General features: G+C 37.3%; 1 pseudogene; it reads right to left on the minus strand.

Moving 5' to 3' along the window:
* Positions 1 to 4,070: 4,070 nt before the first annotated feature.
* On the minus strand, positions 4,071 to 41,564 carry LOC132368080 (ferritin light chain-like; annotated as a pseudogene).
* Positions 41,565 to 72,089: the final 30,525 nt, after the last annotated feature.

The raw sequence follows: 72,089 nt of genomic DNA on the forward strand, positions 1-72,089 counted from the left end.
ATATAAATATCTATATATAAATAAAATATACAAATAAATATAATATTAATTCTGATGATTTTAAAGTCTTTTCTTGATAAAGACTTTTCCTGATAAAGATACACAATATCTTATATATTTTTGTATTATCTGTTCTTTTCTTAGAATTTTAGTCATATGATTCTATCTCTTGGTATGTCTAGAACTTTTTGATTGAATGCTGGCTATTTTATTTGGCTGTTTTTGTTTTTCTCAGTGGAAATGTTGTTTTGCTTCAAAATATTTTATTCTACTTGGAAGTAGCAAATCTTCAAATTACAATTTTTTAAATGCTGTCAAATATCAATACTATAGGTATCACAAAATCTAGAAAAATGACATTTAAAAATTAACTACTGCCATGTATCTCTATAAAACTTTTCCCCCACTCTTTTAGCTATATATTCTTCAATTGCCTCCTCATATGACAGTTGATGTATTTTAGAAATAAAAATTTAAGAAATAAACTTTGTAGTTTATAGACATAGATTTCTTTTAACATGGTTGATTAGAATTTGCTTTTAGTTAGTAATAGTTTAGAAAAGTTTATTTCAGTTTCACAATTTATTATTGATAATGTCACATTAATTTTCATTGTTAAATTTGAGAAAATCTCTATGGATTACTTCTTCCTAAATATTTACTATTATAAATGCATTACTGATTTCAGTACTGCTATAGGTTTGTGCATTACAGGAATTCTGATAAAATACTCTTTCACACCATTCCATTACACACACACACACACACACACACACACACACACTCTGTTATTGATGGAGTATATTCTTGACAGAAGAAAATTTCTGTTTTGACTAATCATTGATGAGAACGGAATCTTTGACTTACCTTTCACATGCCTGATGATTGAAATAATTTTCCACAGAATAGCTTCTGGCTTTATACTTTTCAGTTCTTTTTTTCTTCTTCAAATGCACATGCTTTGAGAGCTGTGAAGTGCAGGACGTGGCTATATTGTAAGGTGGTTTTTGTCCTTATGCTTCTGTGTCTTGTGCTAGTTAAGTCAGTAGAGTAGTCAGTAAGAGTACTGGAAGTTATTCCTGTAATGGGATAGTATTATAGTCAGTTACATATGGTGGTGTCTGAAAATCACATAATAGCCTCGCCTAAAACATCTCCTTAGCCAGATTTCAAAAAAGCCTGTGGCCATTCCAATATGATCCAACATAGCGGAATATGATAGAGGGAAAATTGGCAAAGAAAGAGACGCTGGTCTTACCTGATTGAAGTTAAAATATCTCACTTTTGACAATTTTGAAAAAGCATATAATTACATGAACTAATTTCTAGGGTTCTTCCTAGGACCTAAAAAGGAACCCATAGAGTTGTGGAACAACAATAGAAGCTACTGTAATGAGAAGCCTGTGCACCGCAACAAAGAGTAGCCCCTGCTCGACGCAACTAGAGAAAGCCCGCGCGCAGCAATGAAGACCCAACGCAGCCAAAATAAAAATAAATAAATTTGTTTTAAAAAAGTAATACCCAGCTTTGAGGCATGAGAAATATGATAAGGAGAAATTAGCTAATGTTTTCAGAACTTTTCAAATTTCAGACTCAGTCTCTAAGATTTTAGCATTATATACAATATCGGTTACCTTATTAGTGGTTTGGGAAGACCAATTTAAAAATTTCTCTTACTATATTGAAAGTCACGGCCCTAATGTTTTCCACGTTGACTATATGAATGATGAAGAAAATTCAATCATGTATTTCATTTCCAACTGGACAGAAAACAAAATTTAAAAAAATGTTTGGACTACTGACTTTTGATTTCTTCTAACGCAAATGTATAGGTAATTTTTATTCCCTGATTAGGAGAGAAGTGGTGGAAGAGGGCAGGGTTAAGAATTAAGCAGTTAAGCTGTTGGTCCCACATCAGACAAATTATCCTTATACCTCCTGTCAATATTGTTAACAGAGACTGTTATTTTATTAATCCTTATGATCCAGTGATTCTTTTTTTCATGTTTCAGGGCACAGCAGGTGAGAGAGTGGATTTGTTAAGCTGGGTGGGTTTATCCTTCTTTTATGTGTTCATTCAATTTTATGTTCATTTACTTATTGTACACATATGGCAATAGAAGCTGCTAAAGCAATCATTGCTATTCTGCAAAACAACAAGGCACAGAAGCAGATGTCTTATTTCCGAGATTTCTCCCCCCAGGATTATTATGATTAAAGATCCTTTCCCCCACTCCCTGGAGAGGACAAGGGGCTGCTTGCTGGAGATTTTTTAATGACTTGGGGAAAGGCTCAAATATCCCCCCATTATGGTAATCCACCCCAGGGACAAACCACACAAGAATATTATGAATTTATTTTATTTTTCTATCCTTGCAAAGGTAATACTCAGCTCATTAGAATATGAAAAATATACTGTCAAATTTCAGAATTACATGGATGAAGAAAATCACCAAAGTGGCATCATATCATGTGTGTTATAGTTGTATTTACTATATTGACTATATTAACTATATTGTGTTAACAATAGGTTGTATAACTATATATTGAAAAGGCAAAACGCTGTAACTTATTTCAGAGAAAATAATTATGTTGGCAAACCCCAAATTGTGCATTGTAGACGGGTCCTAGGAAAAGAAGATTTAATTCCCAGTGGACAAGAGGTTAGCTTCTGTTTTCAGCCATGTGCTATTTCAAGAATCAAACATCATGAATAATACAGGATATAGGAGGAACAGTCTAAAGATGGAAAAGCACATTTTGATTAGGAAAGAGAATTTAAGGTTTAAGTCTTTTTTTTTTTTTTTTTAAGGAAAACTGCCTTATTACAATGAGATAAGAAAATTGTTTCCTTCCTTTCTTCCTTTCTTCTTCTTTTTCTTAACCATTTTTATTTTGGATATTTGACCTCTAAGCTGAGATGACTGAAAATGCCTCCTCTGGGCATCAACCTTTTTGAAAGACTTTTTCCCCCTACCTGAGGGCTATTTGTCTCTTGGAGGCATTGTCCACATTACTCACCAAGAGGCAAGCATTTGTCCTTGCACTAAATGCTGACATCTCCTGATAAGAGGGAAGCTGCAAAGCAGAATTGAAGGTCAATATGTTGATATTGCTCTCAAGCGCATTGATGTACATTTGTGTATTGGGGAAGGGGAGTGAAGCTTGAGAGTGGGCCAGTGGGGAGGGGTAGATATTTTGTGATGCTGTGTACCTAGGGGCTTATAAAGTTTACAGCTGCATTAGGAGGACAAGCATTACCATTAGCATGAAGAGTAGAGCAGATCTCACTTGCAAAAGCTTCTAGCCATACACATAGGGCAATACATAAATGATACACCTTATTGCATTCACCCGTTCACCCTCCCCTGTTCAAGCTAATTGGAAATTTCAATCCATTTCAGAGAAGTAACACAACTATCAATCATTTTCCCTGGCACGAATCTTCCAGGAGGAAGAAAATGGAATACACCTAGCAACAGAGCTCACACACTAGCCCATGTGTCTTAGATTTAATATCTGATCACTAGCTGGATTGAAGCCAAGAGGTGATTCACAAATTTGCTGCACATTAGAATCACCTGGGGATCTCTGAGCCCTCCCCGTGCCCAGGCTCCTCCCTAGACCTACTAAATGAAAATCTCTGGGGCTGGGACCCAGACACCAATGTTTTTTTAAAAAAGCTCTTTAGGTAATTCAAATGAGCAGCAAAGCTTGAGAACCAGCCCAATAACGGGAACAAACTTATTTCACACAGATAAAGTGGGAGCAATTCGTATGTTAAAAGAACGTGTATATATATATATAATATATATATATATATTATATATATATATATACATATATATGTATGTGTATATATATATATGTATATATATATATACACATTTCTTTTTTTCTCTTTATTCTGTTTGTGTTTCAAATAGGCGCTTTTTTTTTTTTTTTCCTGCAAAAATCTTTATTGTTTCCATTTGGTCCAAGGCTTGGGAGAGAGCTCCAGGGTGGTTAAAAAGCTGCTCAGTGGCTGCAGAGAGGGCCTTCAGGAAAAGCTCTGACGCCAGAGGGGCTCCTCAAAGGCCGCTGAACTCTGGAAACTCCTGTTCGTGCTTGAGGGTGAGCCTTTTAAAGAGATACTCGCCCAACCCAGCCTGCGGACCAGCCAGCCTGCGGAGGTTGGTCAGGTGGTCGCCCATCTTCTTGATGAGTTTCACCTGCTCGTCCCGGAAGCGGCTCTCCCGGAAGTCGTAGGGGTGGGAGTCTGCGCGGGCAGAACCCGGGGCACGCAGATCCCAAAACGCCTGGTTCGGGTTCTTCTCCCTAATAATGGCGGCTTCCACAGCGTCCTGGGTTTTACCCCACTCATCCTGGAAGAGGGCGCGGCTGCAGCACTGGTTTTGCATTTTCAAGAGACGCTGGGCGCCCTCACACTTCTCCTCGGCCAACTGGCGAAAAAAGTGGCCCACACCGTCCAGAGTCCCATTGTTGCTGTCGAAATAGAAGCTCAGAGAGAGGTAAGTGTCCACAGATGCATGTTGAACAGGCGGTGGACGGCGGCCTCCACCTCGGAATAATTCTGACGAATCTGGGAACTCGTGGTTGATCAGTGATAAGGAGCTAAGCTCAAAAAACGGTGTTGGCCTGTCTTGGAGGCTGAGGATAGCTGAGTGGCTGATTCTAAAGGTTGCGACTGGAAGAATGGTTGGAGGGTGGTCGGGGGCTGGAGCAAGGAACGTAGGAACGTTCCCCTCTGCTTAGTCCGCTGGTCCTTAGTTCTGGCTAGACGTTGGCATCGTCTGAGGATATTTAAAATGATTTTATTGGTCTAGGATGACCAACCGTCGGTGTGAGGGGTTTTGAAAAGTGCTTCAGATGATTCTAATGTGCAACCAATTTAGGTACCACTGCTTAAGCTTTTGAACCGCTGCTACTTATTTTAACCTCGTCTTCCTATGAGAATATCCAACTGTAGTTGAGGTTTGTTTTTTTTCTTTTTTTTAAACTGTTTTATTATAAGATTTGCTGTCTTAAATAAGATTGAATGTACAGAAAATCCTGGTAGTCCATCTGGTGTAGCTGGATACCCAGAATAATATCGTTAAGATGTGTACCATTTAAGTATTGTGACTGGCCTTTTTAAAACTAACATATGCATTGAATTAGTATGATCTCTTTCGAAGTTGTCATGTTGGGGAGCTATACCCCTAATCTGCTGCCATTGCTAAATATCTGGACATCTCTTATTAGGAATTGCTTTTAAAAATCTTTAGGGATTAAAACCAAGATTGCTGTATTATTTGTACTGGGACCACAAAAACCTCACAAATTTCCCCCGCTGTACCTTCTACCCCCATCTCTAATCCTTGGCAACTTCTAATCTGTTCTCCATCTCCACAGTTTTGTTATTTTAAGAATACTGTATAAACATAATCATGAATTACTTAATTGGCTTTTTAAAATTTTTCCCTCAGCGTCATTCCCTTGAAGTTCATTTCAATTTTTGCATATATTAATAATTTGTTCCTTTTTGTTGCTAAGTAGTATTCTATCATAAGATTTTATCACAATTTGTTTAAACATTCACCCATTGAAAGACATTTGGGTAGTTGCCAGTTTTGGGCTATTATAAATAAAACTGCTATGAACATTTACGTGTAAGTTTCTGTGGGAACTTAATTTTTTGTTTCTTTGGGTTAAATGCTCAAGAGTACAATTACTGGGTTGTAGGGTGAATCTACTTTTACGATTAAAAGAGACTGTCAAGCTGTTTCTCAGAGTGGCTAAACCATTTTATATTCCCACCAGTGATATGATATAATTTTTCCACATACTTGCCAGCATTTGATGTTGTCACTATACTTTAATTTTAGTTATTCTCTGATATCTCATTATGGTCTTAATTTGCATTTCCCTAATGGCTAATGATGTTGAACATCTTTTCATGTGCTTATTTGCCATGTGTATATACTCTTCCCTGAAATGTCTGTTCCTGTCTTCTGCCTATTTTCTAATTGGATTTTTTAAAGTTGTTTGGAGGGTTCTTTGTATATTATAAATACAGGTCATTTGTCTCATATGGGATTTTCAATTATGTTTTCCCAGTGTGTAATTTGAGTTTTCATCCACTTAAAAGGATCTTCTATGGAGCATTTTTAACTCATTTTGATGAGATCCAATTTATCAGTTTTTGCTTTAACTGATCATACTTTCGGTGTGAAGTCTAAGACTTATTCACTTAGTTCTAGATGCCAAAGATTTTCTCCTATTTTTTTTTCTAAAACTGTCCTGCTTTTACATTTAAGATTATGATCCACTTTGATTTAATTTTTGTATAAGGTGTGGAGGTTTAGGTTAAGGTTCATTTTTTTTTTTTTTTGGTTGAGGGATGTCCAGCTGTTTCAGTACCATGTTTTGAAAAGTCTATTCTTCCTTGATAGCTTTTGCACTGTTGTCAAAAACAAGTTAAATGTATTTATGTCAGTCTCTTTCTGGGTTCTCTATTCCGTTGCATTGATCTATGTATCTAGCCTCCATCATTACTGCAAAATCTTGAAATTGGGTAGATTAATTCCTCCCATTTTAATCTTCCTTTACAGATTGTTTTAGCTATTCTTCAGCCTCTTCTTTCCATATAAATCTTAAAATAAGCTTGTCTATATCCACAAAAACCTTGAGGGCATTTTAAGAGTAATTGTGTTAAGCCTATTAACTTGGGGAGAATTGACATCTTTATTATGTTGTGCTTTCTAATCCATGAACAAGGTATGTCTCCCCATTTGTTTGGGACTTTAAAATTTTTCTTCATCAACATTTTGTAATTTTCAGTACAGAGGTCCTATAAATGTCTTATTGGACTTATATTTAAGTATTTATTTTATTTAGATCAGTTGTAAATGGCATCACATATCTTTATTTAAGCTTCTACACATTTGTTACTAATATATAATTTGATAAAATTGTATTGATCTTGTACTCTAAAACATTTACAAACTAATATTATTTCTCAAGATTTTGTGGATTCCTTGTATTTTCTCCATTTAGATTATCATCTCATCTTCAGATACAGACAGTTTTACTTTTCTGTATTGAATATAATAGGATATATTACTATTCAACATTTAGTAGGATATATTCCTTCTTATTCAGCATAATAGGAATAGTCCTTTTATCTTTTAAATAACATTTTTTTAAAATTTAACTTTTAAATTTATGTATTTATTTATTTTTGCTTTATTTTCTTACTAGAACCTCCAGTAATATGTTTAATAATAGTGGTGAGAGCAGATATCGGTGCCTTGTTTCTGATCTTACAGAGAAAGCATTCAGTCTTTCACAGTTAAATATAATGTCAGTATAGGTTGTTTGTAGATCATCTTTATGAGTTTCAGTATGTTTCTTTTCTATTCCTAGTTTGCTTGGAATTTTTTTTTCTTCTTTTTTTAAAATCATGAATGGGATTGGATTTTGTCAAATGCTTTCTCTGCATTAATGGATAGGATCACATGTTTTCCCTCTTAGTCTATTGGATATGGTGGATTACATTGTTTGATTTTCAAATATTTAACCAACTTTGCATAACTGGAATAAATACCACTTGGTCATGGTATATTATTCTTTTTATATATTTCTGGATTTGCTAATATTTGGCTGAGGATTTTTACAGCCAATTTCATAAAAAATATTGGTTTATAGTTTTCTTCTTTCTATACTATCCCTGTCTGGTTTTGGTATCAAGGTAATACTGGCTTCATAAAATTAATTAGGAACTGTTCCCTCTACTTCTATTTCTTAAAAAATCATGTGAAATTGGTGTTAATTCTTTAAGTCTTGGGTAAAAGTGAAACATCTAAGCCTGAATATTTCTTTTGGGAGTTTTTAAATGAAAAATTCAGTGTTTCTAATGGTTACAGGAAAACTGAGATTATTTCATCTTGGCTGAGTTTTGGTAGTTTTGGGTTTAGAAGCATTGGTTCATTTCGTCTGCATTTTTGAATTTATAGTGTAGACTTGTTCATAATAACTTGTCCCTTATTAACCTTCAGGATATTTCATGATATCCCTGGTTGCATTTCTGATATTTGTGATTTGTGCCATTTCTCTTTTTATCTTTATGTCTTGCTAGATCTTTATTGATTAGATTGTTTATTTCAAAGAACGAGCCTTTTGTTTTATTGATTTTTCCCCCCTATTTTCCTGTTTTCAGTTTCATGGATTTCTGTTTTATATCTATTATTTCCTTCTTTCTGCTTGTTTAGTGCTTTCTCCTCTTCCTTTTTTAGTATTTTAATATAGAAAATTAGATTATTGCTTTGAAATATTTTCTTTCTCAATTTAGTGCTATAAACTTCCCTTTCAGCATAGCTTTAGCTTCATTCCACAAACTTTGATCTGATATATCTTCATTGTCTTTTATTCTATGCATTTAAAAATTTTTCCTTGACGCTTTCTTTTTTACCCATGGGTTATTTGGAATTGTGTTGTTTAGTTTTCATGTGATTGAAGATTTTCCCGTTGTCTTTCTGTTATTGATTTCTAGTCTGATTCCATTATGGCTAGAGAACATACTCTATATGATTTTAATTCTTTTAAATCTGCTAATGTATTTTTATCACCCAGTATATGGTATATGAGTGAATGTTCCACGGACACTTGAGTATGTAGTCTGCTCTTATTGAGTGTGTTCTTTAAATGTCAATTATATCCTGTTGATTGATGATGTTTTCAGTTCTTCCATATCCTTGGTGGTTTTTCTTTCTGGTAGTTCTATAAATTGCTGTGTTGAAGTCTCAAATAATAATTGTGGATTTAAAATTTTCTCCTTTTTTCAGTGTTTGCTTCATGTATTTTGAAGTTCTGTTGTTTGGTGCACACACATTTAGTATCACTAGATCATCTAGGTGGATTAATCCTGTTATCTTTATGTAATGACCCTCTTTTCCCCTAATAATTTCCTTTGCTCTGAAATCTATTTTATCTGATATTAATATAGCCATTCCTGTTTTTTCTCATTAACGTTCATATGATATATCTTTTTCATTCTTTTACTTTAAACTACCTATATCATGATGTTTAAAGTAAACTTCTTACAGACAGTATATAGTTGGATCATGCTTGCTATTTTTTAATCTACTCTTCCAATCTCTGTCTTTGACTTGGTTATTTAGATAATTTACATTTAATGTAATTTTTGCTATGTTAAAGATTAGATCTACCATTTTATTTTTTGTTTTCTGTTTTTTACCTTAATTTCTCAATCCTATGTTTTTCTTATTTTGCCTTCCTGTGGGTTACTTAAACATTTTTTAATAATTCCATTTTAATTTAATTTATTTAAAATCATTTGTGTACACTGTTATGTACAGTTTTCTTAGTGGTTGCTTTTGGCATTACACTATACATATGTAACTTATCATAGCCTACTGGAATCAGTGTTTTGTTACTTCAAGTGAAGTTTCAAAATTTTACTTCCATTTAGGTCTTTTAATATTCCCCACTTTTAAAGTATGATTTTCTTTAGTATTTCCTTTACATACATTGAGAACCACATCAGATGGTGTCATAATTTTTGCTTTGACCATCATATAGAATTTAAGAAACTCATGAGGCTAATGATAGTCTATTATACTGCCTCACTTTTTTTTCACCCATTCCATTGTTCCCCTTTTCTTTCTGAAGTTCCCAGTCTTCTGTTATTGTTTTTTTATGTTTTCATAACAGTAGGTGATATCTGAACTTTCCAGTGTCATTGGATATGAGTTTCAGGAAACACTGAGCCTGGATCACTTAATGCTACTGAGTTGGAGGGTTTGTATATGTTGGGCCTGTTGGCACAGCAGATGGTAGCAGATTAGACTAGTGTTGATGGGACTAGTGCCACAGGAGGATGGGTTCCCATTCAGGCTATGCTGCTGCTACAGTAGATCAAGTCCCCCTCTACCCCAAGTGTGGGGCAGTGACCTGCTGCTGTCACTGCTTTGCATTAGGCTACTTTTGCCTCAGGTGTGTGGTGGGATCCCTTTGAAGGTGCTGCTGCTGTCAATCACAAGGTTAAATTCATTTTAGAAATACTTAAATATAAATATATAGACTGGCTCTTGTAGGACCTCTGTATTTGTTTTCTACTGCTTTCATATGAATTACCACAAACTTAGTGACTCAAAACAACGTAAATTTATTACCTTACAAGTCTGACATTGGTCTCAATTGGGTAAAGTAAAAGTGTTGGCAGGATCGACAGATGAATGGATAAAGAAGATGTGGCACATATATACAATGGAATATTATTCAGCCATAAAAAGAAACGAAATTGAGTTATTTGTAGTGAGGTGGATGGACCTAGAGACTGTCATACAGAGTGAAGTAAGTCAGAAAGAGAAAAACAAATACTGTATGCTAACACATATATATGGAATCAAAAAAAGAAAAAAACAGGTTCTGAAGAACCTAGGGGCAGGACAGGAATAAAGACGCAGCCATAGAGAATGGACTTGAGGACACAGGGAGGGGGAAGGGTAAGCTGGGATGAAGTGAGAGAGTGGTATGGACATATATACACTACCAAATGTAAAATAGATAGTGGGAAGCAGCTGCAAAACACAGGGAGATCAGCTTGGTGCTTTGTGTCCACCTAGAGGGGTGGGTTAGGGAGGGTGGGAGGGACATGCAAGAGGGAGGAGATATGGGGATATATGTATATGTATAGCTGATTCACTTTGTTATAAAGCAGAAACTAACACATCATTGAAAAGCAGTTATACTCCAATAAAGATGTTTAAAAAAAAAAGTGTTGGCAGAGCTACATTCTTTTCTGAAGGCTCTTAGGGGTGTTTCTGTTCCCTGGACTTTATCAGCTTCCAGCGGTCACTTGCAGTCCTTGACTCAGAGTCCCCTTTCTCCACCTTCAAAACCCGAAATGTTGCATCTCTCTGATCCTGCGTCTATTAGGACATCTCTCTCTTTCTCTTTCTACAGTTGGGAATGGTTTTCTGCTTTTAAGGATTCATGCAATTAGATTTGTTCCATGAGATAATCCAGGATAATCTTTCTATCTCAAGGTCTATAACTTCAGTCATATCTGCAAGGTCTATAACTTCAGTCATACCTGCAAAGTCCTTTTTGCCATGTAAGGTAACATATTAATAGGTTCTAGGGATTAGGGTGAGGGCATTTTTAAGAGCCATTATGCTGCCTACCACACCCTTAATAAGTGACCTTGAGAAAATTACTGAGATTTTTAAAGCCTTACTTTCCTCAAATATAAAATGGAAAGAAAGATATCTAGTTTATATCATGAAAGTGAAACAGTATATATGAAATCAACTAATTCAAAAAATAAGATTTCTTCTTTTTCTTTATGATTTACATAATTCTCAGAGTTCAGTTACTTGAAGAGTTACTTTTTTTTAAACAGAGCTAGGGAATTTCAGTGTTCAGGTGCTGTAAGATTGTCTGAATTATCTGAGTAACAATTAGCTAAGCACAGGTGTAAAGTATTTGATTTACTCCCTGGTGTTCTTTATCTTCTCATCCCACTAAATCCGTAGCCCTTGTCTAGCTCCAGCCAGTAGAGTCAGAACTTGTTTTACTGTTTAACTAAAGTTCAATTTAAATTCTCTCTACATCTCCCAGTTCTCAGCCCTGGTTGCATATTATAATCACCTGGGGAGATTTCAAAAACTACTGATGCCAAATTTCTACCTAGCATGGATATTTGAGGAGGGACCTGGAATGAAAGGCTCTAGCTTATGGTTTTTGGAGCCAAATCATAGTCTACACTGAGCCAAATCATTTGAGAGATCACCTCTGAAAAGGAATTTATCTGTTATAACTAATGCTCTTCCTTTGCCAATATGCTTGATTTGTCCCTCTTTGGGGGAAAAAAGGGGGGAAACCCCCCCCCCCCAGCAGTTTGGCTCCCTGAATTACAACCTTATGCTGTGGAATTAGTGTTGGCTCAGAGCGCACATCTTCGGATACCCATGCTCTCTCCTGCTCCCTTGCATGAACTTCTATCCTTGGGCAGTTTTTCATCCACCACCCTCTTTTGCTTCTAATCTTAGCAAGTAAAGTCTCCCCTTAATGAAACAGCATTTCATGGGACTTACTGGGAGCATAGGTCAGTTCCAGACCTATCATATGTTAGCTAAAGCAGATATAAGTGATGTATTTTTGGCATTCATCCTTGTGGGTTGGAGAGAGAAGACAGAATTTTATCCTTATAGGTGTCATCTGACTGGGCAAATGGCCTCTTTCCCTCTGCTGCCTACCATGTGAAAAACTGAGGGTGCTATCTCTAGAAGGTATCAAAATAGTTCAGATAAATCAAATTTCTCACTAAAAGATGACAAAACTATGGCTTAGGTGGTTAATTTTACATGTCAATTTGTCTGGGCCACCATGCCCAGTTATTTGGTCAAATATTATTCTGGATATTTCTGTGATGGTGTTTTGGGGTTTTTAAAAAATTTTTATATTTTATTTATTTATTTTTATTTTTGGCTGCGTTGGGTCTTCGTTGCTGCACGTGGGCTTTCTCTATTTGCAGCAAGTGGGGGTTACTCTTTGTTGTGGTGCGCGGGCTTCTCATTGCCATGGCTTCTCTTGTTGTGGAGCATGGGCTCTAGGCACACGGGTGCGATAGTTGTGGTGCTCGGGCTTAGTTGCTCCATGGCGTGTGGGATCTTCCTGGACCAGGGCTCAAACCCGTGTCCCCTGCATTGGCAGGCGGATTCTTAACCACTGTGCCACCAGGAAAGTCCCTGTGATGGTGTTTTTGGATGAAATTCATATTTAAATTGGTGGACTTTGAGTAAAGCAGATCATCCTCCATAATATGGGTGGGCCTCATCCAATCAGTTGAAGCTCTTAATAAAACAAAGACTGACCTCCCTGTTGCAAAAAGGAATTCTACCAGAAGACTTAACAGAAATTGAACTGCAGCTCTTCCTAGAGTCTCTAGAATGCCTAACCTGCAGATTTTGAAATTACCAAGCCTCTATAATTGTGTGAACCAGTTGTTTAAAATCTCTCTCTCTCTTTCTCTATCTATATATAGATACGGATATAGATATCAATATCGATATCTAGATCTATATCTATCAATATATATGGGCACATTGTATACACATGCTATTAGTTCTGTTTTTCTGGAGAACCTTGACTAATAAAGTGGCCCATATAAATAAAAGGATGAACCCAGGTTCACCCAGGTAGAAAGTAATACAATGAGAACTGGAACTTAAGGCCTCATGACTCATTCAGCTGTGAACACTGACCCAAAACTGGGGTCAGCAAACTCTGGCCCACTGATCAGATCTCGCTTGACTCCCTGGTTTTGTACATAACATTTTGCTTGAACACAGCCGCACCCATTCATTAACGTACTGTGCATGGCTGTTTCTGTGCTACAGCAGCAGATGGGCAGTTGCAACAGAGACGTATGGTACACAAAATCCAAAATATTTACTATCTGACCCTTTACGGAAAAGATCTGCTGACCCTTGCTCTAGGATGCCATCTGATTTCTGATAGCACTGAGGAGAATAATTCGTGCACATTGGGTTAGATTGTTAATCTCATGTCCTCCTTAGGTCAAAGATCTCTTAAATGCTCACCCTTGCAATAGCCAACTTGGGGAGGATTATCTGAGGATGCAGAAATATTTCTTGCCAGATCTTTCCAATCCACACTGCTCCCTGACTGTGGTTCTTAAAACCTATTTTAAAAAAAAATTTTATTGGAGTATAGTTGATTTACAATGTTGTGTTAGTTTCAGGTGTACAGCAAAGTGAATCAGTTATACATATACATATATCCACTTTTTTTTTTTTAGAGTCTTTTCCAAATAGGCCATTACAGAGTATTGAGTGGAGTTCCCTGTGCTAATAAGAACAGCAGGTTCTAATTAGTTACCTATTTTATATATAGTAGTGCATATATTTCAGTCCCAATCTCCCAGTTTATCCCTTCCCCCCAAACCCCTGGTAACCCTAAGTTTGTTTTCTACATCTGTGCCTCTACTTCTAAAACCTGTCTATTTTAACCGTCTACCACTCATTGCTTACTGGCTCTGGCTTCATGTACTTGATAATAAATCTATTTCTTGTTCTATCCTGGATGACATGTTCCAAGGACTGAGATAATATCTTATTCCACATAATTTGTCCTTGATATTGTCTATCTTGGGGTCTTCATCTATGTCCCGAAGAAAATAGTCACACTCTGTCTTCTAGTACTACTAATAATACCACATTTTATGGGATGACGTTGACCCAGTGCACTGAAATATCCCTTTAGAAGCTGTATGCAGCCTGTCACTGGGTTTTAGCACAGGGGTAGAACTCAGATTAGTGTTCATATTTAAACAAATCTACTTGACCAGAAACTTTTGTCTCACCAGTTATTTTATTACACAAGTAACTTCTGTCTTTGCATCTATGATGTAAATATTTTTAATTGCCTAAATTATCTGAAAAATTATTTAGAGCTTCCATTTCAGTAGGCATTGGAATTGCTGTGTTATGACTGTTGCATTATTTTATTTCCAAATGTTAAATTAGGCTTCAAGCTTTGGCCAAGAGTAGACAGAAAAGGGATTAAAAAGAAATGAAGAGTGGGAAAGACTTCTGATGCAATGGAGACTTAATAAAGATTTGATTTTGTATCAATAATTTATGTCATTGCAAAATAACTCTCTGGTAAAATTCCATTCTTGGGTAATCATTAAGTACAGAAATTAACAATCAAAATATGCAGTGCTCTTCTTCATTTTCTAAAAACAAACCTATATCTAGATGAGAGGAGAATTCATTGCATAACTGAGGCTCTGGACTTAACGACTCCAAGTCCTGTCTTCTTTCAACCATACCTGCTAAGTTTCTGTCTAACTTCTTGAACATGAGGTAATGGCTTCAGCTTTCATCCCCTTCCTCAGTCTATAGCTTGGTGACTAAGAGTAAGGGATCTAAAACTTGAGAACTTGGGTTCAAATCTTGACTCTAAAATTTACTTGTTGAGTACTTTTGAGCATGTTATCTGTTTTTGCCTCAGTTTTCTCATCTATAAAATAGAGATAACATTACTTCTCTCAGGGAGTTTGCTATGAGGGTTAAAAGAGAAAATTCATACAACGCAAGAATTTATCAGTTCTTGGAACATAATAAATACTGAAAAAAAATGTTAGCTATTATCAAAGGCCCCTCATTTTATGGATAATATAGATTAGTTTATATAGGTATAATATTTACATATACATAAACATTTTATATCTATATGTGTGTATACATTCTTCTCATAATAGAAATTGAGGAGTCAACATTCACATCTAAATATGTGCTCTGTGAAATGTAGATCTCCTGTGTACAGACACAGTGCTATAGTTATCTATTGCTACATAATAAAGAATTCCAAACTTAGTGGTGAAATAAACAAATTTTAATATGTGCACAGATTCTGTGGGTCAGCAATTCAAACAGTCCACAGAGGAGATGGCTTGTCCCTACTCCATGACTGGTGTCTGAAACCTCAGCTCATGAGGATTCAAATGGCTGGGGCTGGAATCATCTAGATAATTTTAATTCACATGTCTGGCACTTGAGATGGGATGACTTGAAGACTGGGCCCAACAAGGACTGTTGACTGGAGTGCCTACAGACGGCTGCCCATGTGGCTTGGACTTCTCATAACATGGTAGTTAGGGCTCAAGGTAGAGTATCCCAAGAATGAGTGTCCAGAGTTCAAGCATTCCAAGAGAATCATGCAAAAGCTGCATGACCTTTTATGACCTAGTTATAGATATTACATAGCATCACTTTCAGTATATTCTATTGCAGGAGTTGGAGATCTTTTTCCATAAAGTGTCAGACAGTCAATATTTTAGGCTTTACAAGCCATACAGTCTCTTTTGCAACTATTCAACTCTGCTGCTGTGATGTGAAAACAGACACAAACAATACATATACTAATGAACATGGCTGTGTTCCAATAAAGCTTTATTTATAAAAGCAGGTAGAGGCCTAGATTTGGCCCACCAGCCATAATTTACTGACCCCTGCTCTACTGTTTGAAGCCATGGAAAGCCTGCCCAAATTCAAGGGAAAATGCCCATATCTGGATGCGAAGAATGGCAACGAATTTGAGACCCTGCAATAAAACCACTACATATGGGATATTTATAAGAGGATCTGTCTGCATACCTTGTTTCTCCCATGTATGTTGGATATGAGGTATTGGGACTTCTTACATCTCTGTAAGCCTGGGTCAAGGTCATAGTTGGAGTCTGAACTTAATGACCTTGATTTCTGGAATAATTGGTAACTCTAATTATGATCTCCTAACATTCCTTACCCCAATAAATATACCACAAAAGATAGATTTCAAGAAAACAATTGCTTTATGGCAGATTTTTATTAAGTCTCCATTGACTGAATTATTCCATTTTGGTTGGAAAGCATGATTTTTGTTTCTTTCCTAAAGAGATCTGCAACTTTTCAGATGTGGTATTTCATTCTACTGAGAGGATGATGTAGGTTTTTATAAACAGTAAAAGCAGGGCAGACTGAGTTCACTCAGATCATACTAATGCTTACAGGAATAACCGAAACTGGAACACAGGCTTCCAGGTTTTCCTGTCCTGTGCTCTTTCCGGTAGGTGATGTCTGCTGGGCCTGGCAGTAATAATTTTTGACCTTTACCTCTCTAGGCTATTGTGAAGTGATTTGGGGCTTTGTTAGCTTTCTTACGAGTTCGTACTAAATTGTGTCCATAAAGTAGGCTGAATTCCTCAGGGAAGGATGATAGCTGTTACTGTGTTATTACTTAAATTGTTGTGTTGGTTACCTTTTGTTCTTTTCTTTTGTCCAGCTGTATCCTGAACTTAAAAGATATATTATCCAAAATGAAAGATGTGTATCTGGTGGAAAACACTAATTTAAGGGATGAAAATTCCTGATGATTGCTTCAGTCAACCGTTAATACACACTGAGCTTCATTAGTAAATAGACAACTCTCAGATCTTTCCCTTGGAAGAGATCGCATAATCAGGCTTTGTGTTGATTTCGCATTCTGTTCTTTAGAGACAGAACAAATTAGAATAATTGGCTGGTACAGGGAAAGCACAAAGAACTTTCTTCTATTTTTGTGATGCATCCCTTAATAAGTGTTGAAAATGAGACTAGAGGTAAGAACGTGAAACTCTCAGAAGGGCAATGGGGAGAGGATATTGTTTCTTTGAAAATACTCTTTCAGTGTTGGCCCAGAAGAAATATGAAGCTGAGGGAAATATTTTTAAAAAAATGATGATTTTTGTGTTAACGATGTGAGTGTGGAATTAGTAAGAATCAGGAAGCAAGCATCCTTTTCCACCAAGGACTTGAGAGCAAATGAAACCGTAAATGCTCCCCACTCTTGGAAACCCTTTTGGAGAATAATCAGAGAAGGGTAAAGGCAATGCCTCAGGGCGGAGGTGTTCAGAGCAAAGGGATAGGAGGAGAACAAAAGGAGAGTGGGTATTTTTAGAGCTGTCATTTTGAAATTTACCTGCTTCTGCTTCAGTGCTGCTTTGCCACGGTGTTGGTCCAGTAGAAATCCTCAAAGTAGGAGCAGCTGTATTTTAAAATAATAGGATTAGAACAAGTGACTTTAATCCAGGTCTCTTTAGTTCAAGAGCAGAGAGGAGAGTGTGATGAAAGAGTGAGGCCACAAGGAATTGTTCACTGGGTAAATTTTCCCCAAACCTCACTAACTAGGAGAAATTGACCACTGGATTATGTGACTTGAAGGAAAGCAAAAATGTTGAAAGCAAAGAGTGTGGAGCTTGTTTAGAAAGCAAGCTTATCATTTGGTCACCTGCTGATGATAATAGCATTGGCTGAGACCTGACCATTTACAATGAAGGCACTTCTGTAGGTAATAAGTTCCAGGAGGGCCAGAACTGAGTATGTCTGTTTCAGCATTTAGCATGGTTTAGCATCTTAGAGCCTGGTACATTATTGGCATATAGTAGACTTAAAAATGAATATTTGCGGATTGTCTGAATGAGTGGATGTGTGTGATTCATATCCTATTTGCAGGTCCTATGCCCTACAGTGGATTTTCAGTGTCAGATTGTGAAAGTATTTATGACGGGGATTGGCATTGTTCCCCATCTTATGGATAAAGATTACACATCATAGGACTTTATATTGACATCCCAAAAGCCTCATAGAAATTACTTAACAAAAAAATAAAATTGGATTCTGTATAATTTCTAATTTATAAGCTGGCCAGAACACTGGTATTTCAGCCAATCCTCTGGTGGTTCCAATGATGTCCCCATGATCACCCAGGCATAATCAGAATGGTTTTAGGATTTGGGAGCCAAAATGTTCCTCAGTATTTACTGCTTTGCTAGTCCATTTTAGAAAATGGACTATTGAAGAAATAGCTTCAGACACAATATGGCATTTTATGATTTAGCATGAAATCTGAGAAATATAGAGGTTATCTGAAGCCTGCAATGGTAAAGTTCCCTCTGCTATTGAAGTTATTGTCTTTAAACAAAGATTCTACATCAGTAATGCTATATATATATATATTTTTCATGATATTCAGGTTAATTTCCTGCTCTCTCTAAGGAAGTAATGGGTTGGTTGGTATGAGAGATGGTGTGGCTTCCAAAGGTGAAAAGTATCATTTTGTTGTAATTTCTGGCTACCTAAGGATGGGAGAGGCCCAGGACACTGCAGTCAGTATATTGTGTGGAGCAGGTTATATTGTGGTTTATTTATGAACTTTTACATGTTTATTTTCTATGCAAGTTTGTGTGTTCTTTTTTGAGTTTTGGTAGATAAGTGTTTTGTAACTTTGGAATACTTGGAGTTATATATATATAACTTTTATATATATATATATTTTAACGTAGTAGTTAAAGCCGTGGAGAGTGTACTAGTCTACCTAGGTTCAAATTCTGGCTTTACCCTATGGCTTCCCTGTGGCTTTCTCTCCTTATCTATTAAAAAGGAGTATAGTAAGACTGCTGTGATGAGTTACAATAATGCCTGGCATATACTAAGTGCTATTTAAGCATTTGCTATAATGATTATGTATACTTGAAGGCAAGGACCTTGTCCCTTGATCGTCTCTATATTCCTAATGCTTAAGAATTCCTAGGGCTTTTATAGTGCATTGTCTTAGGATAGAGATAGCTGAGTATAGTTCTTGTCACTATAAAGTACTGTTATGTTGAAAGTCTTTGCTTGTGTACTAATCTATGACATATCTGCTGAGGACAAGGAAAGGAATAGTTTTAAAACTACAGTGGATAACAAAAGATTGTATGATTTAATGCCTTTATTATGTAATTATAAAACTAACAAATCATGATGGTAGAAAATTTGAAAAACTCCTAGACAAAATAGAGATTAAGAAAATTTGGAGTAAATTTCAGAGTGTAAAGTTGTCCATGAATATTAGTGCTTTCACATTTTCCAGGACTTTAAGTAGACTCTGCTTCTTAAGAGTCTATTCATGAGATTTTATTTTAATGATGTTTTCATCATGGGGACACACACACACAAATCTGTTAAAAAAAGAAAGACATGTAAATCACTGATGTTTCAGATAGCCACATGAAATAAAGTGGGAAAGGTCAACAAGTTGAAAGAATGTGGAGTAGCATCTCCTTAATTGCTTACATAATTCTAATAATTACCTCTTTGTGGATAAAATAATTAATGGGGAATCTAATTCAAGAAAAATGTATGAACTTCACGCCTTCTTGAAGCCAAGTATTTCTTTCCACAAAAGGTTACTTTCCACACCATGATTCCTTATTACCTGACAGGGAAAGAGTATTGTATGGCAAAGGGTCTTCCCGAAGTAAGGTGCTTCCCACACTGATTGTCATAAATGACTTCGGAATTACTGTTGCTGTATTACCAAAATCTTAAACTAGGATATTTTTGACAAATGCGGTCCTTGGTTAATTTTTAGAGCTACAAACTGTCAGATGGCTCTGAAATAACAATTGTCTGGCTATTCTTCAGGGTGATCACAATATGGTAATGAACTTGAGGTATCACTAAAAAGCAGGAAGGTGTGAGTCTTCCTTTGGTTCCAGAGTGAAATGCTAGTTGGAGTTGGAGTTGGAAAAGAAGCCAAAAACCAAGAGAAGGAAAGGATAGAGAAGAGAAGGATAGGGAAGGAAATGTGAGGTCATTAGTGAAAAACCAGGTTTAAGTTAAGGTGAAGAGGCATGAGGAAATGGTCAACTGTTATAGTATTACGAAGATCATCAAGAAGCATATCCATGAATGCGGTTTGTACTGCAATCTGCTGAAAAAGAGACAAATATACTGGCCTGGACTTCATGGAGATTATATTTTATTGATTCTGATAATAGATGATTGTTGAAAAGGGCCTCCTATAAATTACAACCATGAAAAGGCAGCAAGATAATTTTTTTTTTCTTTATGTATGTGTTTCTCATTCCTACTCACTTTCACACTTACCCTTTCTCTCTCAGGGGAAGAGAAAATCACAAAAAACAAAAATGTCAAATCTCAGCTATTCATTTTCAAAATAATTTTTTTCCCCAAATTCCAGTGGAGGCAATAGTTTAACTGTTAAGATTTGTAAGCCTCAAAAAGCTAGATTTTTACAAACTGTAGCCAAATTTTATTCCATAAATAATAGCTTTGGAAAGAATATGTGATGATGCAAAGTTGGAAAAAGCTGGTTTTTCTTCCATAAATGACTTCACTGTGTTTGGGAGAAGAGGCAGAGAAGAAATCAAGGTAATCAAACGTGGGGTGAGTTTTTCTGATAGGGGACTCTAGTGCTTTAAAATAGACTAGATAATCCTAGGGATAATCTGAGGGTAGAACAGACCAATGCCTCATTCCAATCTGGTACCCTGGAAGAAAACAGTGTATTTCCTTTGAGGTCTTGAGAGGTTTTTCTTTTGCTTTGTTTTGTTTTTGGTTCATTTTGTAATCAACCTTATTAAGGTATCATTTACATACAATAAAATGCAGATATTTTTAGTCAACGGTTCAGTGACTTTTAATTTATGTATACATTTGTATAACTACCACCCCCATAAAGATAGATAACAATTCTAAAACCCTAGAAAGTTTCCTCCTAGCCTTTTGCAAAAGTATCCCCACCTTCCACCCCAAGGCAACCACTGATCTGTTTTTTATCTTTAGAGATGAATTTTGCCCAGTTTAGAATTTCATGTCAGTTGAATAATATAGTAGATGCCCTTTTGATCTGGCTTCACTTGTTCAGCATATGGTTTTTGAGATTCATTCATGTTGGGATGTTTTAAATCAGGACTTTAGCCTGGGTGGCTGATTTTGTCTGAAGGCACCTATAGGTACATCTGAGTCTCTGGCATTGTCACTGTCCTTGGCTCAGTATTTTAAACTTTACTAAGAAGCACAGGGTGGAAGTAAGGAAGATCATTGTCAGTATAATGGAGGTGAAATGGGTTTTGTTATATAATATTCTCAGCATAAATTGACCTGCTTGGAATCATTGTGTTGATAATCAACAAGGATACTCTTCCTACAAAAAACCTTGATAGTATAAAACTTCTAAAGGATGCTGTCGTAGGACTCTTTTAGTTTTCATTTTTTGGGAAACATTTCTGGAAAATTCAAATGCTCACAACCTGAAAGAAGCAATTATTCACCTGAAGGCTAACTCTGCTAAAGTTGAGTTGTCCGACCTTTACATGCTGATAGAACCCAAATAGCCTTGCAAAACAATGCTCTCTTATTGGATATAAGCATATAGACTATTTAAGATGGACGTGTGTATGCAGTAAAGTGAAAAAACAAAGAATCTTTGAGTTTCCCTTGCTGTTTTTATTTTTTTTTTTCATTTAAGTTTCTATAGCATATGCTCATAGTTTAGGGTAACCTCAGGTTAGTTTTAGGTCCACTCTTTACATAAATGTTGAAGTACTCCATACCCACCTTTTTCCTACCTTCTTTTCTTCCATCTTTCCTTTCTAACTTCTTATAATCCATTATATTTAATCCTGCATTTGTTGAGGTGGCAATTAGTGTAGGAAAATTGAAAGCAGTGTGAAATTTTGCTGTTCAGAATGCATGTTGACCAAATGCTATATTGAGAGAAGGTCTGAATTTACCCACAGTAACCCTTTCTCAGCGTCTTCGAATAAAGGCCATAGAAACTGGGCTATAATATCCTGAAAGGTATGTAGAATTCATAGCAATTGCCCTCAAAGAGCTTACCTACCATAGATGCACATGAATGCATTTAATGATTGCTTTATTGGCAGCTGTGCCAACATACACAGTCTATTTTGTTTTATATCATTATCATTACCTGCTGTTTACCACTGTATACATTGCTAATGGTGTGGTTTCTATGGCTTGTGAATTTCACGGCCAAATAATATGAAATTTATTGCACACTTTAGTGTAGAAGATGGAGACTGCATAAATTTTTGTGTGCTCTTTGCCCCTTTGGAATGTATTACACTGAGATCAGGCAAAGTAATAAATTTATTTCAAACGTGCTTGATAGCTAAACATCAATTAGGACTGACAGGCAACATTTCTTCTTCCAGCAACATAACAGTTTTTAAAGACTAAGCCATTGAACATGGAGTTACTGAACATGGGACTCAGTTCACTGGGATCCCGTCTTAGAAAAATAAAGGAAAATTTGAATTGGATATGTGTGGCTTATTCAAGTAGTAACTAATCAGCTACACCTTGGTTAACTTAATTTGTCAGAATCATTTGGTATTAACTCTGTTCCACTTCTTCCCCTGACTCTCACAAGAATGGATCATGAGTATCTTAAAACATACTAAGTCGTCTTCCATCCCTGTTAATCTAACTACTAAAGCACACTTTCCTTATCCAGTGTAACTTACTGTCTTTTAGAGTAACTGTGGTTTTAATTCTCTACAAAATTAAAACCAGCAAAGAGAAACATTTTCAAGGAGCCACCACATTGTAGAGCTTTAGAAAGAAGACTTTAGAATTAAGAACAAATATATCATTTTATAGCTAAAGCAACTGAGGCCTAAAGTAGGAAGGTAACCATCGAGGTCAGGGAAAGGGGTTGAAGATCAGGTTTCAAGCTGAGAAAGAGTCTACAGGGACTCAATCTGAGCAGTTCAGAAACTGAAGGGAGACCACTGATGTCCTGGGAAGGCTGGCATCTGGCCTTGAGTGTGGGATTTCAGACAGGGAGTGGGCCCGGGGGGAACTGAGCTTCTGCAGTAGGCAGAGAAGTCCACCTCGTCTCCGGGAAGTGACACTGACCTCAGGGTGTTGGGGGGAAAGAACAATGAATTCCAGTCCGCCTGAGAAAGCAGGCCAATCTGATTAACTCTGAATTTAGGCTTATCTCAGATACTTCTTGAGAAAGAACTTGGACAAGCGCAAGTCCCGTGCAGCCTCTTTAAATCCATGCCCAGTGTTTTCTGGTGGAGCTGCTTAAACCCCCCAAGTGACTCCAGTATTTTAATTTCACTCTATATTTAATTCTGACAGTTCTATGATTGATTATTTAATGGGCAAATAAGTAGGGCCACAAAAGAGTGTGAATGTATTTTATAGGATGAGGATGGGTGGAGTGGAGCAGTCTGGAATAGGACACCAATAAAAAGGGATCTTGGTAAATAAGAACATCTATTAGAAATGTAGAGGAATTTGGGCTTCCCTGGTGGCGCAGTGGTTGAGAGTCCGCCTGCCAATGCAGGGGACATGGGTTCGAGCCCTGGTCTGGGAAGATCCCACATGCCGCAGAGCAACTGGGCCCGTGAGCCACAACTACTGAGCCTGCGCGTCTGGAGCCCGTGCTCCGCAACAAGGGAGGCCGTGATGGTGAGAGGCCCGCGCACCGCGATGAAGAGTGGCCCCCGCTTGCTGCAAATAGAGAAAGCCCTCACACAGAAACGAAGACCCAACACAGCCATAGATAAATAAATTAATTAATTAAATTAAAAAAAAAAAAAAAAAAGAAATGTAGAGGAATTTGGAAGGAAATTAGTGCCTGACACCATGCCCTACTCTCTGCGTGTTTAGAAGCTAGTTTCTAATTTTATTTTCATAGGAGATCTCCCTGTGATGAATTGTCTTTTACCTCCACACTATCACATGGACATATTATGAAGTTTGTGTGAGAGAAAGCAAGTATTAGAATTTGTCTTGCAAGCAGCTATAAACATTTCCTGGAACCAATCTAGGGTAGAAGGAAAAGGAAAGGAAGGTGGAAACAAAGGAGAAAGACAGCTAATGATGCTTGAGTCTCTCACTGGGATTTGTGGTATCTCCTTTTGAAACTAAGTACAGAAAGTCAGAACTTGACTGGTTGTTTCTTGATCACGGTTTGTTTTCATTTTTGTTTTTTTCTTGCTCTCTCATCAATTATTCCAGCCAGTATTATGTCATTTTCAGTTTCAGTAAGCATGCCTGTCTTGTTTCCATTCGCATTATTTATGCAAACGTTGACTGAACTGATGACCCCAAGTTATCAAGGAAACATTAGATACACCAGTGGATACATTGCTTAATTTTAGAAAAAAATTACTGAGTGAAGGTTAAAATAACTCTTCTTAAATTTGTCATATAAAAAAATTATCCTAACATACAATACCTCATTGCCTAATAATGCCAGATAAATGAAGAATTCTTGTGTATTCATGAATGCAGGCTAGTCTGTATATTTTTTGGCAGGTATGACCGTTACTGAGGGTGACGGCCTAGTTTGCTGGCCATGTCCTGTGTCCTAGAAAGTTGTAGTTTCTGTTGTCTTTCAGTTGGCCCATTGGATATCAGAGGTGAATTTATAAAACTATACTTCCCTTTACACTTAACTTTGCTTTGTTTTTTTTTTTATTTACTTGAAGTATAGTTGATTTACAATGTTGTGTTTCAGGTGTACAGCAAAGTGATTCAGATATATATATTTCTTTTTCAGATCCTTTTCCATTATAGGTTATTACAAGGTTTGAATATAGTTGCCTGTGCTATACAGTAGGACCTTGTTTATCTATTTGATATATAGTATACACTTACTTTGTGTGATCCAGGCTGGTCAGACCACATGATTATTTTTACTTCTGATATAATTTTTTCAGGTACAACCTCAAAGTATTTGATAAGAAGATATTTTAAAATAAGTTTAGCATGTGTGTGCTCTAAATCCAACAGTAGTTATTAGAGATATGGTTTTGCACTAGGTATTCCTCTCTTTTTGGTTCTTGGCCTACCAAAAGAAAATTAGCTTTTATTTTCTGGTTGGTTTGCTAGATGTTTATGACTATAACAAAAGTCTTAAATTTTGTCCCATATCTTAAAACACAATCTGAATTAGCAATGGATATTGTGCTATACATAGGGGCTGTGATATAAATATAGTTTCTAACTTCAAAAACATATAACCTAGAAGGGAACACAGACACATATGCAGCAATTATGGCAACTGCATTTGTTTACTAAGTGAAATATTAGTGAGATGGATAAAGTGCTAGCAAGCCTTGAACAGCCAAATCAGCTTCAAAAATAGATGTGCAGTTCTTTAAAAATATTTTTAACATTTTTCCAGCTACATGTAGAATATAACTTAGTATAAAAACGGTATGGGTTTTATTTTAAGCAATTTAGCATTTTGACATCCTCATAATGAAATTAAATCCAGAAGGAGGTTTCTCTCCATGATCTCTTGAAATGGTCCTTGATCATCCACAATATTTACCATAATCACAAAGGTGCTACCAAGGGCAGAAAGCTCCAACATTATTAAAGTTTCATAAAGCAAAGTCAATTTTAAGAATATAATGTCCCCAAACTGACAAAGGTCTTGAAAAATAATTTCAAAGGAAGCATAAATTATTTTCTGTTTGTCAAAGGGCAAAAGTATTTAGGTTGAGTTAATGAATGATAGAGTTTTTGAGTGGAGAGTGTCCTTAAAATATTATGTAGATCTGTACTGTCAACAGATGCTAGCCATGTAGCATTATTTATATTTAAACAAATTTAAAAATAAGATTAAAAATTCAATTCCTCAGTTGCATTTGCCATACTTCAAAGATGTTTATTAGCTCCATGTGGCTATTGAATACTGCATTGGATAGTACAGATATAGAATATTTTCATTATCACAGAAAATTCTATTGAGCAATACTAAAATTATACCCAGATATTCACAGAAAAGGCAACCAAGTCTCAAGGAAATAATATAACTTCCCCAAGGTCACACAGCTATGTTTTTAAAGAAACACAGAATGACACAAAGGAAATAGTAACAGAGGCATTAAAGAAACCCAATAAGTTTCTGGAACAGTCAAAATAGGGTTTAAAAGTGCGTACTTAGCTGTTAGCAGGGCTGAAGCTCTTGACGGTTGGTAAGATCTACCTGCCTGAATTTGGACATTTAGCATTTTATGCAATGAATTAAAAGCAAAAAATTATTTCAACGAATGGCTGCCAGCTCCATATTTTTAGCCACTGCTGTGCTTCCAGATTATGTTTATCACTTCATATACAGGGCACCACTCTGAAATGTGATGGTTTATCTGACCCCAGAGAAATCAAGAAATCTGTGGGAGTTGTGGCTATATTTGCAAAGGTTGATTTTTAAATGCATCATGCAGACTGGCCCTGTTTTAAAAGGGATTCCTGCCATCACATAATCAAAATGTGAACTCACTTCTCACCTTGCAAAAGTCAAAGATAGTCCCTGCATTTTTATTATTTCGTTGAAATCCAAATATTATTTTTCCATTCTCTAACTTGTTTTCATCACAGTGTGATCAACTATTGCCAAGGAAGGAAAGGTTAGATTTATCAATCAAAGTTTGCTAAAGGCCCCCTACGTAATTGAACCCTCAGGAGAAACAATCCTCATGTATTCTTTCTCTGTTGTTTCAATATCTTCGTAAAGAGTCATTTCAATATGTTTGGTTCTGTAGCAGAGGTTCTGTGAACTGCTTATCTTCCTCAGAGGTCCTGTGGGTAAAGATGGGTAAGGAGAGAGAGGGAAGGAGGCTAGAGAGAGGCTCAGTGCTGAGATAAGCACAGTGTTCTAAAGCCTCCTGGGGCTGGGGGTGGGGTGCACAAACACCCAGGACTAATCCAGACAGAAACTGAATAATCAAGGGGACGACCACTGTGAAGTCATGTCGTCACCTCTCCCTCTAGAAATAAACATTGCCCTCAGGAAGTCTCCTCCCGCCCCAGAAAAGCATTAGGAAGGTCTGGAGAGGGGGATTATTGGCAGAAATGGAAAAAGCGAGTTGAAGGGATTAGCCTGGAGCAGAGAGACCAAGAAACCCAAGCCAGTAGACGGAAGGCAGACTTTTCATGGACGTCTCCAAGCCCAAGTTCTGGGAACACCAAGCACAAGTCAAAGAGTGCTCATTTAACCCCTTTGGGCCCCCACAGGAGTGGAGGAAGACTGGACAGAGAGGGGAAAAGGACCATTGAAGGTACAGTATTTACTGTGGGATTTAACTCCTGAAAGGCCTCCCAGTACCTTCAGATCTGCTCAAGAATCCTTCATGTCCTGCTGGTTCGCAGTGAGTGGCTCACAGCTGCAAGGCCTCCTCTGCCAGATGGAGAACTATTTCAAACATCCTGCTTCTATTTTGTACTGTAGCAATCCAGACAGGAAACCTGACCCCATTTTCAGGTTCTAAAGAGAAATTCTAAGTACCTGAAAGACCTAGGAACGTGGTGGCTTCTATTTAAGATGTGGAGATAGAGAGCGTATACCTGGACTTGGGTCTGCAGGAGCGCCAAATTGCACCAAGAGTTCCCTTTATTTTCTCTCCCATCTCTGTTTCTCCTTTTCTCTCTGCTGGATTAGCCATGGGGACTCCAAGTTCTTCATTGTGTGGTCCTGGTACCAAGATTCTCCTGGGAATTATACAGCTATTCACCTTCTACATTGAGCACTTCTTATTTTTTCCCCAGCAACGTAAGTCATCCTTAAGAGGAGTCAGGGTGCTAGCTCTTAAATATATTTTAGTCATCCCTTTGTACATTAAATGCTCTTTCTTGGAGACTGCTTCTGACATGGTGTTCAGCGTGCTCTCAGCTGGCCTCATTTGGAAGCCGATCCTGCTTCCAAATGCTGCCTGCCGCTGGCCTCCTGAAGTTCTGTCCTGCCTTCCCCACCAGGTACAGTTCAGGAGCTGCCTACCTCAGGGTGATAGGTTATCTTCTAGTTTCTTTATTCCTTTCCCTTTTACATTTAGAGATATATCATTTGGATATTTAAACTTCTCTGTGACCACAGCTTTATTTGCAACCCACAGGTTTTGTTATGGCATATTTTCATTATCATTCAATTAATAAAATTCTAATTCCCATTGCGACTTTACCTTTGACCTACATAATGATCAGAAGTATGTTTTCAATATCCAACTATTTGGTAAAATATTGGTTATATATTTTTAAATTTCTTGCTTATTCTGAGTCTTGTTTTATAACCAGCATATAGTCGATTTTATAAATGTGCCATGTGCACCTAAAACTTTGCGTATAATGTATATATTCCATCATTGTTGGTGCAGTGTTTTATGTAAATTTAGGCCAAGGTTTTTAATGGTGGTATTAGATCTTCTATAATTTGCTGATTTGTTGTTGTGGTTCTATGTTACTGATCTAGGTAATTTAGATTTTTCTATTTCTACTTAGATTTTTGGAATTTCCCTTCATATGTTGCATTGAAGTTTAGATTTATAATATATTCCTTGTAAAGTAACAGTAGGTTTTATTATCCTGCCTTATCGCCAGTGGTACTTTTTGCTTTCAAATCTATGTTAACATAAAAAAAAACTTCTTCAATTTTATTTATTGTTGTTATGACATAATTTTTGCATGCTTTAATTTTCAGTCTGACTCTTGTCTCTTGTAAGTGGCATAGAATTAGGTTTTTTTGTTTGTTTCAATAATCTTTGTCCTTTAATTTGAGTATTTACAGTTAATGTATTTTCTTATAGACTATTTACTCCTTGTTTACTATTTGTCCCACCTTGTTATGTTCTTTTTGCTCTTCTTTCTTCCTTTTAGATTCTTCAAATTCCATTTTCCCTTGTATTAGCTTGTTATTTTTACATAAGTAGCAGTTGCACATGTACCATGACTTATTACTCTTTTACTGCTTCTCAGGCAATGCTGAGATCTTAAATTTCTTTTACTACTTCTTCCTCTTCCATTTGTTTTAATGCATTCTGATTTTTGATATATTTTATTATTACTCTTTTGTGCAGTTAGATTTTATTTAGATTTATCCACTTATTTATCCTTTCTGTTATACATAATTCCTTTATAAAGTCCTTATTTTCATCTGTGATAATTTTCCTTCTGCCTGCGGGTCTCCCTTTATAATTTAATTCAGTCAGTTCTGATGAGAACATATTCTCTAAATTTTGTTTGTCGGCAAATTTCCTTATTTCATCTTTCCTTCCAAACAACATTTTCTCTGCCTCTAGAATTCTCAATGGGCAGTTATTTTCTTTAGCACTTAAAAATGTTATTCCATTATTTTCTAGTATCCAGTCATTTTCATTGAGAAGTAAGCTGTAATCTTAATCCTATTGTTCCTTTGAAAGTAATATCTCTCTTTTTCCTCTGGCTACTTTTAAGATGTTCTGTTTTTCTTTGCTATTCAAGAATTGTACTGTGGTTATCTTAGGTGTGGTTTTCTTTGTACTTATTCTTGTTGCATTTTTTTAGTGCTTATTGAATTTATTGCTCGATATATTCTTTTTAGTTTTAGAGAACTCTCAGCTGTTATTTCTGAAATATTGTTTTCATCCCAATCTCTCTCTCCTTTTTTCTTTGGACTCCAGTTTAAACATATGATAAAAATGTTTACTGTGGCCCATATGTCTCAAATGCACTTTTGTGTACTTTATATCCTTTTTGTTTTCCACGCTTTAGTCTTAATATTTTTACTACTCTGTCTTCCAGTTCACTTACCTCTCTTTACCTGTGTCCAATCCACTACTGAGTTTTAAATTTAGTATAATTTTTAATTCTATCAGTTCAACTTCAATCAGTTTATAGCTTCCAGTTATCTAGTTAAATTCTCCACCTTGTCATCTGTTTTCTTGAACTTGATAATATTTACCAAAGTATGTATGAACTTTAATGTTTAGGTCATCTATGATTCTGATTCTGTTTTGATTTTTATTCTAATTCTCCTTTTCTTGGTAGTCTTGGTGGTTCTTCAATGAATACCAGACTTGGGATATGACAAGTTGTAGAGAATCTGAATGACATTACAGTTGCCCTTTGAACAACCTGGGTTTCAACTGTACAGATCCACTTATACATGGATTTTTTTCCAATAAGTAATACAGTACTACATGATCTGTGGTTGGTTGAATCCTCAGATTCAGAACCACAGATAGGAAGGGCCGACCATAAAGTTACATGTGGATTTTTGACTGCACAGGGAGTCAGCGTCTCTAACCCCTACATTGTTCAAGGGTCAACTGTATTTTCTTCAGGAGAGAATTTCCTATTCTCAGGTAGGGAGCAGAGGGGAAGATCACCTCAGTCACTGGACAAACTTCATACTCATTTTCCTTCTTTATAAGGTTCAATGTAGATGTTGCTTCAACCTTCCTAACACACACACACATACACACACACAGACTTTCAATGTCCTAATTCATATCATTAGTTTTCCATTGGGCCACAATTCTTTGATAGGTTCTGAACCCCAGTTTTGTCTCTTCAGCATTATAAGCCAACTAAGTCTTTGACTTAGTTAGCTTTTGACTTCTTCTTTGACTTCAGTTGGCTTCTGTTTGACTTCTTAGCATCTTACCTTGTCTACCTATTACACATGGAAAATACTGCAAGGGAACACTGTTGCTGAATCCAGCTCAATTCTCTGAATTTTTACTCTCTCTGGGATTTTGGTCCTTAAAGTTCGATCTGCCTTGTTATTCTAAATTCCAACTCTGGTTTCCTTAGTCCTATGACATTGTCCTAAGATCTACTGGCATTTCTGCCTCTTAGGAGCCACATTTGGTTTCTCAGACTTTTGTTCTTCATCAATAGTTTCTAAATGACTGGGCTAGAAAAGCATGTGCAGAATATTGTTCTCACTTCAGTGAGTTTCTTTCTCTATTTTACTTTTCTAGGTCACGGCTACCTCAGTAGCTTTCTAACACTCACAGTCAAATGTTGCTTATGATTTATCTGGCCATTCTAGTATGTTTTCCTAAGGTAAACTGATATAGTGGGAAACAGAAGTTCTTACCCACCATTTAAAAAATTCTGTTTTGTCTTTCTATGAATTCTTTGTTTTGTCCCATCTTCTGTCACTTTTTCCTACCAAAAATTCCCATTCTCACAGATAGATTATTTTAAGATTAAAAATTGTTATTAAGCTAATATGTTAATTTTGAAAGGAATTAATTTTGCTTTGAACAAGAACACAGATTGGTGAATGGAATATGGAAAATTCCTTAAGAACTTTTTCATCTCTAAGAGTAGTATCCAACCATCTGTACCATAATAAGTTTGTCAACTATGGAAGAAAGCAGTCTTTATAAAATCAGCATTATTCAATAACAATCGCAAAAACTGCTGCACTTTCCTGCTCATGCCACCAATTTCCAAATGTTCAGAGCAGAGAATTGTGGGATGGAATATGGAGAAATGGCCTGTCATAGTAACTATAAATATTGGAAGAATGAAATTATAAATAAAGAGAGTTTTCTATGAATATATTTGAAGTATTTGTTCCTAAAGAACTTCTAGAATAAGACTCAAAAGTTTAACACAGAAACACCTCTTGATAAGTATGAAAATCAGTAAAATTTATCTCATAATAGTTTTTTCTTTTCTGTTATGTGATTCTCAGATTCACACAAAATTATTTTTATCTGGACTTCACAGATCTTCTTATATTTACTATGGGATCAGTCACCCTACATTTTTGAAACGTGGCAAAATAGTTAAAATTTGAACATTTCCCAAATCCAGGGCATATGACCTACATTTCTGTAGAAGACAATATTATATTTCTGTCTAGTTCTGGGGTAAACTTTTTCATACCTGCCAATCTGATTTGACTAATGTATTGTTTTTACAGTGCATTAGTGGAAATTAAATGGTAAATTCAGTCAAACATTCATTTCATACATCAAAAAGAAAAATCAGTCAACACAACTGTCTGACTGAAATGAATGAAGAAAATAATTCAAGGCAAACAATTGTCCCAGTAGACTTGTATAAATACAGTAGTAGTGTCATGTGCAGAATTAATCTTTCCTGACCCTTAACTGGAGAACACTCTGCCAGCCAATTCAGTCACTCAAATAATCCTGAATTTTAATATTCCAGTTTCATTTACTCTCAGTTAATGGTGACTGCCCTTTCTTCTCCTTCATCTGTCAATCAGTGGAGAATGTCAGAGCAGGAGAATAGTAATATTGGCATATTGTAATGTACTGTCCTGAATTCTACAGCTTCAAAATTCTTAGGCTAACTCAATGATCTTAAACAGTCTGGTGCAGGAAGGATATGTGAATTAAATCGCAGACCATTGGCTGGCCCTTCCAGCACTAACATCCCTTATTCCTGGTTCTAATATATCACAAAATACTCAAGAAGAAATTTTTGAGTGGTCAGCAGAAATACGGCTCCAAAGCAGGCACGTGGAAAAAAAAAAACATTGTCATCTATGATTCACTTTAAAGTTGACTTGTCTTTTACTCATAAACCAGAATCAGTGTAAATTCTGTTCTGCTAAACGTTAGAGAATCTGTTGGAGGAGTGTGGCCAATTCTTTCAAATTTTTTTACTCTTTTTTTTTAAACGTCTTTGTTGGAGTATAATTGCTTTACAATGGTGTGGTAGTTTCTGCTTCATAACAAAGTGAATCAGCTATACATATACATATATCCCCATATCTCCTCCCTCCTGCGTCTCCCTCCCTCCCACCCTCCCTATCCCACCCCTCTAGGTGGTCACAAAGCAACCAGCTGATCTCCCTGTGCTGTATGGCTGCTTCCCACTAGCTATCTATTTTATATTTGGTAGTGTATATATGTCCGTGACACTCTCTCACTTCATCCCAGCTTATCCTTCCCCCTCCCCGTGTCCTCAAGCCCATTCTCTACGTCTGCATCTTTATTCTTGTCCTGCCCCTAGGTTCTTCAGAAGCTTTTTTTTTTTAGATTCCATATATATGTGTTAGCATATGGTATTTGTTTTTCTCTTTCTGACTTACTTCACTCTGTATGACAGACTCTAGGTCCATCCGCCTCACTACTAATAACTCAATTTCGTTTCTTTTTATGGCTGACTAATATTCCATTGTATATATGTGTCACATCTTCTTTATCCATTCATCTGTCGATGGACACTTAGGTTGCTTCCATGTTCTGGTGATTGTAAATAGAGCTGCAGTGAACACTGTGGTACATGTCTCTTTTTTTTTTTTTTTTAACATCTTTATTGGAGTAAAATTGCTTTACAATGGTGTGTTAGTTTCTGCTTTATAACAAAGTGAATCAGTTATACATATACATATATCCCCATATCTCTTCCCTCTTGCATCTCCCTCCCTCCAACCCTCCCTATCCCACCCCTCTAGGTGGGCACAAGGCACCGAGCTGATCTCCCTGTGCTATGCAGCTGCTTCCCACTAGCTATCAGTCTTACATTTGGTAGTGTATATATGTCCATGGCACTCTCTCACTTTGTCCCAGCTTACCCTTCCCCCTCCCCATGTCCTCAAGTCCATTCTCTAGTAGGTATGCGTCTTTATTCCCGTCTTGCCCCTAGGTTCTTCATGACTTTTTTTTTTTAGATTCCATATATATGTGTTAGCATACGGTATTTGTTTTTCTCTTTCTCACTTACTTCACTCTGTATGACAGACTCTAGGTCCATCCACCTCACTACTAATAACTCAATTTCGTTTTTTTTTATGGCTAATATTCCATTGTATATATGTGCCACATCTTCTTTATCCATTCATCTGTTGATGGACACTTAGGTTGATTCCATGGCCTGGCTATTGTAAATAAAGCTGCAGTGAACATTGTGGTACATGACTCTTTTTGAATTATGGTTTTCTCAGGGTAAATGCCCAGTAGTGGGATTGCTGGGTCAGATGGTAGTTCTATTTTTACTTTTTTAAGGAACCTCCATACTGTTCTCCATAGTGGCTGTATCAATTTACATTCCCACCAACAGTGCAAGAGGGTTCCCTTTTCTCCACACCCTCTCCAGCATTTATTGTTTGTAGAGTTTTTGATGATGGCCATTCTGACCGGTGTGAGATGATATCTCATTGTAGTTTTGATTTGCATTTCTCTAATGACTAATGATGTTGAGCATTCTTTCATGTGTTTGTTGGCAATCTGTATATCTTCTTTGGAGAAATGTCTATTTAGGTCTTCTGCCCATATTTTGGACTGGGTTGTCTGTTTTTTTGATATTGAGCTGCATGAGCTGCTTGTAAATTTTGGAGATTAATCCTTTGTCAGTTGCTTCATTTGCAAATATTTTCTCCCATTCTGAGGGTTGTCTTTTCACCTTGTTTATGGTTTCCTATGCTGTGCAAAAGCTTTGAAGTTTCATTAGGTCCCATTTGTTTATTTTTGTTTTTATTTCATTTCTCTAGGAGGTGGGTCAAAAGGGATCTCGCTGTGATTTATGTCATAGATTGTTCTGCCTATGTTTTCCTCTAAGAGTTTGATAGTGTCTGGCCTTACATTTAGGTCTTTAATCCATTTTGAGTTTATTTTTGTGTATGGTGTTAGGGAGTGTTCTAATTTCATTCTTTTACATGTAGCTGTCCAGTTTTCCCAGCACCACTTATTGAAGAGGCTGTCTTTTCTCCACTGTATATGCTTGCCTCCTTTATCAAAGATAAGGTGACCATATGTGCGTGGGTTTATCTCTGGGCTTTCTATCTTGTTCCTTTGATCTATATTTCTGTTTTTGTGCCAGTACCATACTGTCTTGATTACTGTAGCTTTCTTGTATAGTCTGAAGTCCGGGAGCCTGATTCCTCCAGCTCCGTTTTTCTTTCTCAAGATTGCTTTGGCTATTCGGGGTCTTTTGTGTTTCCATACAAATTGTGAAATCTTTTGTTCTAGTTCTGTGAAAAATGCCATTGGTAGTTTGTTATGGATTGCACTGAATCTGTAGATTGCTTTGGGTAGTATAGTCATTTTCCCAATGTTGATTCTTCCAATCCAAGAACATGGTATATCTCTCCATCTGTTTGTATCATCTTTAATTTCTTTCATCAGTTCCTTATAGTTTTCTGCATACAGGTCTTTTGTCTCCTTAGGTCGGTTTATTCCTAGGTATTTTATTCTTTTTGTTGCAGTGGTAAATGGGAGTGTTTTCTTAATTTCACTTTCAGATTTTTCATTATTAGTGTGTAGGAATGCAAGAGATTTCTGTGCATTAATTTTGTATCCTGCTACTTTACCAAATTCATTGATTAGCTCTAGTAGTTTTCTGGTAGCATCTTTAGGATTCTCTATGTATAGTATCATGGCATCTGCAAACAGTGACAGCTTTACTTTTTCTTTTCCACACTCTAACTTTTAAAGTAAGATTATTTTTCAAATACTTTAAGGGTTACTTGAATACTATTATAAGGCTTGTTTGTATTTTTGAGTTGCCTATTTTCTAGAACAAATTTGTATGCTTAAGTGCTTTATTGTAGTATATAGATAGCACATGGAAAGCAAGTGAAATAGATGGCTTTTCTGCTTTGAAAAAACTCTGCCTGTCTATGTAAGTAACAGGACACACTCCTCATGAAATAATGTGTCAGGAAGGAAGGAAAGGTAGTTTTCCTTAGTTTAAGTTTATGATACCAAAGAGGACTCTAAGAATAGCTTTGTAAAGAGGATCTGCATGAAACAGAAGTAACTCTAGGAAGGAAAAACCAAGTCTTGGCTAATATTATGTATTTTCTGATGGGCTCTTATTTTTTTGGTGGTGGAATGAGGATATGGCAAAGAAGTAGCAATAATAATATTGACATGTTACTTCAAGCTGTTTCCTGGGATGCAGGGATAACATGTGGGATAATAAAAGCACTTGGCAAAGGGAGTCAGTTCTCAATCATCCATCACTCAGTTTGCAGAGTATTCTTGTACTTTTCCTCCTCCTTCTTGTTGCCTTTTGGCCATTTTATGTTTCTCAGCATATCTGAGAGAAGGCAAGGTGAAAAAGAGTGGGTTAACTGTCAAATCAATCTAGTTTTCCATTTTGTAGTACCTCTCACAGTATGAGTATAGATAGAGAGCATTAGAATAATGGAAAAGAAGAGTCTCTTGGATCAGTAATAGGCTCTTGATATTTGGGCAATCTTGTGCTCATTTAGGAAGCTAAATGACAATTGAATAGTGTAAATAATTAGAAGTATGTAAACTTCTAATTCAGTAATTAATTAAATGCTCATTCAGATAGTATACCCGGGCAAGAAAAAAATTCTTTTTTTTTCCTTGTCATAATATTAATGGACATTGGGGGGAATTTGTCTTTATCTGTCTATCCATCCAGATATAGATACATACTTCGGATTTTATGGATTTATTAGTCCTGTACCTGTTTTCCCTCAGATCTATTCCTTGTCCTTTTCTTTCTCTGCTGACCCCTATAAGCTACATATACAAGGGCCCACTGTTAACATGGTTAGGTTTAATGAGAATCCCTGGTATGAGATTGCGGAGCAGGAGGAAGGGAGAAATCATAGTAGTCTTCTGTCTCTCTCTCTATCTTGATGGCATCTCTGGTAGCAGTGTCTTCAGCTCTGGGGCTCTAGGTCCTAAAAAGCCCTTCAGACAGGTGAACCTGGATGTTGTCTGGACTTTTGTGATATCACCTGCTTCCTTTGGCCCTCCAGCATAAGAGGGTAGCAGTCTTCTGTTGGTGATAATCTCTGGATTGTTTCACATCCCTTGTTTGGTCTCATGGCTCTTCCATGACCTGTGTAACCAATCCCCTGTACTAAATTCCCTTTATTCTTGCTTGTAAAATGGTTTTGTTTCCCTGGTTAGATCCTGAGATACAATGGATAGGGCAGTTTTTCTCATGACTAACTCACTAATCAGTGAATATCAACAAATGCCCAGTAACATTAATACCCTAATTTTACTAGATTATTAGCTGCATTGACTGTAATATGTCAGCCATCCTTAGAGTATCTTTAAGGTAGCATGATTTGGGGGATCTTGAGAGGGGTCATATGACCTCTCTACCAACTTCATAAATTCTTGTCCCAATGTCACATGTAAAATCATTTTTTAACCTCACAAAATCTGAGACATGGAGGGGGGATTGTAACTATGGGACATAGTTTCTGGAATTAGATGCATACATTTAAAGCATCAATCACACCACTATTTGTTCTATGACAATATAAATATTTCAAATGTTTGGTCTTTATGAAACCTGATAACAAATACAGTTTATAATAATAATCCCTATGAGATATGCTACTACCACATTCAATTTTTACTAACAAGGCATTTTTCCCCATGATATAACAAGTGTGAATCATTACACAATACTAGGGGTACCAGTAATATCATAGATTTCAAGATTTTTTTTTCATATAAATAAAATGTATTTTGGATCCAGACACAAACCACCAAGTTTGGCAAATGTACAGTACCATCCAATAGTGGAAAACCCTTCCATTATTTTGTAGAAGAAATCTGAGGCTTCTACTACACCAGAAAAAGTGGAGAGAGACTTGGTCCTCATTGGCAAAGGTCATCCCTGCCAATATTCTTTGATCAGAAAGGAATGATCCCTTCAAAGGTAGGAGGTATTCCAGAATATCATGATTTAGAATCCACTCTCCATAGACACAGCACATTTAGAAATCCTGCTATGCATGGGTGCCATATTGAAGTTGTAACCACATTCCTCTTCTTCATCCTCAGTGACCTCACAGTAACTTAGGATCAGATCAGCATTGTTGGACCTTGACACTCACATTGTCAACCCACTGATGTGACAGTAAATGTTTTCCAACTGGCTCACTGTAAAAATGAAGCCACAATTGTAGTGTTTGCCAATTTCTGTAGTGTGAATGCTCCCACCGTGGCCAGTTTCAGGTTACCAACATGATGTCACTGAAGGCAAAGTTGGAAAGAGATTTTTTCTTATTTCCACCATACAAATTCAAAACAGGTAAACAACCTCAAGAAAGAGCGTAGATAATAACAAAATGTAGTAAAATAATTAGGAAGTGATGAGTTTTGAGTATTCATTAACATTGTTTTTAATAAAATTTATTTCACAGTAAGTTTATATAATCTAAATTTTAATAATGGCTATGTTTAACAACACAAAATTCCTGAAAAAAAAAAAACAAACTGGTTCTTGCAAGAGAGTATGAGCTATATGTAGCACACTATTGTTTGTCCTCCTCTTCTTAGATTCTCTGAGTTGCCTCAACCTCCAAACACAAAGAGCCATTTAAGGATTGTCGTCATCATGGCCCACAGTCCAGGGTATGTCTTCTTTCAAAGAAATGCAAAAAGAAGCCTGTTTACTATGCCCCTTGGTATATGTAGAGCTGAGAACTAGACTTTTGGGACTGACTGTGTCTCTGGAGGGAAGAGAGTTGGGGATGGAGGATTGTTGGGAAGCTCATTTTTATATGTTTTTATGAGTCTAGAGCAGTAAAACACAAAATGAAAATTTATCAGTAGAGTGTTTGGCTACATAAAATTTTCAGTAAGTCACCCCACTATGAAAAATGTTCCTTCTCCACCCAACTGTTTCAGGATATCACAGAGGGCTCACTTACAGTGCTCTCTAGTTAATGTAGACAGCAGCTACCATTGACACAGCTGCCCTTTCTGTGACATAGCAAGCTTGGCTCCCACCATCCTCTGGTACCCTCCAATTCTGCTGCTATCCAAAGCTTTTTCAGTTCTATGGGCCTTGGGGATCATCTTCAGAGTTAGCTCTTTTCTCTCTATTGTGCTCTGTAAAAGATGTCGTAGAGCCAAGTTGCCTAGCTCTGGAATAGCACAGATTGAACGGGACAACTGCTTTAGTTTCACATATAGTCCTTCTGTTCTGTGGGACTAGATGCTAAGGTGGCTGGGCCCAGGCCATTTTGTAAAATAGTCACTAATCTGTATCTAGTAAGCCACTTCTATCTGATAATAATGTTGTTGCTTGACTTGGTCTACATTTAGGATATGTCTTTCTTAGCAGCTCTGTCTAACACCTTTAAAGTCTGATTCTATCATCTGTCCCAGAATATTCAGTTGCCATATATGCCTACATATGTCTTAATCCCAATTGTAGAATTGTTTCAACCTTTTTACCAAGAAATTCTTGTGTTTCTATTAAAGAATGTGATACAGAAAGATATTTGGAAAGAGTAGCCTGCCTGTGATGAGTTAATGAGACCGGCCTGCCTGTGAAGGTTACTCTTATGTGTTAACTTGACTGGGCCATGGAGTGCCCAGATGTTTGGTTAAACGTTATTCTGGGTTCTACAGTCTGAATGCTTGTGTCTCCCCAAAATTCATATGTTGAAATTCTAATGCCCCAAGAGTGATAGTAATAGGAGTTAGGGGCCTTGGAAGGTGACCGAAGGGTCATGAGAGTAGAACCCTTATGAATGAGATTAGTGTTCTTATAAGAGAGACCCCACAGAGATCCCTTGTCCCTTATGCTACTTGAAGATAAAACAAGAAGTCTGCAGTCCAGAAAAGTCTGCATCTGACTATGTTGGCACTCTGATCTTTTGATGTACAGCCTCCAGAACTGTGAGAAATTTCTGTTGTTTGTTAAGTTGCCCAATCTGTAGTATTTTCTTATAGCAGCCCAAATGGATTAAGACACTATTTCTCTAAGGGTGTTTTTGGATGAGATTAAAATTTAAATCTGTGTATTGAGTAAATCAGCCCCCTGTAATGTGAGTAGGCCTCATCTAATCAGCTGAAGGTCTGAATAGAACAGAAAAGCTGACCTTCCCCTGAATAAGAGGGAATTCTGCCACCTGATGTCCTTTGAACTGGGACATTGACTTTTCTCCTGCCTTTGGACTCAAACTAAAACATTTGCTCTTCCTGGATCTCAAGCCTGCTGGTTTTTAGAATGGAACATCATTGGCTCTCCTGATTCTCAGGATTTTGGACTCAGACTTGAGTCTTGAGTCTTCAGCTTGCTTACTCATCCTGTAGATATTGGGACTTCTGCACCTCTATAATCATGTGAGCTAATTCCCTGTAATGAATATCTTTATATATAAATATATACATATATCTGTATACACACACATATATACATATCCATATATATCCTGTTGGTCCTACTTCACTGCAGAACTCTAATACACTGCCTGATATACTTAGTTTTGACTCTGTTAACCTCAGCACTCCACTACTGCACATGGTATACAAATTTTTTGCATAACCATAATTTCTTTATTGAATACATTTTTGAAATAGAAGGAAAGATATTTTCTTTTTTTTTTTAAGATTTTTTTTTGATGTGGACCATTCTTAAAGTCTTTATTGAATTTGTTACAGTATTGCTTCTGTTTTCTGTTTTGGTTCTTTGGTTCTAAGGAGAAGTCTTAACCACTGGACTGCCAGGGAAGTCCCAAAGATATTTTCTTTATATGTACAGCAATACAAGTTTTTTCACCATAGCCATAGATCCCAATGATTATTTCAATGAGCTGATTTAGTATTGATGAAAATGATGGAGAATATTTTTTAAACCCAGTTTTTCTAACTACATAATCATAAATCTTCACACTTAATCAGTTTACATGTTTGGAAAATTAAATGACTCTAAAGGAGCCTAAGTAGTTATTTATGTATACTGTACAAAATTACAGAGACAGGAGATTTGTTGATATTCCTTTAAGGTTCTTTTGAATTTCCAGAATATTTTATAAGATTTAGTTTACTTTGAAGTAGGATTAGCTTTTGTAAATAAGAAATCAAAGTTCTGAAAGGAGGAGCACCAAAAAAAGTCAGGTCTCTTAAAAACTAACCTTGGCTCTACCAGTGATTAGCTGTTTAACCAGTTCACATCTGTGGATCTCATTTTCATTATGTATAATACAAGTACTGGTGATAACCAAATAATCTCTATGCTTTTAGTATTACGTCATCCATAGGCAAGAGTGTGAGATAAGGAGAGGTTTTCTTGATTCTAACTCATCTAAACTCATCTTACTGACTTGGGTTTTTCTCAACCTACTTCTAAGACCACAGAATGATTCCCTCCTCCAACCAAATGGCACTGGGGAAAAAATCTGATACTCATTTGTCGTATGTGTAAATAATTTAAAATGGATTCAAATGTTATTAACTCTCCAGTTTTATATTTCTTTGCTTTGCATTATAACAAGAATGACATTTTTAACTAAATGAATGAAACTCAAAAGTGGAATTTCAGGTGACAGAGTATAGTTTGGGACATTAGGAGTTTTCTTGACCATTTAAAGAACTTTCAGGGTGATTGTCTACTTGGCTTACCTATAACATTGAGAGAAGTGTGTACGATGTTACAGGTCAGGACTGGCCAAGAGGTAGAGGAACTGCTACCAACCATACGTCATTAATATTTAATCAAGTATTATGTGCTAGGCATTGTGCTGGTTGATAGGTGTGTAGGGTTAGTGAAGATGGTGCATGGAGCTTACTATCTACCTGTACTTACTTGTGACCATGGAATCTACAAACTTATCAGAGAAATATTGAAGACGCCAGGCCCACAATGCCCTACATTGCATAACAGTCATCTATTCTTACTTGATAAATAGAGTTTGAAACACTATTTAAAACTGGAGGAAAGAGAGGAACAATTCTTTACATCTTACCTCAACCCTGAAATATCTCCTCATTTTCTTATGTGTCCCTCCTGTTTTTTGCTTTAAGGAAGAAAGGGAACTAAAAAAAAGTATTTCTGAGACATAGAGACAAATGAAAAAATAATATCAATACATTTTGATAATTGATGCCTGAGACTGTGTAAATAGCTTTGAGATCAAATTTAACTGAAAATAGTGCAACAGAAAGTGAATAAGTACCAGCTACCGATATTTATTTGACCCAAATGTTCAGAGTCAAGGGCTGGACACTAATAATAATGTTCAAATTTATAATCAAGGTAAATACTTAGACTAGAGAAAATTCTTGTGTAGGACTTCTTTAGCCTCCTAAATTAATTCACCAAAACTCAAATACTATCCTTTATAACCTTGAAAATGAAAGCTTTACTTTTTAATAGGAAATCTGCATCTCATTGTAAAAATAGAACACTTCATTCCTGGCCTATACATATTTTCAGAAGCAGTAGTTTTTGGAGTGCTGAATACTTAGCATAAAGACATTGAGTCTTGAAAATTCATTTCAGGCATGAGAGACCTACATATATATGTATAGATAGATACAGGACTATTAAAATGAAATAACCACTTCCTGGGAGCAAAAGTCTGTATGATGAAAACTCTCCAGAGTGATACCTTTTGCCTTATGTTTTGTGATCCTAAGTCTGCAAGTACAAAATAGATCGAAAAATGAGGAATAAATACAATTTATGGTGATTATTGATATAATTAAAGTTCCTGGTACTACTTGGGTCAATTATCAAGGAGCAGAGAGAATTTTACCAGTAAAACAGTCTACCAGATTTATCAAATCTTTTCTTAAACTTGATGATTAGAGTATCCTACATGCAAACATTATTACATTTTTATTTTTGACATTTTCCTGCTTTACTGAGAAGTAAATGATGTATCAGACTGGTAATACAGAGCCTGAAGTTTTGGTTCCAATTTTGTGATTTGGAATAAGTCCCATATCTTATGTAAGCCTTCTATTGTAAAAGTAAAGCTTTCATTTCCAAAGTTTTAGAGGACAATATTTAACAATGGGTTTTGGTAAATTAAGTTTATGAAGGTTAAATAAGTCCTATGTAAGAATTTTCTCTAGTTTGAAGTGTTGACATTTGATGACAAATTTAGAAGGTGGACCATGACCCCAGTTATCAGTGCTGGGTGCTTTCTCCTACACCAAGATATTTCTCACCTTAAAGATCAAAAGAGTAAAGTGTGTTAAATTCAGATTGATATGAACTGACACCTAGGAATTGCGACTTAGGCATAACTAATGTTTGTTCATGAATGTACGCTGTCTCACAGAAGTGTGAGCAAATCCATGGTATTTAGATTGAGTTTAAAGCCAACCACTTGGAGGATATATTCCAGAGAGTTACATATGTTTGTAGATCAAATGATCTTCATATTTTTATGAATTTGGTGTGAAATGCTTACCTGATAGAGCCTCAAAAATTATCTGTGGTTTGTGCAGGAGAACATGAGGGCAATGTGGCAGACTAATGGACTAATAAAGTTTCATACTTTCCTGAGGTTGTTTGTGATGAGTTGGGACCATGTGGCCACTTCCCCCCAAAATAAATGTGAAGTGAGAATAATGCATATATCTTCAGGAACAAAGCAGTTAGGAAATAGATGTACCTTTCCTGTGGTCTCTTTTTCCAAATAAAAAATGAGAGGATCTCAAAGACCTAGCCAAGGACAGGATCCCTGAAGGCCATTAAACCAGGAAACCCCAACTGGACTTTTTACAGGATTCAGAAATATTATTGTGTGAAGCCACTGAACTATGGAGAATTGCTGGCCATACTGAAATATTACTTAACCTTCCAAATACAGAATTTGACTTTTTTTTGCCAATGATAGTACTAACTCAAGATATTTAAGGGCTGTTGAAGAATAATGCCATACATTTGTTTGTGGTCTCTCAGTTTACAGGGTTTGCATTTGTGCTTTACAAAACCCCATCAAGTAGTTGAGGGGCACAAATCCATAAAAAATTTACTGGAGAAACAGGCTTAGGAAACTTCCCTTAGGACACACTGCTAATGAATGTCACAGTGCAGTGGAGACTTCCAACTCAGGCAAATGGATCGAAAGCCCACACTTTTCCAATGCTCTTCTGCCTGAAAAGGCCTAGAGTTAGTTGCTCCAAGGTATCCATGATTGATACAGATGCAATCTTAAGGTCCAGCTGCATTCTCCCTTCAAAGGTTTTATTGAAGTGTATTATATGTACAGGGAAGTACAAATATCATAAATGTTTCACTTCAAAGATTATCACAAATTAAGCACAACTAGGTACCCAGCATGCAGACAAAGACATAGTCCTCCATACTCCCAGTTACTAATTCCGTTCAAGTGTGACCATTTCCAGCCTCTGACTTTTAACCTAAAGACTAGTTTGACTGCGTTCCACTTTATATAAATTTGACAATATAGTATGCATTCTTTTGTGTCTGGCTTTTTTGCTACATATTATATTTAAGAAATTCATTCATATTGTTGTGTGTAGTTGAAGATGATACTTTTTCATTGCTGTGTGTTATCTTTTTGTTTGTAAAAATCACAATCTGTTAATCCATTCTGCTGCTCATGGGCATGTGGTAGTTTTCACTTTGGGTCTCTTAGAAATAATCAGAGGCAGTTTTGAGTCCCACATTTTCCTTTCTTTCTTTCTTTCTTTTTTTAAAAAAAACATCTTTATTGGAGTATAATTGCTTTACAATGGTGTGTTAGTTTCTGCTTTATAACAAAGTGAATCAGCTATGCTTTATAACAAAGTGAATCAGCTATACATATACATATATCTCCATATCTCCTACTTCTTGCGTCTCCCTCCCACCCTCCCTATCGCACCCCTCTAGGTGGTCACAAAGCAACCAGCTGATCTCCCTGTGCTATGTGGCTGCTTCCCACTAGCTATCTATTTCACATTTGGTAGTGTATATATGTCCATGCCACTCTCTCACTTCGTCCCAGGTTACCCTTCCCCTTCCCCATGTCCTCAAGCCCATTTTCTATGTCTGCATCTTTATTCTTTATGCTACATCTGTTCTTTATTGGAATAAAGAACCAATAAAGAACCAATAAAGATGGTTCTTCAGAACCATTTTTTTTTTTTAAATTCCATATATATGTGTTAGCATACAGTATTTGTTTTTCTCTTTCTGACTTATTTCACTCTGTATGACAGACTCTAGGTCCATCCCACTCACTACTAATAACTCAATTTTGTTTCCTTTTATGGCTGACTAATATTCCATTGTATATATGTGCCATATCTTATTTATCCATTCATCTGTCAATGGACACTTAGGTTGCTTCCATGTCCTGGCTATTGTAAATAGTGCGACAATGAACATTGTGATACATGACTGTTTTTGAATTATGGTTTTCTCAGGGTAAATGCCCAGTAGTGGGATTGCTGGGTCATATGGTAGTTTAATTTTTAGTTTTTTAAGGAACCTCCATACTGTTCTCCATAGTGGCTGTATCAATTTACATTCCCACCAACAGTGCAAGAGAGTTCCCTTTTCTCCACACCCTCTCCAGCATTTGTTGTTTGTAGATTTTTTGAAGATGGCCATTCTGACTGGTGTGAGGTGATACCTCATTGTAGATTTGATTTGCATTTCTCTAATGATTAGTGATGTTGAGCATCCTTTCATGTGTTTGTTGGCAATCTGTATATCTTCTTTGGAGAAATGTCTATTTAAGTCTTCTGTCCATTTTTGGATTGGGGGGTTGTTTGTTTTTTTGATATTGAGCTGCATGAGCTGCTTGTAAATTTTGGAGATTAATCCTTTGTCAGTTGCTCATTTGTAAATATTTTCTCCCATTCTGAGGGTTGTCTTTTCATCTTGTTTATGGTTTCCTTTGCTGTGCAAAAGCTTTGAAGTTTCATTAGGTCCCATTTGTTTATTATTGATTTTATTTCCATTTCTCTAGGAGGTGGGTCAAAAGGGATCTGGCTGTGATTTATGTCATGCAGTGTTCTACCTATGTTTTCCTCTAAGAGTTTTATAGTGTCTGGCCTTACATTTCGGTCTTTAATCCATTTTGAGTTTATTTTTGTGTATGGTGTTAGGGAGTGTTCTAATTTCATTCTTTTACATGTAGCAGTCCAGTTTCCCCAGCACCACTTACTGAAGAGGCTGTCTTTCCTCCATTGTATATTCTTGCTTCCATTATAATGATAAGGTGACTGTATGTACATGGGTTTATCTCTGGGCTTTCTATCCTGTTCCATTAATCTATATTTCTGTTTTTGTGCCAGTACCATACTGTCTTGATGACTGTAGCTTTGTAGTATAGTCTGAAGTCAGGGAGCCTGATTCCTCCAGCTCCGTTTTTCTTTCTCAAGATTGCTTTGGCTCTTCGAGGTCTTTTGTGTTTCCATACAAACTGTGAAATTTTTTGTTCTGTTTCTGTGAAAAATACCATTGGTAATTTGTTATGGATTGCATTGAATCTGTAGATTGCTTTGGGTAGTATAGTCATTTTCCCAATGTTGATTCTTCCAATCCAAGAACATGGTATATCTCTCCATCTGTCTGTATCATCTTTAATTTCTTTCATCAGTTTCTTATAGTTTTCTGCATACAGGTCTTTTGTCTCCTTAGGTCGGTTTATTCCTAGGTATTTTATTCTTTTTGTTGCAATGGTAAATGGGAGTGTTTTCTTAATTTCACTTTCAGATTTTTCATCATTAGTGTATAGGAATGCAAGAGATTTCTGTGCATTAATTTTGTATCCTGCTACTTTACCAAATTCATTGATTAGCTTTAGTAGTTTTCTGGTAGCATCTTTAGGATTCTCTGTGTATAGTACCATGTCATCTGCAAACAGTGACAGTTTTACTTCTTCTTTTCCAATTTGGATTCCTTTTATTTCTTTTTCTTCTCTGATTGCTGTGGCTAGGACTTCCAAAACTATGTTGAATAATAGTGGTGAGAGTGGACATCCTTGTCTTGTTCCTGATCTTAGAGGAAATGCTTTCAGTTTTTCACCATTGAGAATGATGTTTGCTGTGGGTTTGTCATATATGGCCTTTATTATGTTGAGGTAGGTTCCCTCTATGCCCACTTTCTGGAGAGTTTTTATCATAAATGGGTATTGAATTTTGTCAAAAGCTTTTTCTGCATCTATTGAGATGATCATATGGTTTTTATTCTTCAATTTGCTAATATGGTGTATCACATTGATTGATTTGCATATATTGAAGAATCCTTGCATCCCTGGGATAAATCCTTCTTGACCATGGTGTATGATCCTTTTAATGTGCTGCTGGATTCTGTTTGCTAGTATTCTGTTGAGGATTTTTGCATCTATATTCATCAGTGATATTGGTCTGTAATTTTCTTTTTTTGTAGTATCTTTGTCTGATTTTGGTATCAGGGTGATGGTGGCCTCATAGAATGAGTTTGGGAGTGTTCCTTCCTCTGCAATTTTTTGGAAGAGTTTGAGAAGGATGGGTGTTAGCTCTTCTCTAAATGTTTGATAGAATTCACCTGTGAAACCATCTGGTCCTGGACTTTTGTTTGTTGGAAGATTTTTAATCACAGTTTCAATTTCAGTGCATGTGATTGGTCTGTTTATATTTTCTGTTTCTTCCTGGTTCAGTCTCGGAAGGTTGTGCTTTTCTAAGAATTTGTCCATTTCGTCCAGGTGGTCCATTTTATTGCTGTATAATTGCTTGAAGTAATCTCTCATGATCCTTAGTACTTCTGCATTGTTGTTGTTATTTCTTTTTCATTTCTAATTCTATTGATTTGAGTCCTCTCCCTCTTTTTCTTGATGAGTCTGGCTAATGTTTTATCAATTTTGTTTATCTTCTCAAAGAATGAGCTTTTAGTTTTATTGATCTTTGCTATTGTTTTCTTTGCTTGTATTTCATTTATTTCTGCTCTGATCTTTATGATTTCTTTTCTTCTGCTAACTTTGGGTTTTTTTTGTTCTTCTTTCTCTAGTTCCTTTAGGTGTAAGGTTAGATTGTTTATTTGAGATGTTTCTGGTTTCTTGAGGTATGCTTGTATAGCTATAAACTTCCCTCTTAGAACTGCTTTTGCTGCATCCCATAGGTTTTAGATCATCGTGTTTTCATTGTCATTTGTCTCTAGGTATTTTTTGATTTCCCCTTTGATTTCTTCAGTGATCTCTTGGTTATTTAGTAACGTATGGTTTAGCCTCCATGTGTTTGTCTTTTTTACGTTTTTTTCCCTGTAATTCATTTCTAATCTCATAGCGTTGTGGTCAGGAAAGATGCTTGATCTGATTTCAATTTTCTTAAATTTACTGAGGCTTGATTTGTGACCCAAGCTGTGAGCTATCATGCAGAATGATCCGTGCGCACTTGAGAAGAAAGTGTAATCTGCTGTTTTTGGATAGAATGTCCTATAAATATCAATTAAATCTATTTGGTTTATTGTGTCATTTAAAGCTTCTGTTTCCTTATTTATTTTCATTTTGGATGATCTGTCCATTGGTGTAAGTGAGGTGTTAAAGTCCCCCAGTATTATTGTGATACCGTTGATTTCCTCTTTTATAGCAGTTAGCAATTGCCTTATGTATTTAGGTGCTCCTATGTTGGGTGCATATATATTTATAATTGTCATATCTTCTTCTTGGATTGATCCCTTGATCGTTATGTAGTGTCCTTCCTTGTCTCTTGTAACATTCTTTAAAGTCTATTGTATCTGATATGAGTATTGCTATTCCAGCTTTCTTTTGATTTCCATTTGCATGGAATATCTTTTTCCATCCCTTCACTTTCAGTCTGTATGTGTCCCTAGGTCTGAAGTGGGTCTTTTGTAGACAGCATATATATGGGTCTTGTTTTTTTTTTTTTTTTTTTTTTTAAAGGAGACATATCACTGTTGCTGGGACTTTTAATTTATTTATTTTTATTTTTTTGGCTGTGCTGGGTCTTCGGTTCGTGCGAGGGCTCTCTCCAGTTGCGGCAAGTGGGGGCCACTCTTCATCGCGGTGCGGGGACCGCTCTTCATCGCGATGCGCGGGCCTTTCACTATCGCGGCCCCTCCCGTTGCGGGGCACAGGCTCCAGACGCGCAGGCTCAGCAGTTGTGGCTCACGGGCCCAGCCACTCCGTGGCATGTGGGATCTTCCCAGACCAGGGCTCGAACCCGTGTCCCCTGCATTAGCAGGCAGATTCTCAACCACTGCGCCACCAGGGAAGCCCCGGGTCTTGTTTTTGTATCCATTCAGCAAGCCTGTGTCTTTTGGTTGGAGCATTTAATCCTTTCACGTTTAGGGTAATTATTGATATGTATGTTCCTATGAGCATTTTCTTAATTGTTTTAGGTTTGTTTTTGTAGGTCCTTTTCTTCTCTTGTGTTTCCCACTTAGAGAAGTTCCTTTAGCATTTGTTGTAGAGCTGGTTTGGTGGTGTTGAATTCTCTTAGCTTTTGCTTGTCTGTAAAGCTTTTGATTTCTGCATCGAATCTGAATGAGATCCTTGCCGGGTAGAGTAATCTTGGTTGTAAGTTCTTCCCTTCATCACTTTAAGTATATCATGCCACTGCCTTCTGGCTTGTAGAGTTTCTGCTGAGAAATCAGCTGTTAACCTTATGGGAGTTCCCTTGTATGTTATTTGTTGTTTTTCCCTTGCTGCTTTCAATAATTTTTCTTTGTCTTTAATTTTTGCCAATTTGATTACCATGTGTCTCAGCATGTTTCTCCTTGGGTTTATCCTGTATGGGACTCGCTGTGCCTCCTGGACTTGGGTGGCTATTTCCTTTCCCATGGTAGGGAAGTTTTCGAGTATAATCTCTTCAAATATTTTCTCTGGTCCTTTCTCTCTCTCTTCTCCTTCTGCGACCCCTATAATGCAAATGTTGTTGCGTTTAATGTTGTCCCAGAGGTCTCTTAGGCTGTCTTCATTTCTTTTCATTCTTTTTTCTTTAGTCTGTTCTGCAGCAGTGAATTCCACCATTCTGTTTTCCAGGTCACTTCTCCATTCTTCTGCCTCAGTTATTCTGCTATTGATTCCTTCTAGTGTAGTTTTCATTTCAGTTATTGTATTGTTCATCTCTGTTTGTTTGTTCTTGAATTCTTCTAGGTCTTTGTTAAACATTTCTTGCATCTTCTCGATCTTTTCCTCCATTCTTTTTCCGTGGTCCTGAATCATCTTCACTGTCATTATTCTGAATTCTTTTTCTGGAAGGTTCTCTGTGTCCACCTCATTTAGATGTTTTTCTGGGGTTTTATCTTGTTCCTTCATCTGGTACATAGCCCTCTGCCTGTTCATCTTGACTGTCTTTCTGTGAATGTGGTTTTTGTTCCACAGGCTGCAGGATTGTAGTTCTTTTCGCTTCTGCTTGTGTTTCCTTATTAATTTTCATTTGGATGATCTGTCCATTGGTGAAAGTCGGGTGTTAATGTCCCCTAGTATGATTGTGTTACTGTTGATTTCCCCTTTTATGGCTATTACCATTTGCCTTATATATCGAGGTGCTCCTATGTTGGGTGCATAAATATTTACAATTGTTACATGTTCTTCTTGGATTGATCCCTTGATCATTATGTAGTGTCCTTCTTTGTCTCTTTTAATAGTCTTTATTTTAAAGTCTATTTTGTCTGATGAGAGAAGTGCTACTCTAGCTTTCTTTTGATTTCCATTTGCATGGAATATCTTTTTCCATCCCCTCACTTTCAGTCTGTATGTGTCCCTAGGTCTGAAGTGGGTCTCTTGTAGACAGGATATATATGGGTCTTTTTTTTGTATTCATTCAGCTAGTCTGTGTCTTTTGGTTGGAGCATTTAATCCATTTTCATTTAAGGTAATTATTGATATGTAAGTTCCTGTTACCATTTTCTTAAGTGTTTTGGGTTTGTTATTTTAGGTCTTTTCCTTCCCTTGTGTTTCCTGCCTAGAGAAGTTCCTTTAGCATTTGTTGTAAAGCTGGTTTGATGGTGCTGAATTCTCTTAGCTTTTGCTTGTCTGTAAAGGTTTTAATTTCTCCATGTAATCTGAATGAGATCCTTTCTGGGTAGAGTAATCTTGGTTGTAGGTTTTTCCCTTTCATCACTTTAAATATGTCTTGCCACTCCCTTCTGGCTTGCAGAGTTTCTGCTCAAAGATAAGCTGTTAACCTCATGGAGATACCCTTGTATGTTATTTGTTGTTTTTCCCTTGCTGCTTTTAATATTTTTTCTTTGTATTTAATTTTTGATAGTTTGATTAATATGTGTCTTGGTTTGTTTCTCCTTGGATTTATCCTGTATGGGACTCTCTGCACTTCCTGGACTTCATTGACTGTTTCGTTTCCCATATTAGGGAAGTTTTCAACTATAATCTCTTCAAATATTTTCTCAGTCCCTTTCTTTCTCTGTTCTTCTGGGACCCCTGTAATTCAAATGTTAGTGTGTTTAATGTTGTCCCAGAGGTCTCTGAGACTATCCTCAATTCTTTTCATTCTTTTTTCTTTATTCTGCTCTGTGGTAGTTATTTCCACTATTTTATCTTCTAGGTCACTTATCCGTTCTTCTGCCTCACTTATTCTGCTATTCATTTCATCTAGAGAAGTTTTAATTTCATTTATTGTGTTGTTCATCATTGTTGGTTTGCTCTTTAGTTCTTTTAGGTCCTTGTTAAACGTTTTCTGTATTTTCTCCATTCTATTTCCAAGATTTTGGATCATCTTTATTATCATTACTCTGAATTCTCTTTCAGGTAGACTGCCTATTTCCTCTTCATTTGTTCAGTCTGGTGGGTTTTTACCTTACTCCTTCTTCTGCTGTGTGTTTCTCTGTCTTCTTATTTTGCTTAACTTACTGTGTTTGGGGTCTCCTTTTCGCAGGCTGCAGGTTCGTAGTTCCCGTTGTTTTTGGTGTCTGTCCCCAGTGGCTAAAGTTGGTTCAGTGGGTTGTGTAGGCTTCCTGGTGGAGGGGACTGGTGCCTGTGTTCTGGTGGATGAGGCTGGATCTTGTCTTTCTGGTGAGCAGGACCACGTCCAGGGGTGTGTTTTGGGGTGCCTCTGACCTTATTATGATTTTAGGCAGCCTCTCTTCTAATGGGTGTGGTTGTGTTCCTGTCTTGCAAGTTGTTTGGCATAGGGTGTCCAGCGCTGTAGCTTGCTGGTCGTTGAGTGTAGCTGGGTGTTAACATTGAGATGGAGATCTCTGGGAGAGCTTTCACCGTTTGACGTTACACGGAGCCGGGTGGTCTCTGGTGGACCAATGTCCTGAACTCGGCTCTCCCACCTCAGAGGCTCAGGCCTGACACCTGGCCAGAGCACCATGACCCTGTGAGCCACACAGCTCAGAAGAAAAGGGAGAAGGAAGGAAGGGAGAGAGGGAGGGAGGGAAGGAGGAAGGAAGGAAGGAAGGGAATAAAATAGCATAAAAGAAAGTTATGAAAAAATAAAAAATAAAAAAACTATTGGGCTTCCCTGGTGGCGCAGTGGTTGAGAATCTGCCTGCCAGTGCAGGGGACATGGGTTCGAGCCCTGGTCTGGGAAGACCCACATGCCGCGGAGCGGCTGGGCCCGTGAGCCACAACTACTGAGCCTGTGCATCTGGAGCCTGTGCTCCACAACAAGAGAGGCCGCGACAGTGAGAGGCCCGTGCACCGCGATGAAGAGTGACCCCTGCTCATCACAACTGGAGAATGCCCTTGCATGGAAACGAAGACTCAACACAGCCAAAAGTAAATAAATAAATTAATTAATTAAAAAAAAACTATTAAAAATAAAAAAATGAAAAAGTAAGAAAAATAAAAGGAAGAAGAGAGCAACCAAACCAAAAACAAATCCACCAATAATAAGCACTAAAAACTATACTAAAAAATTAATAAATAAAATCAGATAGGCGGAACACTAAGTTAAATGGTAAACACTAGGTCAAATGGTAAAAGCAAAGCTACAGACAAAATCACACAAAGTCCGCTGCCTCAATTAGGGGTGATTCGTTGTCTATTCAGGTATTCCACAGATGCAGGGTACATCAAGTTGACTGTGGAGATTTAATCTGCTGCTCCTGAGGCTGCTGGGAGAGATTTCCCTTTCTCTTCTTTGTTCGCACAGCTCCTGGGGTTCAGCTTTGGAATTGCCCCCGCCTCTGCTTGTAGGTCACTTTAGTGCATCTGTTCCTGCTCAGACAGGACGGAGTTAAAAGTAGCAGCTGATTAGGTGGCACTGGCTCAATCAGGCCGGGGGGAAGGAGGGGTACGGAATGCAGGGTGCGCCTGTGGCGGCAGAGGGCAGCGTGACATTGCACCAGCCTGAAGCGCGCCGTGTGTTCTCCCAGGGAAGTTGTTCCTGGATCATGGGACCATGGCAGTGGCGGGCTGCACAGGCTCCCGGGAGGGGAGGTGTGGATAGTGACCTGTGCTTGCACACAGGCTTCTTGGTGGCGGCAGCAGCAGCCTTAGCGTCTCATGCCAGTCTCTGGTGTCCGTGCTGATAGCTGCAGCTCGTGCCCGTCTCTGGAGCTCGTTTAGGTGGTGCTCTGAATCCCGTCTCCTCGCGCACCATGAAACAGTGGTCTCTTGCCTCTTAGGCAGTTCCAGACATTTTCCCGGACTCCCTGCCGGCTAGCTGTGGCGCACCAGCCCCCTTCAGGCTGTGTTCACGCAGCCAACCCCAGTCCTCTCCCTGGGATCCGATGTCCGGAGCCCGAGCCTCAGCTCCCAGCCCCCGCCCACCCCGGCAGGTGAGCAGACAACCCTCTCGGGCTGGTGAGTGCTGGTCGGCACCGATACTCTGTTAGGGAATCTCTCGCTTTGCCCTCTGCACCCCTGTTGCTGCGCTCTCCTCCGTGGCTCTGAAGCTTCCCCGCTGCCATCCCCCGTCTCCGCCCGCAAAGGGGCTTCCCAGTGTGTGGAAACTTTTCCTCATTCCCAGCTCCCTCCCACTGGTGCAGGTCCTTTCCCTATTCTTTTGTCTCTGTTTTTTCTTTTCTCTTTTGACCTATCCAGGTACCTGGGGAGTTCCTTGCCTTTTGGGAAATCTGAGATCTTCTACCAGCGTTCAGTAGGTGGTCTGTAGGCGTTGTTCCACATGTAGATATATTTCTGATGTATTTGTTGGGAGGAAGGTGATCTCCACATTTTACTCCTTGGCCATCTTGAAGGTCTCCCCACGTTTTTCTAAAAGAGCACACAAATGAAAAAACCAAAGGGCTCAGTGTCCCATGCTTGCCATCTTCATCTGTATCCCAATTCTTCACATTTCAGTAGACCTATTCTTAAAGGAAAGGAAGCTACCAGAGGACATTTGGTATCCATCTTCTATCTGACCTTACTGTTTTACTATCTTTATTACTTGGATACTCTTTATAGGTTTACCTTTTTGAATATGCTAAATGTAAGAAGCCTAATTTTAAATTTCTTTTTTACATAAAATATACAAAAACTAATAAACATTTCAAAGATGAAAACATCAACTTACTATAGACAAAAGAGCACTGGACTTAGAATTCTGGAAAACTGGATTTTAATTTCTGTCTTGGGGACTTTGTTTAAAGAACATCTTCAGGACTCAACTTCGCAATATATATGATGGAGTTATATTCCTGCTTCAAAGTTTTTCTGTTATGTGAATGCTTTATATGTAAAGGCGCTTGGTAATCCAAAAAACAATACACACGTATTGGTCATTATTAGGGATAAACTTGCAAAGCAAGTGGATTTTAAGGCCAAGTATTCATGAGAGCTAAAACAAATCTAAGGTCAAATCTATTGAGATTTTCCTCATTTAATTTTCTTTTCTCTATCTCTCTTTTTTTTGTGTGTGAATGCACTCTTAAGTCTACTGTTATTTTACAACAAGAGAGTGAAAGAGAAAGAAGAGAAAGCTATCCAGGAAACATTAAGCTTGAAATTCTTGCCAAGAACTAGACTGGCTCCCTACAGAGTGAGGTGTTACGGTTATCGACATCCATTTCTTCCCTCTCTCGGGACTCATAAACCGGCTAGATGTCCTCCAGTTTCTATCCAGGACATTAAATGGCGCGGGTGCATTGTCAGCATGTGATTACACCCTCCCCAAGGAATCTGCAATTTCAAGCACCCACTCCTAATCTCCCTGCTACAGCAGAAGTGCACTGCAATCAAAGACAAATTTGTAGGTCAATGAGGTGGAAATTGGTTGTCTTTAAGTTTCTGATTTTTAAATACATTTTATACAAATTGGTTCAAATGAAAAATAGGTTGGGATGGGGAAAAATGAGAGCTGCCACCTTGCATTAATATTCACAATATTGTCTACTTAGTTTTGGTTTCTGGATTAATGTAGCACTGACTTGACTCCTGTCTCTGTCAATAATAAAAAGATAATAAAATGGATAAATGGAAACCAAAGAATTTGCAGGCTGCACGATGTGTGATTTTTCAAGTTAAAAAAATGACGTTCATCTGGGAGCAAACTAACTTAAAGATTTTCAAAGCCAATTTCAGCTCAGCTGCTGGGATTTGTTTGAAATCTACCACTGACTGAGGTGTGAAACTTACATGTGATACCGTAAATCTCAGCCACTGTTATTTTAAAGGACCGAAATGTGCTTTTATAACAAAATTGTCTCAAATAAAAAATACATTTTTACAATCTCACTCTGTCATAAACTTTCATGTCAGGTTTTGGCTCCACAATACATGCGGAGGAAGCATTATACAGAAATAGGAAAGAGGCATGCATAACTTGTTTTATTTTCCATTGTAAGAGAGAGACAGAGATGGTCCTATACCGTTCATGTGATCAAAATACTAATATTACATAGTTTATCAGAAATGACCAATAAGCATATCTTGAGTCATAAGACTATTGCTTATTGCTGCAGAATAGTTTTGTAATTGAAATACTGTAATGCCGTATGTATATATATATATATATATATATATGGAGTTCTGTGAAATGTGGTTATAATTTCTTCCGTTTACCATATTTCCTGAAATAATTATTTAAAAACTCCAGGCCAAAATTCTACAAGAGAGGCGTACCTAGTTTATATCATTTTCACACTAACATTTCAAAAATTGGGTTTTCTCAAAAAAGGTTTTAAACGAGTTGTGTTGTAATTAATTAAATTGTAGATTTCTCACCATTATAGGTACGATTATTTCACGTTTGTAAGCAGTTAAAAAGATTCCATTTGTGTGAATAAAATGTCTACTTACGTCAGTGTTTGAGAGTATAAGGATACAGACTTGAAATGACATTATATCGCTAACATAACTATTAGCGTATTATGTGTCAATAGATCATTGGCATAATGTGTGTCAAATAAATATCAATGATAGAAGACAAATTGGCAAGCAGTTGTCTCAGTGCCATTTCTTTTTAGAATATATTGTTTGTTTATTTACTGACCTTAGACATTTGGGCACACTCTAAAGCATTTACAAATTAAATGATTAGGCTGGAAAAAAAATTACAAGGCATTGCTCACATGTTTCAAAAACACCAGTTTGATATACTAATAATTCTCAAAGAGGAGTCCTCGTCCCTTAAACTTAGACTTTTAGGGCTTCAGTGTATTCATATGCAGTCATACCTCAGAGATATTGTGGGTTTGGTTCCAGACCACTGCAGTAAAGCAAATATGATAAAGTGAGTCACATGAATTTTTTGGTTTCTGAGTGCATATAAAAGTTATGTTTACACTATACTACAGTCTATTTAGTGTGCAATAGCATTATGACTAAAAAAACAGTGTACATACCTTAATTTAAAATACTTTATTGCTAAAAACTGCTAACCATTATTTGACAACGCAGGGTTGCCACAAACCTTCAATTTGTAAAAACCACAATATCTGTGAAGCATGATGAACTAAGCACAGTAAAATGAGGTATGCCTGTATGTGTACATTCACAAATAAAACAGGGTGTTCATAATGTCCCTTCCCTTACAAAGCCACTAGAAAATGCTCTTAGGGTAATTCAAACAGCATAGGGAATGTTAACGTGCTTTGGAAACTAAAAATAAAAAAACTCCTGACTCTTGTGCTAACCCCTGAGCTTGGTATACTCTGCAGAATGGGAGATGGGACTAAAAGTTCCAAGCTTCTACTCACAGCTTGATCTTTCTGATGACCAGCCCCCATCCAGGAGCCCACCAAGAGTAATCTCATTAGAACAAAAAGATGTTCCTATCACCCAGCAAATTGCAAAGGAGTTAGGAGCTCTGTGTCAGATGGTCCTATAACTCAGTAAATTACAAAGGTCTTAGGAGCTCTGTGTTAGGAAGTGGGGTCAAAGAGTAATGATAGCATCCTTATCTACAAGCATTTCAGGAGCTCTGTGTCAGGCACTGGGGGCAGAAACCAATATATATATATACATATATATATATAATATTTATTTATGTATGTTTCTTATTTTACAGTGGGTCTACACTGTAAAGACAGCTGAGCTTTTAATCTAAGCTGTCATGATAAACTCAGGGCACCGAGTTTTCCATCATATTAAAAATTCTAAGGAGATACTAGCATCATTAAAATAGTGTTTAATTATTCCTTTTCTTAAGTTCTGATGTGGTTACAGACTGCTCTTGGATTATTAATAAGTCGTTCTTTCCATCAAGGAATTTGTGATCATGAGATGCAAAATAGGAAAGCTCTTTTGATTTACCCATGTTATGATTTTGGAAAGAAGTAAAGTTAGGTATTTCTGATGTAAGAAAACCAGTAAGAGTTTAGTTTAAATGCTGCTGAATTCAACTTAGTAAAAATATTGAGACATTTCTTATCTGTATGAACAGCAAGAATCTGAAAGCATGATTCCAGCAATTACCCTCTTTGAGAATCAGTCCATATGTCACTAGAATTCTTAATAATTTAAGAAATTATTAAGAAATTTGTATTTCAACTAGAAATACAAAACCAAAAAGATTTTATTTACATCCACTCTAATTCAACAAACACTTATTGAACTCTTACTTAGAGTAAGGTTCTGTTTCAGAGACTGTGGATGTATAGATGAATAAAAAACAATTCTGGCTCTTACTGACCTTACATCAAGGACATTTACGGTGGTTGAGGATACACTATATAAAGCCTGTTTCTCTGGTCCATCTTACTTAAACCAGGACAGAGACTCTGGGTATCTATATTTTCCAGATGGAGATCAAGACCTCTGTGGGAAAGATGCAAAATGATTTGCAGACCTTCTCAATCATTTCCTGATGATTACTATGTAAATTCCTTGGAAACTGACACTGGTTTATATATACCTATTGCTGTAGATTCTATACACTTGTTACTCAAAGTGTGGCCTTTGGACTAGCAGTATTGACTCTACCTGATAAGGATAGGTGGTAACTTTTCTCTAAATGTTTGTTGGAATTCACCTGTAAAGCCAGCTGGTCCTGGACTTTTGTTTTTTGGGAATTTTTAAAATTATTGATTCAATTTCATTACTGGTTAATTGGCCTGTTCATATTTTCTATTTCTTCCTGGTTCAGTCTTGGGAGATTGTACATTTCTAAGAATTTGTCCATTTCTTCTAGGTGGTTCATTTTATTGGCTTATACTTGTTCTTAGTAATCTCTTATGATCCTTTGTATTTCTGTGGTGTAGGCTGTAACTTTTTTATTTCTGATTTTATATATTTAGGGACTCTCCTTTTTTTTCTTGATGAGTCTGGCTAAAGGTTTATCAATTTTGTTTATCTTTACAAAGAACCAGCTCTTAGTTTCATTGATCTTTTCTATTGTTTTTTTGGCTCTATTTCATTTGTTTCTGCTCTGATCTTTATGATTTCTTCTACTAATTTTGGTATTTGTTCTTTTTCTAGTTCTGTTAGGTGTAAGGTTAGGTTGTTTTTTGAGATTTTTCTTATTTCCTTATATAAGCTTTAACTGCTTTTGCTGTGTCACATAGATTTTGGATAGTTGTGTTTTTGTTTTCCTTCATCTCCAGATAGCTTTTGATTTCCTCTGTGATTTCTTCGGTGACCCATTGGTTGTTTTGTAGCATATTTTAGTTTGTGTGTTTTGCAGTTTTTTCTTACAGTTGATTTCTAGTCTCATAGCATTGTCGTAGGCAAAGATGTTTGATACAGTTTCAGTTTTCTTAAATTTACTGAGGTTTCTTTTGTGGCCTAGCATGTGATCTGTCCTGGAGGATGCTCCGTGTGCACTTGAAAACAATGTGTGTTCTGCTGCTTTTGCATGGAATGTTCTATGTATAGCTATTAAGTTCATCTGGTCTAGTGTGTCATTTAAGGCCAGTGTTTCCTTACTGATTTTTAATCTGGGTAGTCTGTGCATTGCTGTAAATTGGGTGTTAAAGTACTCTACTATTATTGTGTTACTATAAAGTTCTTCCTTGATGTTTGTTTATATTTGCTTTATGTATTTAGGTGGTCCTGTGTTGGATGCATATATTTTTATAATTATTATATCTTTTCATTAGATTGATCCCTTGATCATTATGAAATGTCCTTCTTTGTCTCTTGCAACAGTCTTTGTTTTAAAGTCTATTTTCTCTGATATAAGTATTGATACTCTGGCTTTCTTTTGATTTCCATTTGCATGGAATAATTTTCCAACCCCTCATCTTCAGTCCATGTGTGTCTTTAGATCTAAAGTGATCTCTTGTAGGCACCCTATATATGGGTTGTATTTTTGTATCTATCCAGCCACTCTCTGTCTTTTGGTTGTAGTGTTCAGTCCATTTACATTTAAAGTAATTATTGATAGGTATATACTTATTGCCACTTTGTTAATTTGGGGGGGGGTGTTTTTGTTTTTTCTTGTTCCTTTCTTCTTCTTTTGCTCTCTTCCCTTGTGTTTTGATGACTATTTTAGGTGTTATGTTTGGATTCCTTTCTCTTTGTGTGTGTGTGTTATTACATATAATAACTGTATATATATGTAGTTATTTTAAGTTGCTAATCTCTTAAGTTAAAACACTTTTTAACACCCTGCATTTTTACCCCCCTCCCCATGTTTACTGTTTTTGTCATCATATTTTACATCTATTTGTTTTGTGTATCCCTTAACTGCTTATTGTGGATATAAATGATTTTTTTTTACTAGATTACCTATCTCCACTTCACTTAGTTCTTCTGGGGTTTTGTCTTGTTCTTTCATTTGGAACGTGTTCCTCTGTTGCTTTGTTTTGCCTAATTTGCTGCTTTTATTTCTGTTTATCTGGTAGGTTGGTTACGTTTCCTGGCTTTGGAGGAGTGGCCTTTTGTAGATGTCCTGTGCATCCCAGCAGCACACTATCCTGTGGTCATCAGAGCTGTATGATCTAGGGGTGTCCCCTATGTGGTCTGTGTGGCTCCTCCTGTTGTGGCAGGCTGACCACAGTGGGCAGTCTTGTAGGTGTGGCTGGCCCCCAGTCCAGTTGGTTGCCAGACCCTGCCTTGTGTGGAGACTGCCAGCCACTGTTTGGTGGGGCTGGGTCACAAGGGGCTCCACAGGGGACCCCAGGGCTAGTGCTGGCTCACTATTGGGCAGGGTTGGGGTCTAGGAGATCCCAGGGCTGATGCCCACCCATGGTGGGTGAGGCCAAGTCCTGGGGCTAGTGCTGGCCCACTAGCATGCAGAGCCTGGTCCTAGGGTCTGACTGCAGGGCCCAGGGGTCCCAGAGCTGGTTTTGGACCACCGGTGGGTTGGGCTACTTCCTGACATAGCTGGCTGCGAGGTCTGGGGTGTCTCAAAGCTTGTGTTTGCTCCCTGGTGAATGGGGCTGATCCTGGGGCAGCTGGCTGAGGGGCCAAAGGTGTCTCAGAGCTGGTGTTGGCCTGTTGGTGGGTGGGACCAGCACAGCTGGTCCTGTTATTGGTGCTAGACTGCTGGTGGGTGGGCTGTATCCTACCACGGTAGGCTGCAGGGCTGCAGTTTTCCTGGGCTGGTGTCAGCCTCCTAATGGCTGAGGGTGGTCCTGAGGCTATAGCAGGCTTGCTGGTGGGAGGGCCAAGGGCCCAGGGGATTCTAGGGCTGCTGGCTGCCCACTGGTGGTCAGAGTTGGGCCCTGGGGTCTCTGATTGCAAGGCCCTGAATGTCCTGGGTCTAGTGCCTGTGCACTGGTATGTACAGCCCGGTCCTGGGCCTTCTGGTAGGCAGGGCTATGTCCAGGAGTAGCTGTGGGATCAGGGGTTCTTAAGCAGCCTGTCTTTTGGTGGGTAGGCCTGTGTCCCTGCCCACTTAGTTGCTTGGCCAGAGGCATCCTAGTACTGGTACCTTCAGGCTGATGGGTGGTGGTGGGGTTGAGTACCAAGCCTACTAAACAAGAGGGAGGATTCCACAATGGCGCTTGCCAGCACCAGTGTCCACGTGGAAGGACGAGCTCCCCAAAATGGCTGCTGCCCGTGTCTGTGTCCCCAGGGTGAACTCCAGTTGCCTCCTGCTTCTCTGGGAGACTCTCCAAGATCAGAAGCTAGGTCTGACCCAGGCTACTTTCAAATTACTGCTTTTGCCCTGGGTCCCAGAGCATGTGAGATTTTGTGTGTGCCCTATAAAAGTGCAATCTCTATTTCCCAAAGCCCTCTGGGTTCTTGAAAGTAAGTCCCACTGGCCTTCAAAGCCAAATATTCTGGCAGCTCTCTTCCCAGCACAGGATCCTCAGGCTGGGCAGCCTGATGTGGGGCTCAGACAACTCGCTCCTTGGGGAGAACCTCTGCAATTGTAATCTCCCGTTTGTGGGTCACCCACCTGGGGGTATGGGCTTTGACTATACTGCGACTCCTCTCCTCCAACCCGTCTTGTTGTGGTTCCTTCTTTATATCTTGAGTTGTAGAAGATCTTTCCTGGTAGATTCTGGTCTTTTTCATAGATAGTTGTTCTGTAAATACTTGTAAGTTTGGTGTGCCCATGAGAAGAGGTGAGCCTCAGGGTCTTCCTACTCTGCCATCTTGGGAACTCTCTGTTTCTTAGGATCTTAAGAATTACTCTAAATCAGAAGTGAAAAATAGCTATTCTGTTTAGCCACTAATATATTAAGCAAATCAATTAAGCATCATGTAGATGTTTTAAAGTAATTAAATGAGTTCAGACTTCATTTTAAAAGGGATGAGGGAAGAAGTTTAAATTACAGAATTTTTCATCTTAGAAAAGAAAATAATGTTAGCTTGTATTCAATGAGTATAATGCTCACAAAGATGCAACGCACAAACACACATTTTAACTCCATATACCACTGTTATGACAGCTGCAGGGTGAAAGTGAAAGGGAGATGAATCAAGAAGAAATGGACAAAGAAGACAGGAGATAAACAGAAAACAGGAGGAAGAAACTCTTGAGAAAAAAGCAGAAAAAAGAGAGGAGTAAGAGATGGAGGTATAAACGAACAAGAGAAGAAACAGATTGAGTATACATCAAAAATGAGAGGAAGAGAGAAAACAAAAAGTGGATTCATTGGTTCTGAATTATTAGAGGAATGGATGATATATATATTTTTTGGCCTCACCTCAATTTCAATCTGGTTATGCACTTTAGAGTGGTTTAAATGGCTATTTCTGTCTTTTGAAGAGTAATTACTGAGCACAATTCTTTAATTACTCTTCACCAGGAGTGTTTCTGAGGCCCTGCTCTGAGTGGAATCACTGTGGCAGCCTGTCAGAAATGGTGGAGTTCTCAGATTTATACTGCCCAGTGTCATGGCAATTTCACTTTTGAAAACAGAGTTTGCTACAAGGGTCTAACTTTGCAGTAAATAAAGTTGTGGCACATTGGAATCTTCACATTTATTGCTAGGTGGCCCCTCAAATACCAGGTGGAGTCAACACCGTGGGCAACCTTTTTCTTATTAACCTTGAGACCAACACATGTAGAAAGTTACTATCAGGCTCTATCACTTCAATTCTCAGTTTAAGTTTGATGATGTTCCTATGTTGTACCTCTCATTCTCATTCTAGTTTGTGTGTGTGTGTGTTTGTGTGTTGACTGAAAAAAATATTGACTTAGAATTGAAATAAAATGGCAAGGAGTGTAAGATTTTTTTAAAGTCCCCCAAAAGAAAGTAGAAAATCTCCCAGCCATTGTGAATTTCTTTTTGTTTTGATTTGTTTTAACATTATTTAGTCATAGAATTAGTGCTAGAGCTAGGTCTTTTTAATTTTTCTCATTTCAACTGAATTTTTATAACAATATATGTTTTGGCTTTTAAACTGTAAGTGAATTTCATGTTTATAAATGTAAAGAAGTAATAATTAAATAAAAGAGGAAAGTTTAAACACTGTACACATAACTCAACAACACAAACTTTACTCTAAACTGCTCCTTCCTAATACTTTGCATTTCTTTTTTTTCTTCCTTCCGTAAGCTAAGACATTGATATCATTCAAACATGAAGGTGAGACAAATACTAAATTTATATTTATATCTAAGAGGAACCTGTGGTGAAGGTCCTCTAAGGAAAAGCAATATTAAGGAGAAAACAAACAGAATTTTAAAAACCTATGATAAGCAGACACAATGCAGGCAATAGAAGGAAATTTCTAAAACATATATGTTTAATTTCTTCTGAGACATGAGACAAGCTGCACCTCTAATACAGAACTAAACTGTGAAAGAAGAGCATTCAGAAAACAAGAAGAGATTGGGAAAATTTTTAAATATGATAGGTAAAATTTAAAATTCAATAGAAGGATTAAAAAATAAAGCAAAAAAAATCCTAGAAAATTAAATAAAAAGATAAAAAGAATAAAATACATGAGAAAAAAAAAAGATTATTCCAGGAGTTCCAGCACAAGGAGTTAGAGAAAGGCCAACAGAAAATATGAGAGAATAAATTATCAAAGAAATACTGTAAAAACATTTCCAGAGCTGAAGAGTATACATTTTTGTACTGGAAAAGCTCATGTTGGAAATAAATTTGCCAAACAAATGCATAAAATTAAAAAAAAATCAGAAATTCTAAAAACAGCAAAGAGAAAGTCCTAGAAGCTTCTGGTGGGAGGAAACAATCATCAAAAAAAAAATGATCATATATAATAAAATAGAATTCAACTGCCATTAGATTTCTTAATGAAAATGTTGGCTGTTATAAAATAAGGAAGTGATGTCTTTAAATTCTGAGGGAAAGTATTTTCAATCCAGGAATCATACTCAGGCAAATTATCAATAGGGTGTGAAGTGAAAAAAATATATTTTTTAGGTATACAGGTTCTTAACATTTATCATTCTTGATTGTCCTCTTAGGAAGCTACTGTAGGATATATTTCAGCAAAACAAGGGAGTAAACTAAATATGAGAAGGACATGAAATCTGGCAAAGGGTGAATCCAAAGCAATAGTGCCATGGAGTTCCAGTGTGACTACTGTACAGGAGACCTAGCCAGCAGCTGGTGAGCACTGGAGCAGGGGGATGGAGAACTGCAGAGCCAAGGTCTTCCAAAAACAATCATGGCCAGTTTGAAAAAGGAATTTGGTTTAGTCAACTCAAAAATTTCAAATGCCAGTAGGCATTTGAAAGATCTGTTGAAATATTTGCAAAATGTAATGACTCCAAGTGAAGCTGAGAAAATAGGGGGAAAAAGGCAATTATTAATTCCATAGGCAAAATGTAGGAGAAAAAATTGCAATAATAATATATACTACAAAGTCATATTAAATAATGTAACCCTTATTTTCCATTAAAAAATGATATTAAACTACACTGGGAGACTGAGGAGAAGGGACGTGTATGTGTGTGTGTGTGTGTGTGTGTCTGTCTGTCTGTCTACATGCTCATGTGTGTGTTTGGGAGCAGAGTGAACTTAACTCCCATGACAAAAATAAACTGATAATATCTGAGGTTGATAATCAAGAAAACAGTAATGCAAGTCAATTATTTTAAAATATTGTGATATTCTCAGGGTATATGCCCAGTAGTGGGAGTGCTGGGTCATACGGTAGTTCTGTTTTTAGTTTTTTAAGGAACCTCCGTCCTGTTCTCCATAGTGGCTGTATCAATTTACATTCCCACCAACACAGCAAGAGGGTTTCCTTTTCTCCACACCCTCTCCAGCATTTATTGTTTGTAGATTTTTTGATGATGGCCATTCTGACTGGTGTGAGGTGATACCTCATTGTAGTTTCGATTTGCATTTCTCTAATGATTAATGATGTTAAGCATCCTTTCATGTGTTTGTTGGCAATCTGTATATCTTCTCTGGAAACCGTAATTCAAAGAGTCATGTACCACAATGTTCATTGCAGCTCTATTTACAATAGCCAGGACATGGAAGCAACCTAAGTGTCCATCGACAGATGAATGGATAAAGAAGATGTGGCACATATATACAATGGAATATTACTCATCCATAAAAAGAAACGAAATTGAGTTATTTGTTGTGAGGTGGATGGACCTAGAGTCTGTCATACAGAGTGAAGTAAGTCAGAAAGAGAAAAATAAATACTGTATGCTAACGCATATATATGGAATATCTAAAAAAAAAAAAAAGGTTCTGAAGAACCTAGGGGCAGGACAGGAATAAAGATGCAGACGTAGAGAATGGACTTGAGGACACAGGGAGGGGGAAGGGTAAGCTGGGACAAAGTGAGAGAGTGGCATGGACTTATATATACTACCAAGTGTAAAATAGATAGCTGTTGGGAAGCAGCTGCATAGCACAGGGAGATCAGCTCGGTGCTTTGTGACCACCTAGAGGGGTGGGATAGGGAGGGTGGGAGGGAGACGCAAGAGTGAGGAGATATGGGGATATATGTATATGTATAACTGCTTCACTTTGTTATGAAGCAGAAACTAACACACCATTGTAAAGCAATTATGATCCAATAAAGATGTTAAAAAAATAAAATCATGTGCATTCATTATTTGAATATAAAATTTTAAAAATGACTTTTAAAAGAAATAAACATAAAACACTCCCGGGTATAATATTTTCATCTACTAGGAGACGTGTAGCTCATTTGATGCTATCAGTACTACTCATGGTTTTGAGAAAAAATATGCTGCATGTGCTTAAGAAAATGATCCTGATTCATACCTTAACTTCTTGTAAGTGACATTCTCGAAGAAGGAAGAACTTTGTTCTAGCCTAAGGAATTGGGTAAAGAATTTACAGGATTTGAATGTATGGCATCTGCCCAGAGGGTTGTATATTGTTCAGACTTTGAAGAATTTGCTGCAGGTATTAATTGAATTGGTGAATAATCTTAACCAAGGTGATTACAATTCGAATATTGATGTATCTTTAATTCGTAACATCAAACTAGCCCTGAGACAAGCTCTGTGTGTGTGTGTGTGTGTGTGTGTGTGTGTGTGTGTGTGTGTGTGTGGTGGAGGAACGAGGAGGGGCAGATAGTGACAAGAATCACAGAACTTCCCTATACCCCAAGGATTACTATTGATGCTTCTGATCTCTAGGGCTTATGGATGAATTGTATTCCACTCCATAGCATTGTTTCCTTTGGGGCAATGCATTATCAGAGGAAAGTGTCTCTTGCGTCATTAAATCGGTCCAGTGGCTCCTGTCTTTTGAGGTTTACCAGTTACACTGACAGCATTTCTGCATCGTTTCTAGTTTCTCTTTGTTCTTACCCTCTGTGGCACCTGGTTTGCTCAGGTCCCCTCCAGCCTCTTTCCAGCACATTCAGAGCAGCAGCCACAGGGGTGAGGCCCCACAGCAGTACACAAAGAGCCTAATTTACACCCTCTCTCTTGATTCAGGGGTCCAGCTTTGAACCCACCTCTTAATCGTGACACACAGACCACTTCATCCGCCTCACAAGATTTCTTCTTAATTCTTCTGCTAAGTGTCTTTATTTAGTTATTTTGATTGTTAGCATAGCATTCTTGTTTGTTTGATTGTGCTTTAGCCTAGCAATTATGATTTTTTTCTTTTAGTACACCACACGCTATGACACTAAGAAAAGGGTTGCTGAGTGTCAAGCACTCTGGGAATACTTGGAGGTCAATGGCTTTCTAAAATGCAGCACCTGTAACATTGATTTGCACGATAGATGTGCTTTTAAAACACAGTAGATTTGTAAATGGTCTCTGTAGGGATAACGTATTTTATGCTGTGGGAAAGGGAGAGTACTGGAATGTTGAAGATGACTGCATAAGAGGTATCCAGTTCCCTTGGGGGCTGAAGGGAATTGTGGAATCAGTCAACTGTTCATTAATATGAAAAATCCAATATCAGTTTTAATCAAAACCACATAACCGACCTTCCTTTTACAGAATACCTAGTCACAGGGCCAGCCAGTATGTTTGTTTCGCCTTGTACAAGCCTCCAGTCCTTGCTGACTGATTGGGTAGTGACATTTACCAGTATTAACTTAATTCAATTTAATCCAATTCAATCAACAACCGTGTACCAATTACATCGTGCCGAGTACACTACTTGTGATACAATTTGACTACAACTCAGATGCGGTCCTGGAGGAGTCATAGTCTAGTAGGAATAAACATATGGCTGATTAAGCATCACAGTTGTGGCTGATATAGGAAAGAAAACACTGTGACTATTACAGGGGCAACTTTTTGTACCTGGAGTTAATGTACTTGCAAATGTATATGCAAAAGCTTAAAGTTTTTATTTTGAAAACTTTAAAAACGCCTTTTCTACTCATGCATCTCTTTTCACCGTTTTCTAGTGATTTTGGATTCTTTAGCTCACTGAGTAGTGGAAATGGTAATGGGAATATTAATTCATTTGTGTGAATGTATTTTCTGGAGTAAAACTTGATGGGACCAGATGCTAGCTCTCCACTCAGGAGCTTCCTTTAACCAAAAAGTACTGAGCTTCAGTATCCAATCCAGGATGCACCCCTGGTTCTTCCTGAGTTGCCACTGTCCAGAAAAGCATCATAACTTTTGTGTTTTCTTCTTGAACATCAGCAGTGGTAAGAGTAGCCTATAAAGCAATTACGTTGGTCCCTGAGTGCCAAAGGGTAAACCTCTCCAAAGCCATTTAAATTAATCGAGAAGGCAAAATGTTAATAAGTCAGTATGGTGAATAAGCAGGGGAAATTTGAATCCTGAGCATTATCCCATCTGTAAAACTGGGTCTAATAAGCGGAATAACGCTATGCAGTGTGACTTGAATGTGGGATGATATGCTTGGCCTGATCAAGTCAGCAACTAAATATAATCAGAAAAAAGAATTGTTTAAAAACGTTTCCCTACTTCTCTTTGGTGGAATACCACTGTACAGAACACATTCAGAATTAAGAGGCTTGTGTGTATTTAGCTTAATTAAATATTTAATCAAATGTCATCTACCTATTATTTCCAGTCTGCAATTTTCCATAACACCCGGAAGAATTAGCTAATTTTGAACATTTCTGTTGACTTTCTTGAAATTGAACACTATTGCTTTATGCTTCTATCCATCTTCTGGTTGTCCCCAAATCTGTCCCTCCTTTATCACCTTCAGCTTCACTGGGTAAACCAAGTGGAATTAGTAATCACTCACAGCATTTAGAAGCTCAGCTGACCTGAATGAAAAGCCCAGGACCCATCCAGGTTGAAAAATGAAATTGCTGTGCCTTGTTGTGATTTTCACATATTTCTACCTCGCTCCCTGAAACCGCTTCTTACTCTTAATTAGAGGGAAAATGTGAACAGATATATTATATAAGACAGTGGAATAGGGACCGGGCACCAGGTCGAGGCCATTTAATTAAAAGGTGTAAGATAAATAGACTGTAAAATTCAGCTAGTCCTATATAAAAGTAGTCTGCTTAGCAGAATTGAATAAGCTAAATTAACATGTGAATTTCCAGAAGAGAGGGAAAACAGCTTTGAAATCTTATCAGCTTTATTTTTCCTTTTAGTATGCTTTAGGTTCAAGATCACAGTCTCAGCACAATGTTTTAAAAAGAAGGAAAAGAAGAAAAAAAGGAAAGGAGAGATGGAAGTAAGAAAGAAATCAGTCACATGAGTGTATGGTCGCAGATCGCAATCAAAGAACGTTGTTCTGGTTTGCTTGTCTAATATTAAATGGACATCAGCATATTTTTCAATAGTTTGTCAAATTATTTCAATAGTGATTGGGAACAAGAATTGTCTGGACTATGGCTTCAAAATAGCTTGAGCTAGATTTGCAGTAACAAAGAAGCAGTGTTACAGAGAGGAATTTTGCAGAGTTTGCTAGGGGGCACTGCAAGGCTATCTTTGCCTTGTTTGTTCCTTTGAGTTGTTAGTGGTTGGTCCATTTTAATTATCTGTGTTTCCGTGAGAGATGAAGTATCACGTTGTTAATTATGGAGTTTTCAGCTTCATAATGGTTTTTATCTAACTACTTTTGTTTCCTGTGCCCTTCAAATTCTATGTTTTCTGGTGGGATTTGGGTAAATGGAAAACACTAGATTATAGTAGGGGTTTGGTCTAGGAAATGACTGAATCCAGCTGCCACTATGAAAAGTGAGGTTTGTTTTCCCCTAAAATAGCCAGGCCCAAGCACATCCCAGAATTTGGTGTTGAGCATCCAAATCTTGGGCTTCGTATACTGAGAAGCATTCCTTGTCTCTTGAAGTCGGTGTGAGAGATTTCTGAAAAAAGGTGCTCTCTTCCCTGTCATCAGCAGGGCCTGGTTCACCCATGACCACAACGTGATTAAATAATAAGAATATTAAAAAACACCTGAGGACCGGAGAGTCCCATCAGTCTTGGTTCAGAAATTTTACTTTTCTGAGGGGAAAAAATAGTCATACCCAAGGCAGTGCTGCTTTTACCTCAGAGCACCATAATTGAACCAGTTTGGGTTTCTTCTGATGCCTTTTGCCCACGGTAGCGTTCTCTTAACTAAATTGCATTAGATATTTTCATGGCCCAGGTAAAGCCACTCAACAGTTAAATTCTTTAGAAACTAAGTGAACAACTTTCACTGTAAATGCTCCAACAAGAGGCAGACAGAGAACACTCATAGGGTCAGCAGAAAATGGAGAACTCTTAGCTTGGATATCTGTAGTGATTTCAGGCATACATAGCCTCAACTCAAGTTATGGAAGGTTAAATCAGTGATCTGCTTGCAAGATCAAGCAGCTGTCAATAGATTCTGCAAGGGAAGGGCCACCAGATAGCATGTATTGTAAATCAGTCCTTTTCAAACCTTTAAATTAAAACTCAACTCATTTCCAAGAGGACCAGCTCTTAGGGTGGCCGCTCTATGATGACCAATGGATATGTCTCCAAGGCATAGTGGAGACATCTGGCTATCACTTACATTCAGATTATTTGGGTGGCTAACTGCTACCCACCCAATATCTATTTCTCATTTACTTCCTTACTAGCACAATCCCAGTTTTACTGGGTGTGTCAATTGCCCAGCTAAAAGAGTACTTTTTCTAACTTTCCTTGCAGCTAAACTTTCCTGTGTGAAACAATTCTGACCAATGAATTTGTCAGTTTTTGTTGGTGCTTCCAAGAAATCATTTAAAATGGGACAGACTTGGCTGGCTTGTCCTTTAGCCTTTCGTCTTTTCCAGTATCCTTTGTTTCTGGAACATAGATTCAACCATGATGCAGAGTAAGAACCATCATGTGACTATGAGTTTACAAGGACATGATGGGATGGCTGAGCTCAGTGATAGAAGGAGTAGGACTCCTGGTGCTGTCACAGAGCCTCAGGCCGGCACTGGACTACCTAATTAGACTTCTCATTACCTGATAAATAAAACCCCTGCCTTATATAAATCACTGATATTTCACTTTTCCCTTTAATGCAGCTGAAGTAAATTCCTACCTGATACACACACCTTACAGCAAAAATATGAGCAACTGACGTAATAAGCAGTCAACTTTAAATTTCTTCAAAGTTTATTTTCTTTTGAAAAAATTCATTTTTTATAATTTTTATTATAATATAAAATATCATGATTTTTTTTTTTTTTTTACAAAACGTACTTCAAGTAAAATTGATGATCCAGGTAGTGTTGGGGCATTTATCCTCTGACTTCTCATAGCATGTCCTGTCACTGTTTATTCAATATGGAAAATACAGCATTGGAATAGAGTCCAGGAAATTTGCCAAAACATATATCCCCTAAAAATGCAAGGAGTAGGTTAAGCTTAGTATTGTCATATCTAAAATGGGAATAAAAATACTAAAACCAACTCGTCATCAAAAGGAATAAGTAAAATGAAGCTAAATCACCAAACACTGTGTCTGGCATATAATAAATACTAAATATTATTTGTATAAGACATGTAATAGACATTTCATATATACAATTGCATACCATTTTATTTTACATGAAACATTATAAATATAGTTTATATATCTGTGTGATCAAATCTCTGTGTGATTACGGTGAGCAGAGTCCCCCTGTCAACCCATGAATAGACATGTAGCATGAGCAAGAAATAAATATGGTAGTTCTGGGCAGTGTGGTTTCAGTGGTTATTTATTAATGCAGCATCACCTGGCTTTATCCTATCTGATACTGACGTGGTCATTATATCTGGATCATCCTTAAATCTCTATTGTTCTCAATTTCTATGTCAAATCCTCCTCAATTTATGCTAATCTTATTTTCAAGTTACATCTTTAATCTGTCCTCTACTTAGACCAGCCTATCATTATCTTTTGCCTGACTCTGTTACAATCTCCCAGGTCTCTTCCTATCTACCCTATGACTCTCAAACTATTCTCCATTTTGTAATGAGAATGATATTCTTATAAAATTAGTCTGTTACTCCCACCATAGTTAGTATAAAATCAAATTCCCTATGAAGTTCTAGCAGACCCTTAAGCAGACTCACCCTGTGCAATATGCCTAATTTTATTGTAATCCAGTTACATTACTGATCATTTGGTTCATTAAAAACACCCATTTTTTTTTTCCCCTACCTCAGGGCCATTGCTTAAACTCTTCCACTTTCTTGAATTTTCTTCCATGCTGTCTTCCCTCCGACTAGAACATAAATCAGTAATGCCAGGGACTGTGCCTCTTTTGTTCAGCGTTATAACCAGGTGACTGCTGGTCCCTGCTACATTGCAGGCATTAATGCATTTCTATTGAATGAAAGACTGAAGAATAAAAGGAACAAAAGAAGAAGTTTCATGAATTCTCCTGAGGATGTGAAAAGTAACTATTACACTATTATAATGAGAACATTTAAATTAGAAATGGGGCATTTTAAATCAAAGTGCCTCAAATCAGGTACATATACTACATGGAGTAGTCCATACCAATTGGAATTGTATTAAGAGCCAGGAGCAGTCTAAATTAAAAAAAAACAAGATGAAGATCAAAGTCATATTCAGAGATAGCCTCTAAACTCATGAAGGTTAAAATTGATCATATAAATATGTAATTATCAATCCAGATTAAATATGTTTTATGACAAACGTAGCTTGAAATCCTTAGATATCAAA

This window comes from Balaenoptera ricei, chromosome 6, assembly GCF_028023285.1.
Source record: "Balaenoptera ricei isolate mBalRic1 chromosome 6, mBalRic1.hap2, whole genome shotgun sequence".
In the NCBI taxonomy this organism is placed as follows: Eukaryota; Metazoa; Chordata; class Mammalia; order Artiodactyla; family Balaenopteridae; genus Balaenoptera; species Balaenoptera ricei.